Source organism: Nicotiana tabacum, chromosome 17 (assembly GCF_000715075.1).
Source record: "Nicotiana tabacum cultivar K326 chromosome 17, ASM71507v2, whole genome shotgun sequence".
NCBI classification, from domain to species: domain Eukaryota; kingdom Viridiplantae; phylum Streptophyta; class Magnoliopsida; order Solanales; family Solanaceae; genus Nicotiana; species Nicotiana tabacum.
The window spans coordinates 134,604,516-134,676,604 of NC_134096.1; the positions used below are offsets into that span (position 1 = coordinate 134,604,516).

At 38.1% G+C, this 72,089-nt stretch overlaps 2 protein-coding genes and 1 pseudogene across 3 annotated transcripts; 2 read left to right on the forward strand and 1 right to left on the reverse strand.

Moving 5' to 3' along the window:
- Positions 1-23,898: 23,898 nt before the first annotated feature.
- Positions 23,899-36,817, forward strand: LOC107768664 (potassium transporter 11). Of its 2 annotated transcripts, none has more exons than XM_075235133.1 (8): positions 23,899-24,843; positions 25,720-25,945; positions 28,463-28,708; positions 30,934-30,984; positions 31,134-31,394; positions 31,489-31,656; positions 34,329-34,583; positions 35,727-36,817. In XM_075235133.1, the coding sequence occupies exons 1-8, from the start codon at positions 24,706-24,708 to the stop codon at positions 36,764-36,766; spliced, it is 2,385 nt and encodes a 794-aa protein (XP_075091234.1). In that variant the 5' UTR covers positions 23,899-24,705; the 3' UTR covers positions 36,767-36,817. The 2 variants fall into 2 exon arrangements, with proteins under 2 accessions (XP_075091234.1, XP_075091233.1); XM_075235132.1 differs by having other exon boundaries at positions 23,902-24,843; positions 31,489-31,660; positions 34,333-34,583.
- A 5,959-nt stretch (positions 36,818-42,776) lies between these two features.
- On the reverse strand, positions 42,777-51,402 carry LOC107761891 (RAF-like serine/threonine-protein kinase 24). Its single transcript, XM_016580187.2, has 9 exons — positions 51,172-51,402; positions 47,121-50,279; positions 46,926-47,006; positions 46,079-46,231; positions 45,486-45,649; positions 45,235-45,382; positions 44,801-44,923; positions 44,394-44,481; positions 42,777-43,225 (listed from the first exon to the last, which is right to left on the reverse strand). The coding sequence occupies exons 2-9, from the start codon at positions 50,046-50,048 to the stop codon at positions 43,023-43,025; spliced, it is 3,888 nt and encodes a 1,295-aa protein (XP_016435673.2). The 5' UTR covers positions 50,049-50,279; positions 51,172-51,402; the 3' UTR covers positions 42,777-43,022.
- Positions 51,403-55,562: 4,160 nt separating this feature from the next.
- On the forward strand, positions 55,563-59,712 carry LOC142172127 (uncharacterized; annotated as a pseudogene).
- The last annotated feature ends 12,377 nt before the right edge of the window (positions 59,713-72,089 follow it).

Consider the following 72,089-nt stretch of genomic DNA (forward strand, 5'->3'; position numbering starts at 1 on the left):
GGAGCAAGTTGATCCCCTGGTTCATTGGGCCTTTTGAGGTGCTTCAGAGAGTAGGGGAGGTGGCTTATAAGCTTGCCTTGCCACCCAGATTGTCGAGTGTGCATCTAGTGTTTCATGTTTCCATGCTCCGAAAGTATATTGGAGATCCGTCCCATGTTTTGGATTTCAGCACGGTTCAGTTGGAAGGTGATATAACTTATGATGTGGAGTCGGTGGCTATTTTGGATCGGCAGGTTCGAAGGTTGAGGTCAAAGGATATAGCTTCAGTAAAGGTGCAATGGAGAGGTCAGCCTGTGGAGGAGGCCACCTGGGAGACCGAGCGGGAGATGCGGAGCAGATATCCACGCCTATTCGAGACTCCAAGTACGTTTCTAGACCCGTTCGAGGATGAACGAATGTTTAAGAGGGGGAGGATGTAATGACCCGGCCGGTCGTTTCGAGAGTTATAGCCCTGGTTTTCCCATTTCTACTTCTTTTTGTGTTATTCAGTTATATTATGTTATATCGGGTTAGTTGGTTCGGGACCGGAGTAGTTTCAGAGTGAATTGAGACACTTAGTCTCTTAAGTAGAAACTTAAGTTGAAAAAGTCAACCGGATATTGACCTATGTGTAAACGATCTCGGATTTGAATTTTTATGATTCCAATAGCTCCGTAAAGTTATTTTGGGCTTAGGAGCGTGTCCGAAATATTATTTGGAAGTCCGTAGAGGAATTAGGCTTGAAATGCCGAAAGTTTAATTTTTTGAGAAGTGTGACCGGGGGGTTGACTTCTTGATATTGGGGTCGGAATCCAATTCTGGAAATTGAAATACCTCTGTTATGTCATTTATGACTTGTGTGCAAAATTTGAGGTCAATCGGACGTGATTTGATAGGTTCTGGAGTCGTTTGTAGAAATTAGAAATTTCAAAGTTCATTAGGCTCTAATTGGGGTGTAATTCATGGTTTTAGCATTGTTTGAGGTGATTTGAAGGTTCGACTAAGTCCGTATGATGTTTTAGGACTTGTTGGTATATTTAGTTGAGGTCTCGAGGGTCTCGGGGTGAGTTTCGGATGGTTAACGGATTAGATTTTGGACTTGGAACTCTACTGGAAGTTTTCTAATGCACCATTTGGTTTCCTTCATCGCGTTCGCGAGTGGAGCCTCGCATTCGCGAAGAGGAACTGAGAGGCTGGCAATATTTGCTCTTCGCGTTCGCGAAGAGAAGCACGCATTCGCGAAGGGTGGACTGGGTATGCATCGCGAACGTGAGAGGTGTTACGCGTTCGCGAAGAAGAGAGGAAGCAGCCGAAGACCCCAGGCAATTGGTCTACACGTTCGCGTAGGGGGGTTTCGCGTTCGCGTAGTGAGGGGGGATGAAGCCTCGCGTTCGCGATGGGTTTAACGCGTTCGCGTAGAAGGCATTGAGGCAGAGGCATTTTGTGCTTCGTAAACGCGAGGGTGATGTCGCGTTCGCGAAGGAGGAATTTGGACGGGAGCTATTTTGTGCATCGCGAATGCGAGGCACTGACCGCGTTCGCGAAGAAGAAAAGCCTGGGCAGTGAGTTTAAGTTCTGAAGGTTTTGATGATTTGGAGCTCGGATTTGAGGCGATTTTGGGTGATTTTCAGAGAAAACAACGGGGTAAGTGTTCTTAACTTAATATTGATTAAATTACCCGAATCCATAGTTGTTTTTATCATTTAATTGGTGAATTGAGTTGGGAAAAATTTGAAAACCCTCTTGGTTTAAATTGAAGATTTGAGGGTCGAGTTGGGGTCGTATTTTGGTAAAATTGGTATGGTTAGACTCGTGGTTGAATGAGTTTTCGAATTTTGTAACTTTTATCGAGTTTCGAGATGTGGGCCCCACGGGCGAGTTTTGAGCTAATTTTCGGATATTTATGGAAAATCAGTATTATCTTATGGAATTAATTCCAATGAATTTTATTGACTGAAACGAATTATTTATGACCAGATTCGAGGCGTCTGGAGACCAATTCACGAGGAAAGGACATTGCAGAATAAGAATTTTGCGGCTTTAAGTAAGTAACGATTGTAAATCTAGTCCTGAGGGTACGAAACCCCGGATGTTTGTATCATTCTACTATTTTTAGTGACGCACATGCTAGGTGGCGGGCGTGTGGGTGTGCACTGTTGGGGATTGTGACTTGGTCAGTCCCATAGCAACTGTAAAGTTGCATACTTTGTTGAAACTATATGATACTTATGTATTTTAGAAGAGTTTCTGTAAATTGGGCTAAATGCCATGTTTGGGCCTTGCGTCAGTACTGTTTGGACCCTTAGGGGTTTTTTCTTACTATCCTCATATTGTTTTCGATTGAAAATCTATACTCAATCATGTTTATACTTGTTTGCCGCATAACTCAGTTTTATGACTCTATTTTGATGCATATAAATGTTTTGGGCCGAATGCCCTGTTTTACTTAAATGCCAGAGTGACTTGAGAGGTTTATGACTGAGTGAGGCCGAGGGCCTGATTTGTGAGGATATTTATGGGATCGGGCTACACGCCGCAGCATGTTGATATTGGCCGAGGGCCTGATTGTGAGGATGAGTGTGGATCAGGGTTGCCCGCCTGCAGCATACTTTATTATTATAGCACGTGAGTTGTCTATCGCATGTGAGTTGTCCGTGCAGATTATAGCGCTTGGGCTGAAGGAGCCCCTCCGGAGTCTGTACACACCCCCAGTGAGCGCAGGTACCTACTGAGTGCGAGTGCCGAGTGCTGAGTGACTAGGAGGCATGAGTGATTGTGAGGTATGCCCGAGTGACAAGAGTGATTGTGAGGTATGCCCGAGTGGCATGAGTGACTGTGAGGTTTGCCCGAGGGGCTGTATATGAGTGATGTTTTGCCCGAGGCGCTGTTTATTATTTCATCATTTTGCTCACCTTTGCATTTTTCCTCGGTTTGAAATCTGTTGAAATATATCCTTAAATGATTATTTTTACTGGAATTGGGTTTAAACGAGATATTTTGATTCAAATCCTGATTTTAAAAAGCACGAGGTTTTTACTGAGATTTCATGATATGAACGTATATGTTTTATTGCTCGTCACTATTGTTCAGTCTTTATTTATTATTGTTACTTACTGAGTTGGCGTACTCACGTTACTCCCTTCACCTTGAATGCAGATTCAGGTGTAGCTGGATACGGTAGGGGTTATTGAGTGTTTTGGTTGCATATTTTCTTGGAGATAGCAAGGTAGCTGTTTGGCGATCGCAGCCCCTGCTCTTCTCCCTCTTATCTTCTTCTAGTTGTATTTAGCTATTTTTCAGGCTGAATTAGCCTTGATATTGTTAGACAGATTGTAGTAGATGCTCATGACTAGTGACACCCCGATGCCGAGCTTTTCCTTCCGCACTTTTATTTAGATTTGAACTCCTTTACGAAGGTTTTTATGTTAAATGACATTGAAATTATCTTTGAAATGAAAATATCAGTTTGTTTTGGAAATGAGTCGACTTGCCTAGTTCCACGATAGGCGCCATCACAACAGGGGTTAGTTTGGGTCGTGACATATAATTTCTTTAGTTGAGAGGAATAATAACAACCAAATCCAACCGTATATCCAGGTCTAGCAAAATTGCAATAGTATTAAGTCCAAGATAAGCACACGAGAACAACCCAATTAACTCCGAAGGAAAAAATATTGTATCGAGATAAGACTGATAAATTCATGAGAAAACCTATCTAATAATAAATACCTATATTATGATAGTTATAGAACTGCCAAATATGAAGGACTTTAAGAAAGAAAAGTGGATTAGAAATAAATATAAGTCTGCATATACCTTTTCTCTGTGGTGCTACACTTCTGGGGGGAAAACATTCCTTTGCTTCAACTACACCTTCATAACACAAAAAATCGGAGAAGAGTCATTGTTGGTAAAATCATTTTGCTTCAATCGCACCTACATAATTCAAAGCACGAGCCATGAAACAAAAACTTCTCTAAAGCACGATCGGTTATCAAGATGTAGAAATACAAAGCATAATTTTAGAACGATAGATCTTCCAAAACTATATATATAAAGTATAGCAGAAGAGAGCATAGGTCCTATAAAATCCACAAGAAACACAGTAAAACAAAGATCATATATAATTGAGTTTATTAACTAAGCGTCAAATATTAACATCTAGCTTTGTATCAAGCCGAGAATCAAATCGTCGAGAATCAAAAAAATATAAAGTCGATAAAGCAGGACAATTGATAACTTGATACGCAGTAGACTTGTTGGTAAAGTTTAGCCGATAACTCACGTTAGATCATTATTAGTGTCACGGCTCCAAATTCCCTCCGTAGGAGATCGTGATGGAACCTAGTCTCTAAGACTAGATAAGCCTATCAATGCGGAATAATAATAAATATCTAAAATAAATAAACTACAAATCAAATAATTACAACTCCCAAAACCCGTTGAAATAAGTCACAAGCTTCTAAGAATTTATCCTCAATGTCTTTATATATCAAGGTTTAAAGAAAATAAAGCAAGCAACATGATAATGATAGAAGGGGACACCGGAGTCTATGGACGCTGGCAGATATACCTCGAAGTCTTCGTACACAGGTAACTCACTGAAGTCTGAGCTGGTAAGATGTACTTAGATCTGCACAAAAAGATGTGCAGAAGCGTAGTATGAGTACACCACAGCGGTACTCAGTAAGTGTCAAGCCTAACCTCGGTAGAGTAGTGACGAGGTCAGGTCAGGCCCTACTAAAAAAAAAATAATGGCATGGTAAAATGTTTAACAATATAATAAAATAAAATGACAATGAAAATGAGTCGAGTAGTATGTCACCATTTAATTACACCAAATAATGGCAATTAATACCTCGCGGACACAAAACTGAATTCTTTTCAACCTTAAGAAAAATTACAACAATAATCAAAGGCAACTGCGGCCATAAATCAATATCAATAAGGGCACTCCCGAGGTACCGCTTCGTAGTCCCAAATTATAAATAAATTCACAATATCTCATTTCCTTATACCACCGCGGGTGCCTTCACAATTTATTTTAAAGAAAATATTTTTCTCGAAATAGTATCCCGCGTTTTAGCCATCCTTATCACACCGCATGACTTCTAGTAGTTTCCCCTACTAGCCACGCATATCAAGTCACCCTTATCTCACCGCATGTGTTTCAATACTCAGACCTTATACCACCGCATGCGGATCAATATCACAATTTACACCTCAAGTGCCCAAATATTTCAATTTGCCAAAATAAATCAACAACAATATTTTTTCATTATAAAGAGCTCACGGAACATGCCAAAATAATTCAACAATAATATTTTTCCACAATAAAGAGCTCACGGCTCCATCACAATGAGTACGAAAATTTCACAAAATATTCGGGAATAAATAACTCAACAAAATAATATTTTAAAATTTTAATACGTTGCTTCAATACCAAATTTAAAATGTCAAATAATTCATATTAATAATATTTAATTTAAAGAAAATCATCCTTCAAATAATGCACATAATAAAAGAAACCAAGTTTCAACTAAACAGGTAAAACAATTAGCAGGAAAAGGTCAAGCAAATTTAAAGTATAAATATTTAAATCAATGATGAAGAATATAACAAGGTAAAATTATTTAATTAATATGCAACATCGATCTACACAATTTAAAGACATAATCTTTCATATTTAGCCCGTGTACACACTCATCACCTCGTGTACGTGACTTTCAACACATTTCAACTTATCACTCAAATACCAATCCTAGGGGAAATTTTTCCCACACAAGGTTAGACAAGTCACTTACCTCGACTTATTCCAACTTAACTAAGTACTTTTTCCTCGATTTTCCAACTCCGATCGACTCAAATCTAGTCATAATTAATTCGATACAGTCAACAAAAATTATAGAATCAATTTCATAAGAAAATACTACATTTTTCAATAAAAATCTGAAATTAACTCAAAAATTGGTCTCGGAATTCGGCGAAAGTTACGAAATATGAACGCTCATTCAACCACAAGTCTAACCATACAAAAATGACTAAATTCCGATAACAATTCGACCCTCAAATCCTCAAATCTATCCAAGAGAGTTTTCATATTTTTCCAACTTAAATCACCAATTAATTGTTAAAAACAATGATGGATTCGGGTAATCTAACCAAGATTGAGTTAAGAACACTTACCCCCGATATTTTCTCCGGAAATCTCCCAAAAATCGCCTCAATCCGAGCTTCAAATCGTTAAAAATAGAAAATGGGACGTAGTCAGAACTTAAACATTCTGCTCAGGCTTTTTCTTCTATGCGATCGCAGCAAAAGGCACGCGATCGCGAAGCACAAGTTTTTATTGCCCAAAAATAACTCTACGCGATCATGGATATCCCCACGCGATCGCAAAGAACAGAGTTCCCAGCTTTACGTGATCGCAGCCCTCTTCACGCGAACGCGAAGCACAAAACTAAGCAGCCCTCAATTAACCTTATGCGATCGCAAACAATGTCACATGATCGCGAAGAAGGTTTAAAATACCAGAAATCATCACCTACCCGCAATGCCAAAATGAAGGAAATTACTCTCAATACCATCTGAAATACTCCCGAGCCCCTCGGGACCTCAACCCAAATATACCAACAAGTCCTTAAAGATCATACGATCTTAGTCGAGTCTTCAAATCACATCCAACAACACTAAAAATACAAATCACATATAGATTCAAGTCTAATGAACTTTGAAACTTTCAATTTCTACAAACGACGCCGGAACATATCAAATCAAGTCCGATTGACCTCAAATTTTGCATGCAAGTCGTAAATAACATAACGGAGCTATGAAAATTTTCGAAATTGGATTCCGACCCCGATATCAAAAAGTCAACTCCCTGGTCAAACTTCCAACTTAAATTCCTGTTTTAGCCATTTCAAGCCTAATTTAACTACGAACTTCCAAATAAAATTCCGAACACGCTCCTAAGTCCAAAATTACCATACAGAGCTGTTAGAATCATCAAAATTCTATTCCGTTGTCGTTTTCTCAAAATGTTGACTGAAGTCAAACTTAGCATTTTAAGGCCAACTTAAGGAACCAAGTGTTCCGAGTTCAACCCGAACACTTCCAAATCCCGAACCAACCATTCCCGCAAGTTATAATTTTATAAAAGCACATACGAAAAGTTTTATTTAGGGGAACGGGGTTCTAAAAGTTAAAATGACAAGTTGGATCATTACATTCTCCACCTCTTAAACAAACGTTCGTCCTCGAACGGGTTTAGAATTATACTTGGAGTGGTGAAAAGATGAGGATAACAGCTGCGCATATCATGCTCGGTCTACCAAGTCACCTCCTCGACCGGATGATCCCTCCACTAAACCTTCACGGAAGCAATGTTCTTTGACCTCAGCTTTCGAACCTGCCTATCTAAAATAGCCACTGGTTCCTCAACATAAGATAGATCCTTGTCCAACTGAACCGAATTGAAGTCTAACACATGAAATAGATCGCCGTGATATTTTCGAAGCATAGAAACATGGAATACCGGGTGAACTGCAGAAAGACTAGGTGGTAGTGCAAGTCTGTAAGCCACCTCTCCAATTCTCTCAAGAATCTCAAAAGGCCCAATATACCTAGGGCTCATCTTGCCCTTCTTCCCGAATCTCATCACACCCTTCATAGGCAAACCCGGAGCAGGACCCGCTCACCAACCATGAATGCAACATCACAAACCTTCCAATCTGCATAACTCTTCTGTCTAGATTGGCCCGCACCAAGTCGATCCTGAATCAATTTAACCTTTTCCAAGGCATCCTGAACCAAGTCTATACCCAATAGCCTAGCCTCGCCTGGTTCGAACCAACCCACTGGAGACTGGCACCGCCTACTATACAAGGCCTCATACGGAGCCATCTGAATGCTCGACTGGTAGCTGTTGTTGTAAGTAAACTCCGAAAGTGGTAAGAACTAATCCCAAGCACCCCCAAAATCTATCACACACGCACGAAGCATATCCTCAAATATCTGAATAGTGCATTCGGACTGCCCATATGTCTGAGGATGAAATGTTGTACTCAACTCCACACGATTACCCAACTCTCACTATATAGCCCTCCAAAATTGTGATGTAAACTGTGTACCCCGATCAGAGATGATAGATACCGGTACGCCATGAAGTTTGACAATCTCACGAATATAGATTCGAGCCAACTGCTTGGAAGAGTAGGTAGTCATCACAGGAACGAAATGAGTTGACTTGATCAGCCTATCCACAATCACCCAAACTACATCAAACTTTCGTTGAGTCCATGGAAGTCCAACAACGAAATCCATAGTGATTCACTCCCATTTCCACTCCGGAATTTCTAACTTCTGAAGCAATCCACCTGGCCGTTGATGCACATATTTTACCTGCTGACAATTGAGACACCGAGCTGCATACTCCATTATGTCTTTCTTCATCCGCCTCCACTAATAATGATGTCTCAGGTCCTGATACATCTTTGTGGCACCCGGATAAATGGAGTATCGCGAACTGTGAGCCTCTTGGAGAATCAACTCACGCTAACCATCTACATTAGGCACACATAGCCTGCCCTACATCCCTAATACACTATCATCTACAATAGTGACTTCACTGGCATCACCGTGCTGAACTGTATCCTTAAGGACAATCAGATGGGGGTCATCGTACTGACGCTCTCTGATACGATCATAAAGAGAATACTGAGAAACCATACAAGCCAAAACTCGGCTCGACTCGGAAATATCAAACCTGATAAACTGGCTGGCTAAGGCCTGAACATCCAAGGCTAAAGGCCTCTCTGCTACCGGTAAATATGCTAAGTTGCCCAAACTCTCCACCTAACGACTCAAGGCATCGGCCTCCACCTTACGACTCAAGGCATCGGCCACTACATTGGCCTTCCCGGGATGATAGAGAATGGTGATATCATAATCCTTAAGCAACTCCAACCATCTCCGCTGCTGCAAATTAAGATCCTTCTATTTAAACAAATGATGTAGACTCCGGTGATCAGTGTAGACCTTACAATGGACACCGTACAAATAATGCATCCACATCTTCAAGGCATGAACAATAGCTCCTAACTCAAGGTTATGGACCAGATAATTCTTCTCATGTACCTTTAACTGTCTGGATGCGTAGGCAATCACCCTACAGTCTTGCATCAACACTGCGTCGAGACCAATACGCGACGCATAATAATACACAGTATAAGACCCTAAACATGTAGGTAGCACCAATACTGGGGCTATAGTCAAAGCTGTCTTTAGCTTTTGGAAGCTCTCCTCACATTCATCAGTCCTCCTGAATAGAGCACCCTTCTAGGTCAATCTGGTTATAGGTGCAGCAATAGAAGAGAAACCCTCTACAAATCGGCGATAATATCCTGCAAAACCAAGGAAACTCCGAATCTCCGTAGCTGAGGACGGTCTGGACCAACTTTATACTGCCTCAATCTTCTTCGGATCTACCTTGATCCCCTCGCACGAAACTATATGACCCAAAATTTCCACTGAATCAAGCCAAAATTCATACTTTGAAAATTTTGCATATATCTTCTTTTCTCTCAAAGTCTGAAGCACAGTTCTCAAGTATTGCTCATGATCCTCCCGACTCCGGGAATACACCAGAATGTCGTCAATAAATACAATGACGAAGAAGTCAAGATAGGGCTGAAATACACTGTTCATCAGATGCATAAATGTTGTTGAGGCGTTGGTCAGCCCAAAAGACATCACAAGGAACTCCTAATGACCATACCGAGTCCTGACTGTAGTCTTCGAGATATCGGGTTCCCGAATCTTCAACTGATGATAGCCTGAACGCAAGTCAATTTTAGAGAATACCCTGGCGCCCTGAAGCTAATCAAATAGGTCATCAATACATGACAATGGATATTTGTTCTTCACTGTAACCTTGTTCAGCTGACGGTAATCAATACACATCTACATAGAACCATCCTTCTTCTTCACAAATAAGACATGAGCACCCCAAGGCGATACATTGGGTCAGATGAAGCCCTTATCAAGCAATTCCTGTAACTGTTCTTTTAATTCTTTCAACTCTGCTGGGGCCATATGATATGGTGGAATAGAAATGGGCTGAGTGCCCGATAACAAATCAATGCCAAAGTCAATATCCATGTGGGGTGGCATACCCGGAAGATCTGCTGGAAATACATCAGGAAAATTCCTTACTACAGGAACTGACTCCACGGTAGGAGTATCAACACTAACATCTCTCACATAGGCTAGACACGTATCAAACCCTTTCTCAACCATTCGTTGAGCTTTAAGAAATGAAACAACCCTGTTAGGAACATGATCTGAGGTACCTCTCCACTCTAGTAGTGGTAGACCTGGCATAGCCAACGTCACCGTCTTGGCGTAACAATCAAGAATAATATGATAGGGCGACAATCAGTCCATGCCCAAAATAATATCGAAATCCACCATACTGAGCAATAATAAATCAACTCTGATCTCAAAACCATTGATAACAATTAAACACGACTGATACACGCGGTCTACAATAATATATTCACCCACGGGTGTAGATACATAAATAGAAGAACTCAAGAAATCACGGGATACGCCCAAATACGGGGCAAAATAAGATGACACATAAGAATAAGTGGAGCATGGATCAAATAAGACCGATGCATCTCTATGACAGACCAGAATAATACATGTGATAACATAATCAGATGCAACATCCTCTGTCCTAGCAAGAAGGGCATAATATCCGGCTTGGCCTCCCCTTCTGGGGCGACCTCTACCTGTCTGACCTCCACCTCTAGCTGGATATGCAAGTGGAGTGGAAACTGGTGCATTAATCATGGCATGAAAAGCCTGAGGGCCCTGTGGAATAGGTGGGACCTGAGAAATCTGTGGAGGTGCACCCCTCCTAAATCTGGGGCAATCTCTCATGATATGACGAGTGTCACCACACTCAAAATAAGCCCTCGAAAAACGTGGCTGTTGGGACTGGCTCGGGCCTGATCGACTAGACTGCCTGCTGAAAGCACCCCGTACATGAGGTTCAGTAGACACTGGCGGTGCATAATATGGAACCTGAGGTCTGGGAGTAGCCGGAATACCATTGGAAGCTGGGAGTGCTAAATGAATAGGATGTCTCACATAACCTCTACCATGACGGGCTGCAACTGGGGCACGAGAATTTTTATATGTGCCAGAATCTCGGGGTCTCTTAGCTTCCCTCTCTTCCCTCTCCTGAGTCCGCATACCTTCCAATCTCCTAGTAATTGACACCACATGTTGGTATGTGATATCCATCTCTAGCTCTCGGGCCATACTGAATCTGATACTAGGGTGGAGACCCTCAATAAATCTGTGAACCCGCTCTCGAACAGTAGCAACTAAGGCTGGTGCATGCCTAGCCAACTCACTAAATCGGACCGCATACTCTGACATGGTCATAGAACCTTGGCGTAGCTGCTCAAACTCTGCGCGCCATGTATCTCTAAGACTCTGAGGAACATACTCCCTTAAGAACATATCTGAAAATTGAGTCCAAGTGAGTGAAGATGCCTCAGCGGGACTATCCAACTCATATGCCTGTCACCACTGGTAGGATGCTCCTCTAAACTGGAATGTCATGAAAGAAACTCCACTGGAATCCACAATACCCATAGTACAAAGGATACGGTGACATTCCTCCTGAAAACCCTGAGCATCCTCTGAAGCTAAACCGCTGAAAGTGGAAGGGTGGTACTTTTTGTACCTCTCGAGCCTGAGCTGCTCCCCCTCTGAAATTGTTGTCCTAATCTCAGGCCGAACTGGGGCAACTGGTTACACTGGTATAACCTCTAGGGCATGGTCAACTTGGGTCCGTGGCTCTGGAGTACGGGCGGCGGGAGTCTGTGCTCCTCCCCTAGCATGAGATGTGGCAGGAGCAAGTGGAATTAACCCTGCCTAAGCTAGAGTGCCAAACATGCTCAAAAACTGGGCAAGAGTCTCCTGAAGTGCAGAAGTAGTAACAAGCGTCTCAGGTGTATGCTCTCCAACTGGAGTTACTGGTGGCTCTGGTGCAGCAGCTCGTGTAGGTGCTCTGGCTGCACCACGTGGTCTTCCTCGGCCTCTGCCCCGATCCCGGCCTCTTGCGGCTCCAACAGGGGGCGCAAGTGTCTGATCATCGGATCCAGTTGTGCATGTCCTCACCATCTGTGAGAGAATAGAAAGATAATAGTTTAGAACTTTGAAGTCAACAATTACGCACGATAAGGAATCAAAGAAGTGAATGTTTTTCCTAACAGTTCCATAACCACCTGAAGATAAGTACAGACGTCTCCGTACCGATCCACAAGACTCTACTAAACATGTTTGTGACTCATAACACCTATGAACCTATAGCTCTGATACCAACTTGTCACGACCCCAAATTCCCTCCGTAGGAGGTCGTGATGACACATAGTCTCTAAGACTAGGTAAGCCTATCAATGCAAAATAATAATAGATATCTGAAATAAATAAACTACAAATCAAATAATTACAACTCCCAAAACCCGGTAGAAATAAGTCACAAGTTTCTAAGAATTTATCCTCAATGTCTCTATATATCAAGGTTTAAAGAAAATAAAGCAAGCAACATGATAATGATAGAAGGGGACTCCGAAGTCTGCGGACGCTGGCAGATATACCTCGAAGTCTCCATACACGGGTAACTCACTGAAGTCTGGGCTGGTAAGATGTACCTGGATCTGCACAAAAAGATGTGCAGAAGCGTAGTATGAGTACACCACAGCGGTACCCAGTAAGTACCAAGCCTAACCTCGGTAGAGTAGTGACGAGGTCAGGTCACGCCCTACTGAAAAAACAAAAATGGCATGGTAAAATGTTTAACAATATAATAAGATAAAATGACAATGAAAATGAGCCAAGTAGTATGTCACCATTTAATTATACCAAATAATGATAATTAATACCTCGCGGAAACAAAATAGAATTCTTTTCAACCTTAAGAAAAATTACAACAATAATCAAAGGCAACTGCGGCCATAAATCAATATCAACAAGGGCACTCCCGAGGTACCGCCTCGTAGTCCCAAATCATAAATAAATTTACAATATCTCATTTTCTTATACCACCGCGGGTGCCTTCACAATTTATTTTAAAGAAAATATTTTTTTCCGAAATAGCATCCTGTGTTTTAGTCATCCTTATCACACCGCATGACTTCTAGTAGTTTCCCCTGCTAGCCACGCGTATCAAGCCACCCTTATCTCACCGCATGCGTTTCAATACCCAGACCTTATACCACCGCATGCGTATCAATATCACAATTTGTACCTCAAGTGCCCAAATATTTTAATTTGCCAAAATAAATCAACAATATGTTTTCATAATAAAGAGCTCACAGATCATGCCAAAATAATTCAACAATAATATTTTTCCACAATAAAGAGCTCACGGCTCTATCACAATGAGTACGAAAATCTCACAAAATATTCGGGAATAAAGAACTCAACAAAATAATATTTCAAAATTTTAATACGTTGCTTCAATACCAAATATAAAATGTCAAATAATTCATAATAATAATATTTAATTTAAAGAAAATCACCCTTCAAATAATGCACAGAATAAAAAAAATAAGTTTCAACTAAACATGTAAAACAATTAGAAGGAAAAGGTCAAGCAAATTTAAAGTATAAATATTTAAATCAATGATGAAGAATATAACAAGGTAAAATTAATAAGCAACATCGATCTACACAATTTAAAGACATAATCTTTCACATTTAGCCTGTGCACACACTCGTCACCTCGTGTACGTGACATTCAACACATTTTAATTTATCACTTCAATACCAATTCTAGGGGATATTTCCCCCACACAAAGTTAGACAAGTCACTTACCTCGACTTGCTCCAATTTAACTAAGTAGTATGCTTTTTTCTCGATTTTTCGACTCTAATCGACTCGAATTTAGTCATAATTAATTCGATACAGTCAACAAAAATTATAGAATTAATTCCATAAGAAAATACTATATTTTTTAACAAAAATCCGAAACTAACTCAAACATTGGTCTTGGAATCTGGTGAAAGTTACGAAATATGAACGCCCATTAAATCACGAGTCTAACCATACCAAAATGACTAAATTCCGATAACAATTCGACCCTCAAATCCTCAAATCTATCCAAGAAGGTTTTCAAATTTTTTCAACTTAAATCACCAATTAATTGTTAAAAACAGTGATGGATTCGGGTAATCTAACCAAGATTGAGTTAAGAACACTTACCCTAATGTTTTCTCAGAAAATCTCCCAAATATTGCCTCAATCCGAGTTTCAAATCGTTAAAAATAGAAAATGGGATGAAGTCCCATTTTCAGAACTTAAACATTCTGCCCAGGCTTTTTCTTCTATGCGATCGCGGCTAAAGGCACGCGATCGCGAAGCACAAGTTTTTATTGCCCAAAAATAACTCTACGTGATCGCGGATATCCCCACGTAATCGCATCCCTCTTCACACGATCGCATAGAGAAAACGTGTGACCTCCACTTCTACTCTGTTACTCTACGCGAATGCGACCTTCTTCACGCGTTCGCGAGTCACAAAATATCAAAGCTACGCGATCGCATCCCGCTTCACACAATCGCGAAGCACAAAACTCAGCAGCCCTCAATTAACCTTACGCGATCGCAAACAATGTCACGCGATCGCGAAGAAAGTTTAAAATTCTAGAAATCAGCAGCTACCAGCAGTGCCAAAATGAAGGAAAATACTTTGAATACCATCCGAAATACTCCCTAGCCCCTCGGGACCTCAACCAAATATACCATCAAGTCCTAAAAAATCATACGAACTTAGTCGAGTCTTCAAATCACATCCAACAACACTAAAAACACGAATCGCACATAGATTCAAGCCTAATGAACTTTGAAACTTTCAATTTCTACAAACGACGCCAGAACCTAACAAATCAAGTCTGATTGACCTCAAATTTTGCACGCAAGTCGTAAATGACATAACTGAGCTATAAAAAATTTCGGAACTGGATTCCGACCCCGATATCAAAAAGTCAACTCCCCGGTCAAACTTCCAACTTAAATTCGTATTTTAGCCATTTCGAGCCTAATTTAACTACGGATTTCCAAATAAAATTCTGAATACGCTCCTAAGTCCAAAATCACCATACGGAGCTATTGGAATCATCAAAATTCTATTCCGGTGTCGTTTTCTCAAAATGTTAACCGAAGTCAAATTTAGCATTTTAAGGCCAACTTAAGGAACCAAGTATTCCGATTTCAACACGAACACTTCCAAATACCTAACCAATCATCCCCGCAAGTCATAATTTTATAAAAGCACATATGGAGAGTTTTATTTAGGGGAACGGAGTTCTAAAAGTCAAAATGACCGGTTGGGTCATTACAATTAGGTTTTTTATAGATTCGTTTTCTAACCTAATTAGGTTTTATTTAGATTTAAATTAATTAATTTCAATGTTCTAATATTAAGAAAATAAGTAAATGTCTTTTCTGTCCATTGTAAAATCTATTTTAAGGGGTAAAAAAGGCAAATGACATTTCGCTAAGGAACATCGTGATTTTAATATAATATAATATGTATAATGTATAATATTTGCTTATAATTTATATTATTTAAAAATTTATGGTATAAAATAATTTTATATTAAATGGTTATATAAGAAATAAATATGAATTATATTGGATAAATATGTAAAATAAAAAAAAAGGATTTGTTTTAAGAAAATGATATAATATAGAAGAGAGAGAGAAATATAAAAGAAATATTCTTTTTTGGTGTAAAAAATAGTGTAATGGGTTGGAGTTAATTTGCACCATTTTGGTGTAAAAAGAAATTGGACTCCCTTTCGAGTCAAGGTCTCGCGTTGAATGCATTTTCTCATCCAAAATGGAGTAAACTTCGAAATAGAGTAATGTTACTCCAACCATTACTCAATTTCTTTACTCCAAAAAAGAATATTTTATTTTATATTCTTCTCTCTCTTCAATATTATATTATTATTTTTTATTTAAATTTTATTTTTTTATTTTTATTAGCAAGATCTAATATTTTATATTTGCACCATTTATTTTTTAAGATGATTATATATTTTTTGTACAATTATAACTTATAATAAAATTAATTTACAATTTTACATTAAAATAATAAATGCACGAAAAATTAATTTATCAAAATTATACGCCAAAGTTAAGATGTAAAATTAATATTATAAAGATATAATAAATATAATTAGGTATATATAAAGAGATAAATTAAAAGAGTTAAATAATAAATATAATAATAAAGTAATATGGATAGTAATGGAGGAGATGAATAGTGTCACTCCAAATTTGGAATGACACTATTCATCCTCCATTTTGCAGCAGCATTGGAGTCAAATTTTTCCAAAATCTGGTTGCATCATGGCAAATATGGTTGTCAATGGTTCGGTTCGGCCGATTATTTTATAGAATTTGTACCATACCAATTTTTTGATTATTTTAGTATGTATAACCAAAATTAGACTTTCCGAAACCGTCCCATTCATATCGGTTTCTCTTAGGTATCGGTACGATTCGGTTAATTTTCGGTATTTTTTTTAAATGTCAGGTAAAAATCACTAGTAGAAGTAGAATACAATAACATACGTACTTTTATAAGACTTCGCAAAACTCTCTAGACATTTTTACTGTTTAAAGGGTGATTAATTAAAAAAATATGAAAAATGGCCAAAGTATCAGATCCATCAACTATTTTACATCAGCATAAAAGAAACTACGCAAAGACAAAGAAAATATAAATCATACGAACAAAAGGATATTAACCAAGTTGGAATTCAAGAATAAAATATATGGAAGATTAAATATTCAAAAAGATAAATTTAAATCATACGAAAGGGAACATATTCAATACATTCTAGTTTGCTACTCATAATCACTAGAATACCTTGTGTCTTGCTAGCGAATATGCTAAAAGTTATTTAGCTTCAATAGGAGTAGCATAATAGTTTTGGGAATTAGGATTTTGAGTTTAATTACTCGTTTGGCTTTTAACCATTTTTATAATTCCAATGCTCAAAAAAATATTTATTGCCTTACTATTTTTAAACTTAATATATACATATATTTTCTATATGTAAATTTATTCGGTATAGTTCGGTACGTTTTTGGTTTATTTTTACAAAATAAAAAACCTACCCTAATTATCGGTACATTTATAGATTTATATAAAAACCTACGGTTTTATTAAAAGAAACCTAAAAATCGGTTCGGTATGGTTCGATCGGTTTAGTCGGTTTTTAAATATCCATTGACGCCTCTAGTGGCAAATGAAGGCAGCATTGAAGATGACCTTATATTTGATTCCCAAAATTATGTCGGTATATTAAGTAATACTACTAGTATAAATTGTTCATTCCGTTCACTTTTACTTGTCCACTATACAAAAAATATATTTTCACTTTTATTTGTCAAAGATACTAAATCAAGAGAAAGATAAAAAAAAATTCCTATTTTACCCTTATCAGTAATTACTCATTCTCCAAATCATTTCGCACGACTTTTGAAAATGCTATCATTATTATTGGTAAAATTGTAAAATACATATTTTATTTATTTTTTATTAAAGGGAGTACAAAATCAAAAGTAGATCACTAAAGGTGAGCGGAGGAAGAAGTATATAGCAACCAAAAGGTACGTATAATGTATTGTATTCCACTTATTGCTTCAAGGTCAACCTTAAAAGCTTTGTGCTAATCACAATCAAATAAGGTATTCATAATAAATAAATAAATAAGGCTACTAATTTTAAAATCATTCTACTAACTCTCTAGCTAGCTAACAAAGACTCAACTAAAAGGTACTTATTCATTAAGAATTAAGAATAGAAATCATGTTTACTTCTGGATCCGTACTACTAATGTGATTAGTTTAACCAAATAACGTCCCAGGATCCGTTCGTCCAGTCTTTAGAATAAAGTCACGCTTGTGTGTATTTAATTCATTGTCTTTTAAATATAGATTCTTTTGTTGGTATATAAAGCAAACGTGTAATTGAAGACCAAATCAAATTTTGCTTGCTCATTTTTTCAACTCATCTCAACATCATATTAGCACTCATATACATCTTATATGACACGCTAGATACTTCGGATATTCTTTTTGTACTAAACGTACCCAAGTGAAAACAAATGTTTTATGAAAAGTATTACATATTCTGTTTCAATTTATATGACATACTTTCTTTTTTAATCTGTCTCGACAAACGAATATTATATTTCTTATTTAGAAATAATTTACATTTAAATTTATCATCTTATCCTTAATAAGATAATTTATAGTGACACAAATATTTATGTCTTATTTTAGACCACAAGTTTCAAAAATAAATCCATTAAGTTTCGTGATCAGTTAAACACCGTCGCATAAATTAAAATGAGGGAGTGGTAATGATCATACTATTAATTAATTTCTCTATTATTTCAAATCATATTGAGCCTAAGCGGTTTCTATTTCCTCGTGTAAAGTATTTTTACGCGATATAATTTGGTGAATAACAAGTTTTAACGTAATAAATATATACATTTATAGAACTCACTGCATGCGTATGCAAATGCTTGCAAAAGCCTATTGAACCACAAGAATTTAAAAGTAAAACAGAGAAAGCATGAAATGGTGCATATACGTTACTCTATATACTTTTTTTGCATTCAGCTTCTTCAGAAATATGTTTGTACCATCGCCTATTGAACCACAAGAATTTAAAAGTAAAATAGTGAAAACATTAAACGGTGCATATATACATTACTCTATATATTTTTTTTGCATCGAACTTCTTCAGAAATATGTTTGTACTATAGCCTATTGAACCACAAGAATTCAAAAGTAAAACAGAGAAAGCATCAAACGGTGCATATACATTAGTCTATATACTTTTTTTTGCATCCAGCTTCTTCAAAAATATGTTTGTACTATAGCCTATTGAACCACAAGAATTTAAAAGTAAAACAGTGAAAACATCAAACGGTGCATATACATTACTGTATATACTTTTTTTGCATCGAACTTCTTCAGAAATATGTTTGTACTATAGCCTATTGAACCACAAGAATTTAAAAGTAAAACAGAGAAAGCATCAAACGGTACATATACATTACTCTATATACTTTTTTTGCATCCAGCTTCTTCAAAAATATATTTATACTCTAGCCTATTGGACCAAACAAATTCAAAAGTAAAATAAAGAAAGCATCAAATGGTGCACATACATTACTCTATATATTTTTTTGCATGTAACTTCTTCATAAATATGTTTGTACTATATTTTTCTCTTCTTCTACTTCCTAAAAGTAGAAAGTGATATTTTTCTCCCTTTTTTTCCTTTTCTGTCCTTACATGTAAATATGTGGTTTGTGAGAGTACAGGACAGAAAAAGACCTGATTTTCGATGTCATTAATCACATGCTACAATCTGACATCTGAGGCAGATCTGTTTTGCTTTTCTACCAGCACGTGGTCATCACGTGTTCTCTTCCACTATAAGCTCATATATACGTCTGCTGCTATAACTGCCAACGAGGAGTCATTCCATCTAAAATTTGCTCCATAACTGAATTCTGAAAGTAAAATTGTACTAGTGTCTTAAGTTTATTTTTCTTCTGTAATATTTGTAAAATAATTTGTGTATTTGGATTTGTCTGAAAGAACTAATTCTGTATTTGTTGCAAGAATTAGTTTTAGAAAACAACGTGTTGTACTGAAGAATTATTGACAACTAATTCTGTATTTGTTGCATGAACTGAGGCATCGCTGTTCTCGAATACATAATTATCCATGAAAAAAAATTGAAGACGTCTAGTTGGATAAAAAAATGTTGGGGTTTTAAGCTTAAATGTAGCTTAAAAAGGGAGAATGAGAAATGAAGAGAAATTGAAAATATTTGAGTTTCGCTTCTTGGCAAAGGGACATATATTGGAAAAGGAAAGGTTTTTTTATGGATATATATACAATTGCTTCTTCTCCTAACTTTTAAAGAGTTAAGAAGATGGCAAGTCTCGCGCCGTCGTCGCTCGCTCGACTTCGGCTTTGGTCAAATGATCGATTGATTGATTAATTTCTTGGACCAAATTTATTTGTTAATAGTAAATATTAACAGAAATGTTATTAAATATCCGTTTTTAAATCCACCGGAACATTATATGCCCTTCGCTTTTTGTAAAAGCCATTTACGTTATGGCCGTTTTACACAAACAGCCCATTCTGAAGAGTTGCACCTCTTCAGTTTGAGCTCAACATTGACTATAAATACCAGTCTATTCTCTCAGATTTTTCATACGAATTTCTGAGTTCTCCTCCTTTCTTCTACATTATTTTAACTACAAAAAAAAAAAGCAACAGTAAGTGTGATTTGCTACCAATCTTTGTATTCGCTGAAACACTGGAGTTTGAAGTACCGCTACACCAGTGTGTAATTCGTTCTATCCTGGGAGGAAATAATTCACAACCTTGGGTATTAGGAGGGGATTAAATTCCTTAAGGAAACACTGTGAATTCAGTGGGCGTTTCTTTTACATTTCTGTTTATATGTTATTTTATCTTCTCCGGAATTATTTTGCAAATACAGTTTACTATCAAAAAAATTGAACAATAACTCCCCGAACTTTTTTACCAGAGAAAGGTATTCTAAAATATCAATACATCAATAAATAGAAATTTGTTATGAAAATATTATATTTGTAGATGTTTATTTATTACTCCGCTATAGATAACCTTCCTGAAGAAGATTATCCATTTAGTACTCTATTGAAGCTTATCTACAAGCAGCTGATGCAAACAGGTTACAATAAAATGATTTGCAGCAGTTTCTTATTAAACAGACAAGTTGCAAGCAGCTCATGCAGACAGCTTACAAGCTGCTAAAGAAAAGCCTCGCATATGCTTCATTTCTTTTATAAATAGAGGAGTTTTCAGTTCATTATGAACATAACTTTGAAAGTTGAATAAACTATCAATCTTCCTCTATACTTGTTTTCAGTTTATTTCTTTTATAGTCTTTATTTTATAACAAAATTCTAATACTTATTGATATCAAATGGGGTATTTTACTCAATTTGGTTAAAAAACATGAAATATAATTTCTTTTACCATTTCACGATAATTATCATTTGTTAATTCGAATTTCGAAGTAACTTGTTTTGTGCAAAAAAAAAAAGAAAAAAAAAAGAAGAAGGACGAAACACATTATAAGACAAGTCAAATGGAAATAAAAGAAATAAAAATCGCGTCAGTTTACTTCTCAATTATTTGTTTAAAATAACTGGCTTTCATTTTTAGTTTCGACATACTTTTTAGGCTACTTTTCTTTACTACTGATATATACGAATCCCGAATTTATTGCCTAAGACTAACCTTGTTTTTTTAAAATACAAAAATCCTCCCTACTTTTGGCATTTATTGAGTTAGTTCAACATCGACTGTGATATAATAAACAAAAAACGACCTGGTATACGATATTAAGATCATTATGTACTTTGGACTTTATTATTATTTTTCGGACTTTGAACTTTATTATTTATACCGTCAAGCTTCATGATCTTACGACAATGTGCTTAGATTTAGGTAGATATCTTCAATCAATATAATATTTAATAGAATGTTGATTAAAATTTTCGTGACTAGATGAAGATTCTTTGTATCAATAATTTTTTTTTATTAACTCCAACAACTAATTGTTAATTAATATGAGAAATCAATCGCCCATCCATCGTTAGCAGTATTCTGATTTCTCAATTTGCCTAACAAAATTATTATTTTTAATACGCTTATTCTTTTGAGCACAGGTGTTGTCTAACATTTTTTTTTTTGTGGCTAGATCTCATTATAAGGGGAGTTAATATTAGTACTTTTATTACTCAACATTTCTTCTCATCGTTGAGAATTTGGACGAGGCCTCCACATCATCATAATACTGTATACAACTCGCTATATAATAATGACTCTACTAAGACATAACCAGTGGCGGACTCAAGATTTTGTGCAAACGAGTTCAATCTTAAAAGTACATAACTTTAGTTGTAAAATAGTAGTTGTCAAATGAGTTCAAATAAAATATTTATACAAAATTTACGCATCTTTAATCCTAATTTATACATATATACAATATTATTTTTTGATGAAGCAAGTTCAATTGAACCCGCTTGCCACCACGTGATTCCGCCACGGGACATAACTCCACAACTCACAGGATACATATGCAAATATTTAAGTTTGTCACAACCCAATTATATCTTCAAAAAAGTTTGTAATTGAAGTGGCATGTGGGATAGTTACAAAACATTGGTGGCAATATAACTGAGCTACCAAATTACTCCCACGTACATATATTCGAAGCCTCAATTATTGAGAAATAGTATACAAGTAAACGGCTAGAATTTACCATGGTTGGCTGTCACCACTTCGACAAGTATCATTCATAAGTTTAGGTACTGATCGCTATCCAATTTCATTGAAGTGATATTTTTATAGAAGTGAAATAATGTTTTAATTAATAAATTGAATTAAAATCAGGTATAGTAACCCAACCATATATATCAGTATGTAAACTCTTTATTGGGTTGAAGAAAATTATGAGTTTGTTATTTTTTCATTAGTTCACTAACCTAATTGTAAAAATAGTATTACTGTATGAGGCCTTGAGGAGAAAGACAAAACAGGAAAATGAAAAGAAAAAAGACTATTTAATCCCCCCCACCCCACCCCACCCCCCAAAAAAACCACCACCCTAAAGGAGAAAAGGAAAATCCAAAAGAATTAGGAGTAATCCATTTTGGTTTGGACAGATAAGAGTGAAAAGTCTGATCTTATCAATGAGAAAATTATTGTTTTAAAAAAGATTAGATCTGTGTCATACACATCATCATAAATCGTCAAATGCAAATTCAATGAAAGTAGCCATCTAAACAGATACGTCATGCATGTAAGCATTATTTGAAGCTTAATAAAAATCATAGAATTATATGCAAAAATATTTATTTGCAGAATACTTGCCACATATTTATGCAAAATTACAACTATATTGACTTGCATTATTAAATCCCGTATATTTTGTTGAGTCCTCAAGCACATCAATGAGAATAATACATAACTCTAAAATATAATACTACTATTTTTATAGCATGTTTGGTCAAAATTCTAAAATCAACTTAAAAATTATTTTTGAGCAATAATTAGTATTTGACTAAACTTTTAAAAAGTACTTCTAAGTATATTTTTTCAAATATATCTTTGAGGAGATCTATTATTTTCAACTTCTCAAAAACAACTTATGCTTATATTCAAAAATACTTTTTTCTTCTAAAAGTTTGGCCAAACACCTTAATTTTAAAGAAAAAAAAATACTTTTAGCAAGATTTTTTTTAGCCATAATTAGAATCTTTTTATCAAAAACTTATATAATACATGGAAAAAAGGAATTGGCAACGACAGGAAAAGTGTAGAAAAAGAGAGAGACAATAATTTCTAGTTAACGTCAAAGTCAATTCCATCCTATATTATCATCTTATGTCTTTTCTTTTTTAGAATGAAAGTATGACAATTGCTTCATTCTTTATACCATTAATATCATTTTGAACAATTAAAAAGAAATCTCAACTCTTGATCGTTATGAATTTGCTACCTAGTGCCACGTTAACTTAGGAGACACAAAAATAAACCTTTTTCATATTCAATATTCCTAATAATATACTTTATCCATTTTTAATTGAATAATTACCCAATAAGTTATATCATCTTAATTAGTAATTAAATAGTGTTAGGAAACGTTGGTGACATCTCTCTCTTTCTCTGTCCGCCACGCCAGCAGATCAAACGTCTCCCATTAAAAACTGAAATTACCGTAGCTGCCCCGCCGCCCCCCCCCCCCCCCAAAAAAAAGAAAAAGAAAAAAAGAACACATCTCTCTTTCTCTAATAACCTTCTCTCCCAGAGAGAGAGAGAGAGAGGAAGAGAGGAAGAAGAAGATGAAAGAGATTTAAATTTCTCTGTTTTGTTCTGTAAATAAATGCTTCTTCCTTCCTCATGAGACAACAAAATAAATAGGGGGAGAAAAAGAGGAAGTGCCGCAAACTGCACAGGAAATAACAAAAAATCTAAAAATAAAGCCCCCCCAAAAGCTGACTTCTTTTTGTGCAGCCATTTTTTCGATCTTTCTTCTCCCTTTTCTGTCTTTTGGGTCGGTTCAAGAATTGGGTTTTCCTTACAGTTGGATTTGTTAGAGTTCAAATTGAATTTTGAGCTCTTTCTTTTGGGGGAAATAAGGAAAATGCTTGGTTTATTTAGCTGAAGAGGTTTCCATATTGGCTTTCTGATGTTCTGTGTCTCATACTGATTGGAAGCTGTCCCCACTCATGACAATTATTGCACCAGCTTCCTGAATTTAAACCCACAACCAATCAAAAACAAAAAAAAAAAAAGAAAAAAAATATCGAATCTTGTTTTAGATTTATATGACTGGTGTTGTTGAACTGTTTAATTCCCAATTTTGGCCTTTGGAGAAAAAAGTTACAAAAGCAACTTTCTCTTGGTGGGTTGGAAGTTAATCAGCTCTTTGAATTGAATTGAGTGTTCACTTTGGTTTATTAAAAAGGTTTGGGTGGTTTGCATGTATGTTGTATATTAGGTTTGCATAATCTTGTATTAGATTTTGTTGTTTAAAGAAGATGGCTTCAGCGTCAAGGATGGGAATAGATGAAGGAAGTGGGGATGAAACTAAAGGAGGGATGTGGGAATTAGACCAAAAGCTTGATCAGCCTATGGATGAGGAGGCTGGTAGACTCAGAAATATGTATAGAGAAAAGGTAAAGATGTGCCTTTTATTTTACTAGTACTAGTATTGTAGCTACCTTTTTTTAGCCTCTCTCTTTTTGGCCTTTCTCTTATTCTGCTTGCTTTTGCTGGATGTAATAAAATAGTCAAATCTTTTATTCTCATTCATCTTGATGTTGGTGGAGGGACTCAATTATTTGCTTCTCTCTTGATCTTATGCATGATTAATTTGATATCCTACTATAAAACTAAAAGAAACGAGGAATAGAGATATTTGAATCAAGGCAGATACAGTATTTGAACTTTATGGGTTACAGTTTGGGATTTTACCACTACTCGTTAATTTACTTGGTTCGGAATAAAAAATTTGTACTTAGAGTTCGAGCCATAGTTACTGAGTTACCCCAACTCACCCTCTACATCCACCCTTGGTTTGAAATTTGAGTCTTGAATAGGTGCGTCTGCCACTGGATGATTAGTTAGCTCTTCAGTTAAACATAGAGCATGATTCTCTATTCATGTCACGTAGTGGACAGTATTTTGTCTTTCTTCTCTTTTTCTCCTATTTATTGGGGTGGGTGGGGGTTGGGGGTTGGGGATTTTGCGGAGAGTAGGGTGTGGGAAGGTAATTTTTCATGTTGAAGACTTGTTTACTTCATATTTATACTCAAACGCAATTGATGACCAACAGAGGAAAATTGACTTATTACATATCTGCAACTGTCCTACTGTAAGAGTATTTTTACTAACTATAAGAGTTTATGATGCCATGATTGTCATTGCCTTATTTAAAAAATGATCCCATAGTTGTGACTATTTGGTTGATCACAAAGCAGAGTAATTACGAGTCCAGTTTTGGTTGTGATCACTCTTTCTGCCCCTGTCCTGATATAGTTGTCTCAATGCAGAAATTCTCAGCATTGTTGCTTCTGCGGCTTGCTTTTCAGAGTCTAGGAGTGGTTTATGGAGACTTGGGAACTTCTCCTTTGTATGTGTTCTACAATACATTTCCCCATGGAATTGATGATACAGAGGATGTCGTTGGCGCGCTTTCATTAATTATATATTCCCTCACACTTATCCCTCTCCTCAAGTATGTTTTCATTGTTTGTAGAGCGAATGACAATGGCCAAGGTAAGCTACTTTTGGAGTTCAAATGCTCAATTCTTTCATCTGATTCAGTTGTTGATTCTGCGTTATGCATGTCTCATGATTTATAAGTTACATGCTTGCATGCTGAGCAGCTTTCCTGTATGAAATGTTTATTCCAGTGGTAGCTGTTAACTTCGGATATAAATGCTGCTAAGACATTGTTGAAAGAGAATGTTGCTGGCTTTAATTGATTAGGCACCTTGTTGTTGGTTGGACAGGGTTGGGTCTCTTTGCTCCCTTGTCCAGTTAATGCAGTTAAACGACTGGTCAAGTTGGAGAGAACCCTTTAATTCTAGGTTAATCTGACTAGGCGGTGCAGCTCTGAAAATTGGGTTTAAGCAAGTCAATACACTTGTGTGTGCTTTAGGACGGAAGATACGTCCTAAACCTTACCCTCGTTATGTACTCGGTTAGTTTTCTTGAGTTGCTTTCTTCTCGAGAAAATTAAATCAATGGCGAGGCTGTGTTTATGTCCAAGAGAACAACATTTTATGAACAGAATCCCATGGCTCAACTAATGCTTTATAGTTAAAGTGAAGAAGAATCTTTTACCTTCTCTTGTGTTCTAATTTGTTGCCTAAAGTTCGAAATGGATTTCAGATATGCCATGGCATACAAAGTCTCATATCTCTTTTCCCTTATGTGTTTGAGCAATTCATTTTTGGTTAAGATTGTGGAGTCTTCATTCTTGAAGCAATTCTCATAAGATGTAATGACTTTAAAATTAGGAAGATGAAACAATTGACCCTTGGGAACTTTGGTATGAATGCTTCTGCTTTCTGTTATTCATCTCTTAGTTCATTACTGCGTTATCTCCTACCCGCAACATACCTGTTATAAGACCAGGAAGGTAGTTTCTCAATTTCTAACATTTGAAAACATAGCATTGCTCAATTTCTAACATCCAAGAGTGGTGAATCACATAAACCTCCCATGATTGTAGAGGTTTTGGTTCCACGTGAGGAAAAAAAGAGAATGGAAGAGATGTAATGATGACTTGGTAATTTGATCAATACAAGACAACTATCATAGGCATCAAACACATTATATAGATAATATTTGTCCGATGTAGGACATTGTCGAACTCTAAGAAACTTAACACTTCTAATATTCTAACTCTAACATACACAATTATAATGTACCTCTTCGTAGCATTATATAATCACCGCCTAGCTTCAAATAAAAAATGAATTGCTTCAATGGAGGATGAATGGAGAGAACTTCTAGAAACGCAAGAACTTACTAATATCCTCATTCATGTTGCTTAAAATTTTATGCAAAAGAGAAACATTGTTCTTTAGAAAGAAGAGGAAAAATTGTTATTTTGAGTCAATAGAAAGTTAATATGACAAGCAAAAGCCTCGCAATCTTATTGTGATTATAGATCTCAAAACCTTTTTATTCCATATGAGGTTCAAACCTTGACATCACATAGACAATATCAAGCATCTTCACATAAAGGCTTTCCCTCCTGTTGTAATCGAATCACAGCATTTAAAAGCTCATGAAGTGAAGATGTGGAAACATTATTCCCTCAAATAACCTAAACAATCTCTTGCATCAGCGCTAAGGCAAAGAACAATAGCGAAGCAGGTCATGCGTCTTATTACTCTTTCTCGTCCTTGCACATATGTTCCCCAATCTGCCTTGCAGGCATGAGCTACGAAAAGTTGCTGCGCAATCTGCAGAAGCTTTTTTTGTCGTTAGCATTTACTGTTATATTTGCTATAAAATTTTGGTTTTCATATCTGTTTAGAATGACAAAGGTTTCTTGAAAATCTGTGTTACTAGGTGGTGTGGAAATATTTGGCCTGAAAATCTAAGCTACAACTTTCTCTAACCTCTGGATCTCTTCAAATTATCTTCTGTCATAGACAATTTTTGTCCTTCATTATGGTGTGCATTTCATGAGGTTCTCTTGTTGGCACTATATTGAACCTTGTTATTTTCTGTTCTGGAAAATCTCCATTTACAGAGACTTCTTCTATTCTTACCCTTAAATAATCTTTATTTCTTCTTTTTTTTTCTGTATTTTAGAAGAAAAAAAGAAAAGAAAGAGAATAGTTAAGCATAAATAAGTTGCACAAGTTAAAAATGTAGAAAGGGCTAATGGGTGAAGTAAAGTGTTAGATTGTATTGCAATTTAGGAAAATATATGTTTAAAATATATAGTTGTTTCCTGGTATTCCTTAATTTCACATGGAGTTACTAAATTTTGAATCTAAAGAACAGTTTGTTTATCAATTGAGGTTATTTTTTTACTGTGATAAACCAATCACTCTAATGTTGACTGTGTTACAGACATGTCATGATCTAAAACTAAAGTAAAGGATTTCTTGCATTCATTTGATATTGTTGTTAAGTTAACTTAATTTCCTTTGCCTTCATGTGCTTTACATTTTTTATTAATCACGTTACATAACTATATAGCAACAAAGATTTGTTCACTAACTAATGCGGGAAACATTAAAGATGATAAATTTGAGTTTTTTCTTTTAGGCGGGACTTTTGCTCTTTATTCTTTACTATGTCGCCATGCTAAGATAAAGACAATTCCCAACCAACATCGGACAGATGAGGAGCTGACAACTTATAGCCGTAGCACATTCCATGAGCATTCATTTGCTGCAAAAACAAAAAGATGGTTGGAGGCATATCCATTCAGGAAGAACGCACTTCTTATTATTGTAATTGTTGGCACTTGCACGGTAATAGGTGATGGAATTCTCACTCCGGCTATATCAGGTACCTTTATTTGAAGTTTGTCTTGTACTTGTCGTCTTGTATCTACTAGGTTGATGGAAGTTCACCATTCTAGTTTCTGGTCAAAAACTTTGCCTAATAAGTTTCGCCTAGATAAAAGCTCATATATCTTATTGCAGAAAAAAATCAGTGATCAGGTATGTTTCTTGAGATAGATGCTCTCTTAATTCATGATGGTTTAGGATTCGATCCATCTAGTTTCAGTAGACCAGGTCACTTCAATCCAAAAAGACCCAGAATGCATAGTATTATCTGTACCTAAATGTTTGTTCCCTTATACTTCAAAACCACACAATTTGATGATGAGAATGCGGGTCATATTGCCAAGACTACATGACATGCATTCGCAACAGTTTTTTATTTTCTCTGTAATGACCAAAGTCTAACTATAGCTGCCTAAGCTACTCCCAGCTTGTTGCTTTTCATCCTTGCTCTCTAAGGGCTCACTTGGTTTGCTGTATAAAATAATCTCAGTGTAAGACTTATTATTGAAACAACATTGGTTTTCGGTACCAAACGTTTTTAACAAATATCTGAAAATTTTATGCAGGAACATGTGTACCTTTTAATAATGGATAGAATTTGGAGTAAGGATATGTGTATTAGTAATATGTGTATACAGCTATTTAATATTGAAAGAGCATTCTTTTTATAACAATCATAACAATCCCTGTATTGTTGCTTGTCGCTTAACAATCCATGTTACCATCTACTGTAATTTCTGCATAACTACAACATGAATCAAACAACCCCTAAAAGCTTAAGCCCGAGTTCTTAGTGGTAGAAATTCCAATAAGACTTTCAGTAAGCTTACATTAAGTCCGGTGTTTAGTAGAAGTCTTTGTAGTATGTTCAGAGATATGTCAGTAAAATATGTAGACAATTTCTAGTGTGAGAAATTTTGACTATTGGACTGTAAAGTATACAAATGGAGCAAAATGGGGAATGAGGATTCATATAGTCAACCCCAAATTATTGTTGTTGTTGTTGTTATACTCCGAATAGCAGAAGAATTTCAAATAGACACGCAGTGGCAGGGTAATTATGCAACGACAATGCTCTTAGACCCTTCGGGTGATTGCATGGATTGGGATTTATTTCTCCCCAGGGATCTCATACGATGTGAGCAAGACGAGGAAAAATGAGGAGAGATTGAGAGAATGCATTAGAGAAATAGAGCTATTTGAGTAAATAAAAATGTTTATAGACAAATAGTCTTATGCCTTAATCCTTTAATAAATCCACCTTACAATGTCTATAGCTACATCTACCAAGGAGGGACACTAATAATGCAATAATATATTACATCAATCCAAACTACTTTATAAATGTAAAAAAGTTAATAATCAATTGATTGGTTTTTTTGAATGGTATTGCCAAAGTAGTTGTCCGAAAGTAAGGTTCTAATTGCTGGTGGCTAGTTGGAAAAGTTGCTCGAAAAGTGGGCAGAAGAATATCCGGAATAATTTCAGAAAGATGTATTGTTGTATGACAGGCAAAGTGCTATCTAAAAACAGTTGGTTTAACAGACACAGTATAATTGGAACAGTCGTTGGAAATATGCTTGGGCAGGCAGCATAATGGTTGCTTGCTACTGCTAGTAACAGAAAATTCCTTGTCTCTCTACCAAGATAGTAGATGCTCTAATACTATGTGAAGAAATAAGAAAAGAGAAGATACGTAGATGATTTTATAACTTTCATCATCAAAATACAAAATAGATGATTCAATAATTTGATGCATACGGGACACTTATTTATAGATGTCAAGCACTATACACACGATATTTATCCAATGTGGAACTGTATTTAACTTAAAACTTTACCACTTTCAAACTTTTCTAATCCTAAGATTTTAAGCTACCATTTGAACATCTAATATATACTCCTTTTGAAAAGAATTACGAGATTAAAGTAGAGAATTAAACTATTTATTGTTTGTCCTCAACTCGGAAAACGATTCCTTAATCTTTTTAAAAGTAAAATCTATGCATTTGGAAATTACATAAAAGGTATTGTATGCCACATTTTTTATAATTGGAAAATATTTAAACAAATATTAAAAAACTTAGTCAAGAGGTAGTTATGGTGTCATTCAGAGTGTGTGAAAGCCTATGAAGATTTATTCTCTATATTTTGGCTTACTTTTCTATTGGTTCTTTTATTTTAAGTTTGTAAAAAAGCACTTATTCAGAATATTTTTCTCAGTTCTTTCAGCTTCTGGTGGGATAAAGGTGGACCATCCAAAGATGAGTAATGGTACTATTCTACTTTTCTTAATACCACCTTTTTTTATTTCTTTGTTGATCCATCTCGGTTACTTTTTTCTATTTTAATCATTTACCCTGACTTTGTTCTATACTTTGATGCTTATAAGAAGAAATTAATTCCTGAGCTTTTTTATGCAGATGTAGTAGTGGTTGTTGCTGTCATTATATTGGTTGGTCTGTTTAGCTTACAACACTATGGCACAGACAGGGTTGGTTGGCTGTTTGCTCCCATTGTGCTGCTTTGGTTTCTATTAGTAGGAGGTATTGGCATCTTCAACATCTGGAAGTACGATAGCTCTGTTTTGAGGGCTTTTTCTCCTGTGTGCATATATAGGTATTTTAGGAGGAGAAAGAAAGAGGCTTGGACATCCCTGGGAGGAATAATGCTCAGCATTACAGGTTCTGTCTTCGTCCCTTCCCTTTTCTCAATCATCTCTTCTGAGTGCAAAGAATGACTGTTTGAACTCTGATAGTTCCTTGCTGACTACTTCAGGGACAGAGGCACTTTTTGCTGATCTTGCTCATTTTCCAGTGTCAGCAATACAGCTTGCTTTCACAGTCATTGTTTTCCCTTGCCTTCTTTTAACCTATACGGGGCAAGCAGCGTACCTCATGCAAAATAAGGAACATGTTGTCGATGCATTCTACCGTTCTATTCCAGGCATGTCTTGCTCTCTTAACTTTAATATTTGTTAAATCTATTCCTTTTGGTCCACGGTGGTGTCAAAAGGATTAATGGTGTGAACTCTAATGAGTAGTATGTCAATAGAGCTTGGATGCAGATTGGAATATGTTTTCGTTGTCAGTTGTCAACTGACATCAAAATAGCCTGTACCTAGCTTATCTAACTTTTTTTGTGGCCAAGTCCCTAGCTTGTCTAAATTTCATCGTTAGAGAGCATAATCTATGAAAAGGAAGCAGTAAAGAATCAGAAAGTATGTGGACTGCAGTCACAAAGTGAGACAGCTAAAATAGACTTGTTGCAAGTAAGACTGAGTTGGTAGACGGTCCGTAAAAGGAGAATCCAAGACCAAGTTTTGCCTGACGGGTATTTTTCAGTTTCTCTAAAATGTTCCTTTACAATAATGCTTACTCTTGAATCATGCACTGACTACCTACTGAAGCTAAAAACCTTTTCCCCTATAAATGATAAATTCAGAGAGGCAGTCTTGATGAGCTGTGCCCTTAGGCCCAAAAAGTTACACCTTAGTTGAGTTATACATAAAGAGATACCTCAGTGCGCCTCCTTCTCCTGAGTTTGCCTTTGAGAATTAGTTTTACAAGCTAGATTGAACTCCTTGCTTTCATTGTAATAGAGACTGGATTGATTTTATATATCAAAATGCTTGTTCATGTCACATAAAGATCTACATCGGATGTAGATTAAGCTTTAAAAACTCCATCCAACTATTCTGTATAACGTGGAATATCTTTTCTACATCAAAAATACAGATGAATAAAAGAAGAGCTCTTTACTCTCCACGTCCGACTTTCAATTCCTTTGAAATTCTTCTATTCCTTTCTCTCATTATCAGCGAAAAAACACAAAGACGTGATACTTTCCACAACTCATTTTTATTCACTTCCAATCTCCAACTCACCACATTTGCCACAGTTCTAGGGAGTGCCCAGGCCACATCAAACACAGCATACACGAATGATATAACTCTGTAGTACAGCTACAATGTAGCAATATGTGATTGTATCTTCCCCAACTTTCCTTACAGAAACAGCACCAACTCACAATTATCATTCTCCTCCTATTTTCTGCCTTAGGTTAAGCACTTCCACGTCACAATCAAGTGAGAAAGCTGCTCTTGAGTACTCATGTCCTTCGTATGTGGCTGTGTTGAATTGTGTGACCATCTCATATAAACGCTTATGCTGTTAGAGAGGGTACATTTTTATTTACTTGATTATATCTTCAACACGCACGTGCAAGCATGATTCTTTTTCATGGGTCATGGAAGTTCTTTTTGATAGTGGTGGCAGTGAGACTCAAACCAAGGACCTATGCCTGTTCTTATACCATGTTGTTGTTAGAGAGGGTCCACTTTTATTTACTTCATTATATCTTCAACAAGCTCCATACAGGTCTTGGTGCCCCCCCCCCCCCCCCAAACCCCCCACCCCAAAAAAACAAAAAAACCCAACCCAACCCTCCTCCCTGTGAATAGGCAATCATAATAATAAACTTAATCGAGAAGCTCTTCAATAATGACCCTTTTCTAATGCTGTCTTCTTCTCCAAAGTAAATATAAATGTAGATGTTGTGGAAAAAAGACATTGATGTGATTCCAATTCCAATCTAGATGGGTCTTCTGAAAGATATTTCATTACACTTGACATCCATTGTCTCTGAGGAGATTTGATTGTAGCCTCCTTATCGATTGTGATAAACTATGGATGTGAAAAATCTTCTATTGAGGTTGAGTTCCCACACCAAACATCAGCAAAAAAACATCTCTGTTGTCATCTCTGACCTTGAAGCCAATGAATCCAAAGAACTAGTGTTATCAAAGGCGAAAAGCGCAAAAAAGCTCTAAGGTCTATTGGGGCTTTAAGCGCAAAGCGCAAATAAAGCGTGGGCTTTATTGAAGAAAAGCGCAAATGGAGAAGAACTATAATTATGTATGTGTAGTCCAAGACTAATATCTATAAGCATGAATACCAAATATATGGACAGATAAATTGAAGAAAATTTACGATAAAGTGAAATATCAATTGTTTAGTGTCGCCTCTTCAGGATTACGCTCATTGGCAAGGAAAAGTATGCCTTGGAGCCTTGATGCCAACACTGAAGCGCCCGCTAAGCGAAACGAAGCGAGCCTCACTTGAGGGCTTAAGCGTGCTTTAAGCGGACCTTTGATAACACTGCAAAGAACTCATTCCAACACTGTAATCCGTTCTTTTTATCCAGTGATGTGTCAGATAGTTGTCAGGCCCCTGGTTTGGCCAAGCACTTTTTTGTTATGGGCTTTTTTTTTCTTTTTTTTTTTGGTTTGGGGTTGTTGTGCTTTTGAAGTATGTGTATAGACCCCTGAGTACTCTTTTACAGAACATCAGGGACGTTCTTTAATCATTTGCTCTATTAGTGTGACCAGCTGAAACCACTTCTACTCGCACAACTAAATGGAAATTGATTCACCAATTTATACAGCAATGTACAATCTTTAGGGAACTTCCATTTACAGCCCTTTTTTTTTTTTGGAAAACAAGGGTGATTAGAAGGAAAATAAAGCAAATGGAAATTATTGTAGTAGTAAAGCTGACACCAGTGGCTAAAGTGTGAAGTTATAATGTCTTTGACAAATTGTCGTTTTGGTAATGCAGAAAGCATATACTGGCCAGTTTTTGTCATTGCAACTTTAGCTGCTATCGTTGCAAGTCAAGCAACCATTTCTGCTACATTTTCGATAATCAAGCAAGCTCTGGCACTTGGCTGTTTTCCAAGAGTTAAGGTTGTACATACATCAAAGAAGTTCATTGGGCAGATTTATATTCCTGATATAAATTGGATACTTATGATTCTTTGCATCGCTGTAACTGCTGGATTCAGAAATCAAAGTCAAATTGGCAACGCATATGGTGAGTACGTGTGTTGAATATAATATTGCTTGATTTCGTTTGAGTTTTTACTGAGAAGCAAAGTGGGTTCACTGAATAAAACTGGCTCAGACACCATCATTATCCAAAAAATGAAAAAAGAAGACTGCTCTGAGCCATTGGTTAAAAGTGTGTTGGTAAAAAATTCACTATCTATATAAGTAAATATATTCCACGAAACAAAAACAAAAAACAAAGTGTACAGCAAAGACTAAACCCCTTGACAAAATGGAGAACTGTGACATAGCAGCAAAGTGGGTTCACTCAGTAGAGTAATGCGTCTGAGCCTTCAATGTAGCTATCTTTCACCATCTTCTAGAGAAAGACCAGAATGATAACGTTATTATTCGTGGGTTCACTCAGTAAAGTCATGCGTCTGAGCCTTCAATGTAGCTCTCTTTCACCATCTTCTTGAGAAAGACCAGAATGATAGCGTTATTATTCGTGAGTCTGTTTATGACTTAATAAATTGTTAGTCTACTGTGTTATAGGTTGCTAAATTAGTATTGTGATTTTAAACAAAGGGCAGTCTGGTGTATGAAGCATCCCGTGTTCACACAGGGTCTAGGAAAGGGTCGCGCCCCAAAGAGTGGGATGTTGGCAGCCTACCCTGATGCAAGCATCAATGGATGATTCCACGGTTCGAACCCGTGACCTAAGTCACACGGAGACAACTTTACCGTTGCTCCAGGGCTTTCTTTCAAATTAGTATTGTGATTATTGATTACAAAAATAATGCATGAAAATTAAGAAATGAATTAATTGTAAAATTAAACATAAAATTCAAAATTAAAATGCTTTGTTCAAATCCTCTGAAAATTGGGTCATGGAACAAAATGATTGTTCTGTTCAGTAGTTTAATATAATAATATAAAGGGCGATGAACATGGGAAAATAAGAATACTAGGCTTGCTGCCCCGGTGCCCCCTGCTGCTCGCTATTGCTTTGCCACTACATTTTACGGCTGAGTTTCTGGCTGAACCCACTTGTGCAAATCCTGGGTCTCATTACTTTGAATGATTCCGTTTTCTTATCTATTGTAGATTCCTGCGTTTAGCATTTACACCATATGTTGGAAGACCTCACCTTGAAACCTGCATACTAATGTAACATTTTCTTGAACAGGAACGGCGGTCGTGATAGTCATGTTGGTGACCACGCTCCTCATGACCTTAATAATGTTACTGGTTTGGCGCTGTCATTGGGTTCTTGTCCTTGTCTTCACTGTCTTATCTCTGGTGGTTGAATGTACCTACTTCTCTGCAGTGCTATTTAAAGTTGATCAGGGTGGTTGGGTTCCGCTTGTGATTGCTGCAGCTTTTCTTGTCATCATGTATGTCTGGCATTACGGAACTGTGAAACGTTATGAATTTGAGATGCACAGCAAGGTGTCTATGGCATGGATTCTTGGGCTTGGCCCCAGTTTAGGACTGGTACGTGTCCCGGGGATAGGACTTGTCTACACCGAGCTGGCTAGTGGGGTGCCACACATCTTTTCTCACTTCATTACAAATCTGCCAGCTATACATTCAGTTGTGGTATTTGTCTGTGTGAAGTATCTTCCAGTTTACACAGTTCCAGAAGATGAGAGGTTCCTCGTGAAACGCGTAGGACCCAAGACTTTTCACATGTTCCGCTGTGTTGCAAGGTATGGTTACAAAGACCTCCATAAGAAAGATGAGGAGTTCGAGAGAAAGCTCTTTGATAATCTCTTCCTATTTGTCCGGCTGGAGAATATGATGGAAGGCTGCTCTGACTCTGATGAATACAGCTTATACGGACAGCAAACGCAGAATTCGATGGATTATTTACTGCAAAATAAGAGCAACCCAACTACAGGAAATAATACATGTTCGTCGATGGAATCAATAGTACCCGTAAAATCTCCCACTCAAGGAAGCAATACAGTCACATCATCATCAGGCCGTGAGAGCAGCCAGGCAGAAGTGGACGAATTAGAATTCTTGAATCGTTGTCGAGATGCTGGGGTTGTACACATTCTTGGAAACACTGTAGTTAGAGCAAGGAGAGACTCTAGGTTCTATAAGAAAATTGCTATCGACTATATATATGCGTTTCTTAGGAGAATATGCAGGGAAAATAGTGTGATCTTCAACGTACCTCATGAGAGCCTCTTGAACGTTGGACAAATTTTCTATGTATAAATATTTTTGCAAATGATCAATCGAGGATATTATTGACTTGTTCCCCGCGTATGGACATCTGATCTCTAGTTTACTAAAATAGTTACCGAAATTAATGAGGTTTGCTTGACATCTTTCAATATTAATATATGGGTAGCTTACTGTTAGCCCTCCGCCTCTTTGGGATTTACTTGGCAATGAGAGCGTTGTCAAGGGCAGCAAGAGTGTTGCCAAGCTTAGGTGCACGAGATAGCACCAAGGCAAAAGAGAAATGGGCAAGCGATGGCCAAGGTCTTGAGACAGGCAAGACATGCTTGGCAAAGGCTTGACAAGGCAGTGTGGGCAAATTGGTGCGGCATGGCACAGCATGCGCGCCAAAGACAAAGGTGCGGGCGATTCGGTTTGTGGTAGCGGCAAGTATAGGCTAAGCTAAATCAAGATAGCGCGGAATGATAGCGAGGGGTCTCAATAGCTAAGGCAAGGCTATGTGAGGCAAAAGACAAGCAATGGCACGGGTAAGACAAGTATTGACACAGACAAGGCAGAAACGCGGCTAAGGCAATGTGCGTGCGACAAGAGTGTCGGGAGTGTGCGGCAAAATCATGGGCAGATGGTTGCGTACAAGGCATTGGTGCGGGGTAATGTCAAAAGGCGCCAAGACTGGGCGCAATGCCAGCCTTGGGCGTGCAACAACTGACCAAGTGAAACAGGCACATGTATTGCACATGCCAAAGTAGAGGGCGTTACCTTGTTGTAATGACTTGTACTCATGTTTGTGTAATGCTTGTATCTAATATTATTTCGTGTGGGAAAATGCCTAAGTAGTTGGGGGCTTGGTTCAGTGGGAAGTGGGACCAGTGCTCCACCAGTGGGCTAAGTGCTCCACCAGAAGAGCTGAGTGTTCCACCATGAAGGCTGAGTGCTCCACAAATAGAAATAAGTGCTGGAGAGGGCCATTTCGTGGGTGAGTGCCTCATTAAATGGTTAAGTGCTTATCAGTGCTTTGACTGGGCAAAGCACAATGACGGAATTGCCCCTTTGTAAGTTGCCCCTTAAAATCTGCCAGTGACAACCCATATATCTATATATATATATGGGGCATTTCGTGATCAAGAGACAAGAGAGAAGAGTCTTGAGATCTAAGACTAAGAGTAGTCTTAAGAGAGGCCCAAAAACGTGTAAGAGTGCATGTTTAACTTAGGAAAGAGTTCCTAAGTCTGTTTTCAAGAGTGAAAACAGCTAAGCCTAAGAGTAGTCTTTGAGAGAAAACCTGAAGGTCAAGAGTGATCTTCTTTTGTACGCGGAGTACTTAGAGTTGAGTTTCTTTGTATACTCGAGTTATAAATACAAAGTTGGGAAAAGAGTTTCCTGTAAATTATGCCTTGTGTTCTTGTCAATATGTCATTGCCTTACTTTTAATTCGTTGCCTAAATCAGTTCAATAAGGCTTACTACGTTGAAGCTGCCCGAAAATATTCTAAGTCCAAAGTTGCTGTAATTTTGGCCGAGTATTGGATAGGCTGAAGTCAAGTGAGAGACTTGGCTGCCGCACAGGTAGGTTTCGACACACAGAAACCACGCCCGTGACAACTGGTATCAGAGCTAAACGAGAACTACTATGAACTGGGAGCAGTGCAGGTTCGTGACGGAGGCACGATGAGCTGTGGCAGATTTAGTGGTCTTGTTTGAGAACATGGCTGGTGGTAATGTTGAACTGCGGGAGAGGCTAACGAAATTGGAGGCATTGATTGGGAATGTCCCCGAAGGTGATGAAATTGAGACCCTCATGACAAGGCTTGCCAACCTTGAGGCGGAATTGGCAAGGCTGAGTCAAGAGAATGAGGATTTGAAATGCGAGACAGTGGTGCTAAGACGTGCTGTGGGCGAGGATGTTCCTCAACGTGGTGCTGATCGTCTCCATGTAAAAATTCCTGAACCAAAGGCATTTGGAGGTGCAAGGAGTGCACGCGAGCTGGAGAATTTTCTTTGGGATATGGAGCAGTACTTTCATGTTATTTGTGTGAAAGACGAAAAGGAAAAAGTAACCTTGACTAGCATGTATTTGAGTGAAGATGCTAAGTTATGGTGGCGCACCCGTGTAGCCGAAGATGAAAGTCTGGGCCGACCAAAGATCGAGTCGTGGGAGCGACTCAGAAAGGAGTTGAAGGATCAATTCCTTCCAAACAATACGTCCTGGATTACTCGGGACAAACTGAAAAGGTTGAAACATACCGGATCAGTGAGAGCATATGTCAAAGAATTCATTTCTTTGATGTTGAGTATAAGCAATATGTCGGAAGAAGACAAATTGCATAACTTCATGAGCGGGCTGCAACAGTGGGCACAATTGGAGTTGCGTAGGCAGAATATACAAAACCTCGCAAGTGCCGTGACTGCGGCTGATGCATTGGATGATTTTCACTTGGGAGAAGACTCTTCTACTTCAAAGTCCAACGACGGAAAGAAGGACAAAGCAAGGGAGTGGAAGAAAAGTGAAAATAGCAATGCTAATGAAGACAAGGGGAAGGGAAAGCAGGAGGCTGGAACTTCCAAGAGCAAAGAGAAGGGCAGATTCAGTGGCTGTTTCCTTTGTGATGGGACACATCGAGCAAGAGACTGCCCAAAGAAGGCAGTGTTGAATGCTATGACTGCCGCAGATATGAGAGCTGCATAGGAGGCAATGACCGGCGACAAACAAATGTTTGGTGTCAATGCAATTGTGGCAGAGAACAGAGGAGACCGAGGGGCGTTGATTGTCAACCCCTTAGGACTCATAGGTTGAGTTAATCGACGAGAACGTCGAGTTTCAAAGGGTGCGAGTGGTTTGTTAGCCCTCTGCCTCTTTGGGATTTACTTGGCAATGAGAGCTTTGTCAAGGGCAGCAAGAGTGTTGCCAAGCTTAGGTGCGCGAGATAGCACTAAGGCAAAAGAGAAATGGGCAAGCGATGGCCAAGGTCTTGAGACAGACAAGACATGCTTGGCAAAGGCTTGACAAGGCAGTGGGGGCAAATTGGTGCGGCATGGCACGTCATGCGCGCCAAAGACAAAGGTACGGGCAATTCGGTTTGTGGTAGCGGCAAGTACAGGCTAAGCTAAATCAAGATAGCGCGGAATAATAGCGAGGGGTCTTAATAGCTAAGGCAAGGCTATGTGAGGCAAAAGACAAGCAATGGCACGGGTAAGACAAGTATTGACAAAGACAAGACAGAAGCGCGGCTAAGGCAATGTGCGTGCGACAAGAGTGTCGGGTGTGTGCGGCAAAATCATGGGCAGCAGGTTGCGGACAAGGCATTGGTGCGGAGCAATGTCAAAAGTCACCAAGACTGGGCACAATGCTAGCCTTGGGCGTGCAACAGCTGACCAAGTGAAACAGGCACATGTATTGCACATGCCAAAGTATAGGGCGTTTACTTTGTTGTAATGACTTGTACTCATGTTTGTGTAATGCTTGTATCTAATATTATTTCGTGTGGAAAAATACCTAAGTAGTTGGGGGATGTCAACTACAAGTTAGGACAGATTAAGCAATGCTGTGTGACAGGCTTGTTTCAGTGGATGGTGGGGCCAATGATCCACCAAAAGGCTAAGTGCTTCACAAAACAGAGCTAAGTGCTGAAGAGGGCCATTTCGTGGGTGAGTGCCCCATTAAATGGTTAAGTGCTTTTTTAGCGCTTTGACTGAGAAAAGCACTAGAATGGATCTGCCCCTTTGTAAGTTGCCCCTTAAAATCTGCCAGTGACAGCCCATATATCTATATATATATGGGGCATTTCGTGATCAAGAGACAAGAGAGAGGAGTCTTGAGATCTAAGACTAAGAGTAGTCTTAAGAGAGACCCAAAAACGTGTAAGAGTGCATGTTTAACTTAGGAAAGAGTTCCTAAGTCTGTTTTCAAGAGTGAAAACAGCTAAGCCTAAGAGTAGTCTTTGAGAGAAAACCTGAGGGTCAAGAGTGATCTTCTTTTGTACGCGGAGTACTTAGAGTTGAGTTTCTTTGTATACTCGAGTTATAAATACAAAGTTGGGAAAACAATTTCCTGTAAATTGTGCCTTGTGTTCTTGTCAATATGTCGTTGCCTTACTTTTAATTCGTTGCCTAAATCAGTTCAATAAGGCTTGCTATGTTGAAGCTGCCTGAAAATATTTTAAGTCCAAAGTTGCTGTAATTTTGGCCGAGTGTTGGATAGGCTGAAGTCAAGTGAGAGACTTGGCTGCCGCATAGGCAAGTTTCGACGGACAGAACCCCCGCCCGTGACACTTACCAAGGCGATGATCAGTAGCTGAGGAACTGAGACATGTCCGCAATGGGCTAAAGCCTGATTTACCCCTTCTCGTTGGATGACCGACCCTTTCTTAGACTTGGTAAGCTCCTGTCGCGATGAATTAAACTTTGTTCCATGCCCCCTGCTTGTCAATCACATCGGAAAGTCGTTGGGTCAGCAGAGACCTCTTTCGGCAAAGTATTATACCACAAAGCCCGTACGAGTAGCGAAGAAGTATGGAGCACTTTGGTTGGTTGTTGACCAATGAAAAGCATGGGAGAAAGATGCACAAAGAAAAAAGGGCTTAAAAAAGGACAATCATTTGATTTCTTTCTTGCTCTCCCTTAGCAGCGGGAAAGGAGTCTTATCTATCTGCCTAGCTTTGGTAGATATGATATCCCCCAACGCAATCCTGTCATCTGGAAAATTTGCACCCATTGCCTATGCTATATGTCTTGCACTTGTTATCAAACTTGTCAGCATGATTCCTCGAGAATGTTTTGTGTGAATTAGCCTTATAGTAAAGCAGCCGTTAAGGTGGCTAGCGACTCATACTCTCACTATGTTGCTCTTTTCTTTTGAGACATTTTAAGGGTGTTCATCTGTCCCGCATATGCAAAACATTGCACATTCCAGTAAAATGATATTGTAGAGTATTTTTACAGTATCATTGCAATTTTACCGCTTTGACTCCCAAGTACAGAGAGATGGTGTAGGCTTTGAGTGGGGGATGTAAAACATAGGCTCAGACACTTGGTCTAACAGAAACATAGAGCATCAGGATACAATCTTTATTAGAATGTTTTGAGGATTTAACCAAGTCATCATTAAGTTAAAAGAGATATAGGAAGAAGATTGAAACATCTGCTTCTTTTTTAGCCTTCAATAAAGCACTGCTGAAATTAGTGTGTAGGCTAAAAGCCTTGTCTGGGACGAGTAGACTACTGCAGGCAGGAGCATTTTATAATACAAACAAAATACTTACTAAATGTAGAAGATTTAGATGACAAGTGTTTGTATCTGGTAGGCAAACGTAAGACCTAAAATTTAGGTTAGAAGGCTGCAAAATGATGAGAAGACAATCTAATACTGGGCACAAGTCCGTCCACTTGGTTCAAAGGAGAAGTGGACTTGAAGTCGTCTTCGGTCAAGTTTGGCACGAACACTTTGTCAATGGAAAAATGTATTATAGCAGCTGGTCTGTTGGTGTCAAAATCATTTCAACAAATGCATGATATTCAAGCTGAAGTTTACTCTCGTCATTCCTGGAATTTGAATCAATATTGTAACGTGTAAATGTGTGTTCTAACATTGGACACAGTGACAGTCTCGAGATCTTTTAGGTTAGTTATGTCTATTTTTCAGTCTCCCCAAGCAATGTACTTGTAATGTTTGTAATAATATGTTTTTCAAGTTTGAGTTTTGTACATTCAATCTGGTTGTAATAGTTAGGTGATCATAAAGATGTGGATGAATTGACCTTACTCCGGAATCTGGATTCTTAAGGAAGAGTATGAGAAGCTAGCTAGATTAAAAAAGAAAATGAGATGTATGATTTTTAACCTCGTTCTGGGATAAAATTTGTCAACACAGGAGAGATCTACATTTTTCCAGCTCAGTTATTCCTTTTCCTCAAACTAAAGAAGAGAATTTTTCTTCTTAGTATCAAATAAAGCAAAAACCTAAATAATGGGTGAGTAAAACATCTTTGCTTGCTTACAAAAATGGAAAAAGAAAAACTCTTCATCTCACCAACCAATATAACCAAGTCTTTCAAAGGCCAAAGTTCCAATTTTAGATACAAATGATGCTTTACAAATTACAATATATCATGATTTTATCATGTTTCCCGGGAATAATATATATACTCTGTCGATCATTAGTTTTTCGACAATGTTCTTTCACACCCTGAAGGAGGCCATTCTCCCCACTAAATATGATACAGATATATTCAGTATCCTTATAGAAACTGCTTATAGAATATCGAGGCAGAAATACAGAAAAATTGCCTATGCCATTACTTGGACTGTTGGTTCTGAGGTGGATGAGCTTGTGGTCTTGTTGGGCATGCCGCAGTCATAGCACGTAAGCGACGGGCAATTTCAGTGAAAGATGGCCGAACAGCAGGATCTGGAGCCCAGCACTGTTCCATAAGAATTCTCCACTCAGTGTCGCAGAAGCTCGGCACAAGTGGTCTCAAGGTGTTGTTGACTATACCACCTGCATGTAACACATGATGCAAGAGTGCATGAATTTCCAAACTTCAACTCTGGTTCTTATATTTCCTAGCTCTGTTAACAGAAAACATGAAGGCTTTTATGACTAGGGGAGGCAAATGGGCAGGTTGGGCTGAATTTGGGCGGGTCAGGATGGGTTATATTTCCAAACTATTTTGTCAACCAAACAGTGGAAAATGGGAAAACATTTCGTCATACCATACACACCCTAAAACTTAAATACCTTGATTCTCATTTTAAAACTTAGATACAAAAACTAATGACGTGGCAACTAAGTAAATTTCTAGATAAGTTGGGTTGAGATCCCTTGTTTTAGGGTGAGCTTCATGGGTTGTATTTGGGTTACTTAATGGGTCAGAATGGGCTATAAAAAATAATGGGTTAACTTGGGCTCAGCCCAAATAGACCCATGAGCTAAAATGTTGTAGCCCAACCCATTAATCTCTGGGCGGGTTGGGCGGGTTGGGCGGGGTTGGGCTCAAATTGACACGCCTATTTATGACCATTCCTCTGCATCCTAGTGAAGCATCAGAGGACCAATAGAGCAACACCTTTGGAAATATATGGATAATTGTCCCACAGAAAAGATTTCACTGTATGTTCAACCACACTTCACATGGCATCCAAAGAAGATGATTGGTGGAACTCGAAATAAGTAGAAACAGGAAGTAATGAACTTTTTGAGAAGGAAACAGCAAGTAACGAATGCTATGCATATATCTTTACTTATTGCTTTTATGGAGTGTCTTTCAGCGAGAGTATCAGCATCATTCTAACTCTCGAGTGTAGTAACAGCATTTAGTATCTTGGTCCTTGGAGAGACCAAACATTTCTGAACAAATTTTAAAAGCGACCATTGCGTCATTAAGAGATGAAATAAACCATACCTAACTTGCTGTAATACATTTCTATGACGTTCTATATTTTTCTTTGTACCAGTTAAAAAATTGGTTATTGCTGCTTTTCTACTGTTAATGACCTCTTGACAGCTCCTCATTCATTCGTTTCATTTTCAAGGAAGCAACTTGTAGGTTTGTAGGAAAGGAAGGATATAACGAGTAATTTTTATTTCATGAAAAGAAAGTGATGAAAGAAATGCCAGTACTTTAAAGCAAGAAACAAAGGTAAGATAAGGACTGAGTAAAGCAAACCTATAATAGCTCCATAATGCATATTAGCATAAGGTTCCTCGCCAGTAAGAATTTCCCAGAGCACAATCCCAAAGGAGAAAACATCAACCTGCAAAGTCTCAAAATGTCACTTAGAAGAGGAATGTGTTTCTGATTTACTTTCTCAGATCTCTTGTATCTGAGAAGTTAAGGTCCTTATCGACTTGATTGCCAAAGAAAGATAGAGTGAGAAGCATCAACATACTTCCTACCCATCACAAATTAAAAGGGGGTTAGCTTGAAAAATTAATAATAGAAATTCAAGCTGATCAGCAAGAATATGCTCTCCCCATCCCCAGGCCACAGAAAGAAACAAAGATGCCTGAGATAGGCTATATTTCAATCAATCTTGGATATGTCAACCTTAAGATTAATATCTGAAATCTTACCTTCTCAGAAACCTTGTTACTGCTACCATTCAATAGCTCTGGGGCCATCCATGGAAGTGTTCCCCTAACTCCACCAGTGACCAACGTATTTCTCTTTATTTTTGAAAGTCCAAAATCACCAACCTATAATAAAATTGACAGGACTTTTATTAGTTTTGCTTGATCCTACAAAACATCAAATTGTCCGTTTCTTCGTGAGATAAATTTTCCACCAATAGAAACTTGTTACTAATGAACATGATGAGTGAATACCAAAGTGAATGGCAAAGGAAACAATTTATAGCTTAAAGGCACTCTTAACATGACATGGATAATCAATTAAAGGAAGTCAAGAAAAGATGCTCTTGGATATACTAATACATCAGATAGTGATAAGTCATCAGACTCTTGATTTCAAAGAATAAAAACGAAAGCGATTATATACTTGTACACACCTTACAGATGGGTCGAGAAGGATCTTTTAAGTTGACAAGCAAGTTGTCACATTTCAAATCAAAATGTACAATATTCTTTGAATGCAGATACTCCATTCCGAATGCAGCATCCATTGCAATTATGAGCTTCTTGCGACGATCTAGGTGTCTAGTAAGTCAGGATAGGCCGAAAGTACGAAGTTTTGTCAAGGGATACAGAGGAATATATAAAACAAAATAATAGGAAGGGTTAAAAAGGTTTGAAATAACACCTGTCCTTGCAAAGCAAAACATGTCTCAGAGACCCATTCACCATGAACTCTGTTACTGTGGCAAGAGTTCCCCCTGGCCCATCTTGCACTACACCATAAAATGCCACCACATTTGGATGATGAAGCTTTGAAAGAATTTCAGCTTCACGCCAAAACTCTAGAGTCTGGAAATAGATAAAGGGTTCCATTGTCAAAATGCTTGCATAAAGAAACCTCACAGCATGACAAATATATGAACTGATAAGCTTCCGCTGATTTAGATTTGATTAAAACAGGACTAGATATCTGAACTGTGATGAAATTCGCTTTCTGTACTGCTATAAAAATAGTTGAAAGTGTTCAAGATGTATTTTGGACGATTGTGTGAGTTTGTAAAGCTGGAGGAAGCTGTACACAAGTTTCATGGAACAACAAAAATAGCAAGCAGAGCAGCACAAAGTTACAGTTGAAGAATAACAAAGCAAGGGGAAACACGCTCAAACAACTTTGCTTCTATTAGGTCTAAATCTACATATTTGGATTCAAGCTGATGAACCAGGAACCGGTTAATTTTATTGTTGCAGATGTAATTATACAACTCCAAAGACGCTCACCAATCTCTCCTGCTCGGATGAGCGACCTGTGAAACAGCTTTTCTTTATTCTCTTTATCGCAACATCAGTTCCTCTCCATTTTCCATGATAAACAGTTCCAAATGTTCCAGAACCCAATTCCCTTAACTCCTCGAGATCTTCATTCTTGATAATCTGCGAGGCAAATAAAACAGGTTAACTAAAAAACTGACTCAAAGATACTTATTACATGCCTAAATAAAACGATTTCTAATTTGTCTAGCTAATAAAACATGCAAATCACCTAATAAAAATCCGGCCCATTTTAATGTATTCTTGATTGGTAAACATAAAAACAATCTCAATATCTACATCAGACGTATAAACTGAAGATCCAGAAGAGCAAGCCATGCATATGAACAAAATGCCCCCTCATCTCCAAGTAAAGCAACAAGTTGTAAACAATCTCTCCATATCTCCATCAGATGCATAAATTCAAGATACAGGAAAGAGGAAGCCACACATATGAACCAAAAGTCTTGTCCTCTCCAAGCAAAGCAATGAAGTAGCAGATAAAAATCAAGAACTAAAGATATCTAGAGCTCTAACAGAGTTTTTTTTTTAAATAAAAAAAGGTCAACGAAAAAATCAATAATCCACAAATTTCTCAGCGTTCACGTCTAACTATTGTCATTATATGGATTTTCAGGCAGAAAACCAGAACTTGAATTTATCCCATACATTTTCTATGAAGGAATGTTATTGGCAGTGACCTACGGATGCTACCTTAGGTAGCCTGCATCACTCATTCACCCAACCATCATATAGAATACATACTTCAAAATATGCCAGATGTATTGATATTTATGAGGGTTTAAGTCCGCAATACCTGCAATGAGCTTGGATCGAAATCTCCCATAGAGAGATCAATGAGTGGAAAACCAGTATTCTGAACTTCTTGGTTCTCATCCTTCATGTTAAACGAAAGGGTTTTTTCAATCACATTTGTACGAGTTAAAAAATGAGAATATAACCTGAAGCAGAATTATGCAGCTAGAAGTGTCAACAACTAAAAAAGGAACACCTGATAATCCGATTCAGCTACTTTTGAATTCATTGCACCATCATACTGCATGCTTTGGATGCCAGTGGTTTGAGAAGGATCGTATTCTGAAGGCACATTCATGGTGGATGGTCCAACATTGTCACGTGATAGATGCTGCATATCAGCTTCAATATTCATCCGGGAGTCCATATGGTCTATCATAGCACTATCGTTAAAAGGAGGATAACCATAATCCATGGATGCTCCATCCTCACCATTTGCACGAGTGGAAGAGAGACTAAGATGATCCTGGTCTATCAGAGACACATCTTTTCTGACAAAATCATCTTGGGCTAACTTTTGAAAAAAGGACCAGTGCTTTGGTTCATGGTTCTCCATATTCAAACTCAAACCAGTTCCATCGGCGCGCAGTGGAGCAGACACTGATGCATCACCCAATATTTTAGCTCTGGAGAAAATATCAGAGAGGAACTCTCGGGGAAAGTGGTCATTAATGTCAATAAGAATGTCTCCGTGATCAGGAGAGCCAGTGGTAACAGCTGGCTTCCCTGTGGCCACTGCTCCAACTTGAGGCTCGCTCTCAGCTAGCGGCTGTATTTTCCCCATAACTTTATTTTCCTCTGTTCTACTTGCAGCTGCATCACCCCGGCGAAGCTCGTTTGGCTTGGAAGCAGATTCATCGCGAACATTATTGCTAGTGCTAGCATTATTTGGTCCAGATTTTACTTTATCGGCATAAGTTGCTGCTTTCAGCTCGCGCTTCTCAAGATTTGCTTCAGAAACATCTTCACCAACTTTTGAATTAACTCCCTTGGTATTGTCACCTAACTCTACAGACTGCTGAAGTTCAATCTGTTTCTCTTCGATAGCAGGTTGATTAGCAGGCCGATTCGGTCCAGAAGGTGTAAATCTCTCAGTCTGGGGACTCACATTTCCATCATGTAATTTATCCACTGATTCCAGGATCTGCTGTCTGCCTTCAGAGTGTGCATGGGTCATTATGAACTGTGAAGAATCATCAGATTTGGACAAGCGATTTAGGCCAGCCTGTTCCCTGGGCAAACGTTCAGAACGAAAAACTCGTGGAGGCATTGAAGGTGGGTCATAGCTAAGGTCATATGGGTATGCCTCAGAGTCACCATAGTCAGCGTTGGAAGTTCTACCAGATGCAGAAATATGGCCATCTTCACTTGATCCATCGAGTTTTTCTTCTTGAACAGCTCCAAGAGACAATGTGCCTTGCACTTGCTCCTGACTCTTCTCATTAATTTTAGATGGCATGTCAGAACTTCCAGAAACTACTGTAGCAGCAGAATTAGATGCTTCAACTCGGGAAACATGATTTGGAGCAGGTTTGACAAGTGGATTCGAGGAAACAACTTTTTCGCTTTCCACAGAATGCATTTTCTCGGGATCATTCAATTTCTGTGCAGAGCTTTCTCTTTTCATCTTTGCCTCCTTAAGCACTTCCTTTTCCAGAGATTGATCTTTACCAAGTTCAACTTTCTTCAGGAAAGAGGTGTCTCTTTTCATTTTTACCACCACCGCTGGTGCTTCTTGGCCGTTCATATGTGAACTTCTATATGGCTGCTCGTGAGTTGAACCTCCTTCTCCATTCAGGTAACCACGGCTAGTACCAACAACAAAGTTATCTGTGAGTTGTGAGGAGTTGGGTGGATGAGAATCATGGTCGTACTGGGGCAAAACGCTTTTGGCATCTAAATTTTGGAAGTTGTCAACCGGCATGGAAGTGGGTAAAGGTCTCCATTCAGCACCGCCTTGATGAATACTTTGACCATGGTACCCTTGTTGGTTGGAGTCAAAGGCATGCAATGAACTTGACGCCATCACATGAGCAGATTGACCAGCTAGAGGCACACCACCCACTGAATGAGAAGCATCAGCAGCAACTCGACCATTCTCCCGAGCAATTGTTAAGCTAAGAAACTCATCCAGATTATTTCCTGAAGCACTCGCCAGAGCAATTGAGTTTCTTCTAGACCCGAAGTCCATGCCATTGACAGAAACAACATACTGCATCTCTGAATCTCCTTCAACATTCTCAAGACCAGCTTGAGCATCATCCAAGTCACTGTTAGACAAGAGAAAAATCCGTAGTTTCTGTGATCCATCACCTTCTAGACCATTACATTCCTCTATCATATTCTGCACGTCCTCATCACAAGAAACTGACACCAATGCATCAAGATCCTCACCAGGAAGCTGGTATTTTATGGTATGAGCTTGATTATATATCATCAACATCTTTTGCATAAGCTCCTCATAAGAAACATCCTTGCTGACTCGAATAAGATGTGTATCACCGCCAACATATCTAAGTTTCCCATCACTTGGACGAGGCATAATTCTACCGCCAAAACTGCAGAGACACCTTAGCTTTCCTGATGTACTGGACCTAGAAGATACATGGCTTTGAAACCCACGGATGTTGTTATTTCTTGATGAGGTTCTGGTCACAGATTGCGCAACTTGGTGGTAGGATTTCTCATCATTTACTGAAGTCCTGGTCCTCTCATGATTTTGATCTCGACCTTTTTCTATTGAGGCAATCATGGAGATATCTGATCCGGTTTCAGAACCTGTATGAGATATTCCAAGTATGTCCTTCAGGTCCATATAAGAAGTTGCACCAGTAGTCCCACCAGAAGCATGTGGAACGAGATGCTGCTTAGGGTTAACCCTTTCCCGCATGAATTCTAGAGCAAACTCCTCACCAGTCTGAATAGAATAATTCAGTACAGGCCTAGCTCCAACAGGTACAGCGAAATCAGGTGGTCTTATGTTCGTATTAATAGAACTTGATGGATCCTGGAAAAATCTCTGATTTGTAGAACCAATGACCTCATTTCTGGTTTCTACAGAGCTATAGCGACCTTGTTCATAGTTCTTCTGTCCCATCATACCTTTTCCAACATTTCTATCCATTTGAAACAATTCCCAAAATCACAGCCTAAGGAGACTGTTCCAAATAGAAATGAGATATAACCAATTTCTTATTTAGTAACACTTACTGAACTTTTTACAGGTGTATCATGATCACATGCTAACAGCTGATCGTTGTAATGACAGAAAGCAGCAACTAATTCCTTATTCATATGTCCCCCCAGAACTTCTACAGACATACCTTGATCTTGCTGTTGGGTAAAGAAACAGAAGCTGCAAGTCACAGTAAGCAATGCTTTATCAGAGCAAGTTTAACGAGAAAAGGTTAGAAAAAAGCTTGGCACGATCCATGTCCAAAGTAATGTAAAAAACATAGTTAAGCAGTGATCTCAACAGTCCTAGGTGATTCTCCCTAATTGCTTCATACAATGTTGGCCTGTGAAGTCTGGCGGCAGGAGTTTGACTTCTGAAGATTAACATTAGTAAAATAAGGCTTGATATGACCGATGTACAGCAATGGCCTTAAGAGATGAGTCCAGCATTCTAAAGGAAAAGCAACCTCTATTCAATTAATCACAAATCATAATAAAAATAGTACAAAACAACAACCACAACAACGTTTCAATCCCAAGCTATTTAGAGTCTGAATCCTGACTATCCATTTCCCTTCATTGGAGGATTCTCATTTCAATATTCAACAATTGGGATTTTCTAACAGTAGAGGTTCTCTACATTTTCTACAGACCTATAAATCATAATACAAATACTTCAGATAATTCAGTAAAGTTTAAATCTTTCACACTATAAATGTCACAAAATTAGTCTCTTGACGGATTTCATATTATACCAAATATCTGAAGTTATTCGGAGTACACATGGGCGGGGCCGGGCCAAACAAATCAAAAGCTCGGCCCAACCAAGACCTTTCAGACCGAAGATCAAGCTCGAAGCTCAGGATCCAGCTCGTAAAGCTACAACATCAATAACTACCACTGAAAGGAATTCAGAAAACCTAATTTGCCAGTTCATTCAAACCAAATCCAAAACAAAAAATCGCTGAATCAGAACATATCAAATTTAACCGAAAGAGAATAATCTAAGCCCTCGATCAAAAATAATTGACAAAAAAATCATAAAAAATACATCTTGCTGAGATTGTTCATACTTGTTAACTAAACATCGGTACCATCGAAAAGTCACCGGAGAGGAACCGAGCGACGGCGGCGAAACGATAGCATATGAAGTATGTGGAGATTTGGGTGAGATTTTTCTACATCATTACTACTTGGAGAGTCAATGGAGGGTTTGTAAGGGTTGTGAATTGAAATGCCCTTTTGCCCCTGATGGAGTCTTAAATGATGGTACTTCGTAGCTTAACATGTTGTACAGTTTGGACATATTTTTTGTTCCTATTCGTGGATTTTTATGGGTTTGCTCCGTGAAGTGAAAGTTTTGCGTAGGGGCAATTTCGTCAGCAGGAAGAGATATGTGAAGCATCTATCACATGCGTCACGCTTACTCGTGATATTACGAATGCAACTACCGTTTATTGTACTTTAAGTCCTTGTACTTCTATAAACCTTGCACCTTTGTCTAACCTTTAACTCAAATTTTCAAATGGTCTATTAAGTTAAGGGCAAGTCTGTTTTTTTATTTGTCCTGTAATATAAAGTTGAGCATGTACGATCCTTCAAGTTTAAACAAACGATGTGCACTTTTAGTTCATGTAAGACAATGAAACTTGATGAATATAAAATATTTAATTATTATATACCTTTAATATCCTAATTTAAATAATATACTTAAAATATATTTCGAATTTTACCTCTTTCTAACTATTTTTGCAGAAAAATAGAAGAAAAAAATATTATAAATAACAAAAGAAAAAGACATAATGCTCGATGAAAGTCTAGTATGGCAAGCACAAGAATTGAAATGGCAAGATGGAAGTATATAATTGAAGTTTGACGTGTTCTCGCCCACATCCTTAGACGTATCCAAACTCTTACCTTGGACATATCCAAGCTCATATATTCATACGTGTCCAAGCTCATATCTTCACACAAATCCAAGATCATATCTTTAGACGTGTCCAAGCTCATTTCTTCAGACGCGTCTAATCGTTTAATGCATGCAAGACTTTTCTATAATTAGAATGCAAAGGGCATCGAAAAATGTGATAGGTTACAACTATCTTGCTTTATATTTTGATGATCTAACAAACATACTGCCAAGAACCAGATAAGGAACCAGTTATATATTCTCAAGACCTTAAGATCGAAAGGTTCCAGCTTGGAATATGCTTCAACTCTTCAGAGTCAGAGGAACAACAGATGGAACAGATAACTATCGTTTTTCGAGGAAACAGTACAAGTCAACTGCCCCAGTTGTAAAGTTGCTGCCTGCACACGCTACAGTGCAGAAACAGTACATCGGTCAACTTTATAGGGATTATTTTTTACCTACCTTGCTTACATCATCCTAGTGATGTCACATATGCATTATTAACATCAAAGAAGATAAAACAAATCACTTGTTCACTTAGAGAAATCATTAAAGCTCTCATACGGTCATTGATGATCAAGCAATCAACTCTCAAGTGCATCAAGAACAAAGAACAACACTACTACGAACCAGTTCCCCACAACAAGTCATTGTATGTCCTTAGTAGAGTTGTAACTTTGTAATAGTTCTTAAATTGTATTTCCTACTTAGTTTGTTCAGAAGTATTCTGTGGGAAACTCTTTGTAAACCTTAAACCTTTGTGTTTGAGTCTTGGCTAGAGTTAGTCGAGTTGTAAAGTCTTTGTAATAGAGTTATTACAAAGTGGCTTGTAATAGAGTATTACAAGTTAGTGAGGGATTAAGAAGTTAATTCCTAGGTTGCATAGGCTGTAATCTAAAAGTTGTTCAGTAGTGAAGTTGAAAATCCTACAAGGGTAGGTCGTGGTTTTTAATCCCGTTGAGCTAGAAATTTTCCACGTAAAATTCCTCTTGTCATTTATTTGTTGTTGTGTATGTGTGATGTCAAACCTGATAGAGAATCTGGTTCTCTATAGAGTTTGGTGGACCCCTTATATTCTAATAATTGGTATCAGAGCAGGTTCTTTCTATCATGTTAACACCTAGAAAGGATCCTCATGGCTGCTCCTCCAAACTTCGAAGAAAGCCAATCTACTTACAGACCACCTAGGTTCAATGGACAGTATTACGGATGGTGGAAAACTAGGATGCACGACTTCATCATGGCTGAAGATTCTGAGCTATAGGATGTCATATGTGACAGACCCTTTGTTCCCACCAAGAATCTTGGCGACCCAGCTGTAGCCATTCCCAAGACGAGGAAGGAATTCAATGACACTGATCGAAACGCCATAGAAAAGAACTTTCGTGCAAAGAAAATTCTTGTTTGTGGCATTGGTCCTAATGAATATAACAAGATATCGGCATGCCAATCTGCAAAAGAAATCTGGGAGGCTCTTCAGAAAGCTCACGAAGGAACAACATAGGTTAAGCAATCCAAGATCGACATGCTCACAACTGAATACGAGCTCTTCAGGATGAAAGATGATGAATCCATCCAATATATGCACACTCGCTTCTCCTCCATCATTAATGAGCTTCACTCTCTTGGTGAAACTATTCCAAGAAACAAGCTTGTCAGGAAATCCTTAATGTTCTGCCCAGTTCTTGGGAAAGCAAAGTGAACGCCATTACAGAGGCGAAGGACTTGCAGACACTGATCATAGATGAACTTTTTGGCAATTTGAAAACATATGAAATGAAGAAGAAGAAGAAGAAGAAGAAGAAGAAGAAGAAGAAGAAGAAGAAGAAGAAGAAGAAGAAGAAGAAGAAGAAGAAGAAGAAGAAGAAGAAGAAGAAGAAGAAGAAGAAGAAGAAGAAGAAGAAGAAGAGGAAGAAGAATGAAAGAAGAGAACCCAAAAGGGAGAAGAACCTGTCCTCAAGACAGACAACAATGATTCAAGTGGTGAGGATGGTGATATGGCTTACTTGACAAGAAGATTCCAGAAGATGGTTCGCAGGAATGGAGGCATTCCAAAAAGGGAAAGTTCTAGCAAGCCAAAAAATTATGACCTCTGTCATAAATGTGACAAGCCAGGACACTTCATCAAGGAGTGCCCTTTCTTAAAGCAAGATCAGTACAAAAACAACTTTGACAAAGCAGCCAAGAGGAACTCGGCTCCTGATAAACTCTTCAAGAGAAAGAATGTCGCTGACAATGTTGTAAAGCAAGCTCTTGCTACATGGGGAGACTCCTCCAGTGAATCTGAAGAAGAAAATGATCATGGTGATAGTTAGATGATGGCAGTAGAAAGTGAAGCAACTGAGTATGACTCAATTTTGCCTTGATGGTTCAGTCTGATGATGATGAAGATGACGACGATGATGAGGTGAATTTTTGGATGTTCAGAGAAATCTGAAATTTTATTCTCCTAAAAAACTCATGTCATTGGCAAATGTGTTAATTGATGCTTATCACAGCCTTATAAATGATAAAGATACTTTAACTGTGGAGTTAGGGGAAGCAGAACAAACCAGAGATGACTTAGTAATCGTGGTTATTGACTTAAAGGAAACAATTGAGAACCTGAAGAAAGAGAAGGATACCTTAGATGAAAAAATTACAAATATAGAACATGAAAGAAATGATCTAATGGTCGATGTGGTAGACCTAAAAGAGACTTGTGAGTATGTAAGAAAGGAAAAAGAAGTCTTAACTGAGAGAGTTGCTAATATTGAGAATGAGAGATGACCTATTAGTGGTGGTAGTGGACTTGAAGGAAACAATTAGAGAACCTAAAATAAAGAGTAGGCCTGAAAATTCTCAAAAGGGAAAGGAAGTTGTAAGCGAGGCACACATTAAGCTTGAAAGTGAGTTAAATTCAGTGAAGTCTAGTCTGTGTGTTGAGCTTGAGAAAAACAAACAACTTCATGAGGAACTAGGAAGAGTGATCTTGAAAAATCACTCAACTGGACCTGGTCCTCTAATGTTATCACTGCCATGTACACCAACAATGGGGGAAACAGGCAGGGGATTGGGTTCCAAAGGGAAAAGATTCCCTATAACCCTCATAGCAAGTATGTTACTGTACATGATAATTGTCTTTGCACTCACTGTGGCAACATTTGGCACTTTAAAGAAAATTGTAAGACCAGATTCCAGTCACAACAGAAAACATAGTTTTCGCTGAAAAAGTAACTACTGGTAGAGAACCTGGTCCCTCATATAAAAAATGCATGATGCCTGCTTGGACCAAAAGATCCCTCATTTACCCTTTTCCTCATTACAAGGGACCCAAACTCGTTTAGGTTCATAAGTCTAACTCCTAATTCTCTTGTGCAGGGAACAATGAAAGGAAGCAGCCTACAATGGTACATGGATAGTGGCTGGTCAAAGCACATGACTGGAAGTACAACTGATTTTCTTTCACTTAAAGCCCTGCAAGGAGGGAGTGTATCCTTTGGTAATGGCAAGAAAGGATACATTCTGGAAGTTGGAAGGATTGGGAAGTCTCTCTCACACTCAATCGAAAATATGTACTACGTGAACGGGTTGAAGTACAACTTGCTAAGTGTTTCCCAGATCTGTGACAAGGGAAACAAAATGGAATTTGTGTCACAAGTATGTACCGTCACAAACATAGTGACTGGTGAGGAGGTGGTGCTAGTAGCAAAAAGATACAAAAATATCTATGTTGCTGATTTTAAGTCTCTGCGGAATGGTGATCTCAACTGTCTAAGTGCTATTAACGATGATGCTAAATTATGGCATAGGAGGCTGAGTCATGCAAGCTTCACGTTGCTGAACAAATTGGTCAGGAATGACCTAGTTTGTGGTCTGCCCAAGTCAACTTTCAAGAATCACAAAGTGTGTGATGCATGTGTAAAAGGTAAGCAAGTCAGATCTTTATTCAAGCCTAAAAGGGAAGTCAGTACCTCAAAGTCACTTGATCTTCTTCACATGGATCTATGTGGACCCATGAGGGTGGCAAGCATGGGAGGAAAGAAATATATCTTCGTTATAGTCGACGATTACTCCAGATTCACCTGGACCCTGTTTCTCAGAACCAAGGACGAAATCTTTGAAGCGTTTGTTGCTTTCGTCAAAAAGATTCAAGTGAAGATGAGTAATAATGTAGTTTGCATCAGGTCTGATCATGGGACAGAGTTCGACAATGCCAAATTTGATGAGTTCTGTATTGAAAATGGTATCACTCATAATTTTTCAGCTCCAAGAACACCTCAACAAAATGGTATTGTGGAGAGGAAAAATAGAACTCTTGAAGACATGGTAAGGACAATGTTGATTGACAGTGGGATAGCAAAGAATTTATGGGCAGAAGCCGTCAATACTGCCTGCTACTTGGTGAACAGGTGCATGATCAGGTCCCTTCCGAACAAGACTCCATATGAACTGATGAATGGAAGGAAGCCCAAGCTGACACATCTAAGGACCTTTGGGTGTAAATGTTTTGTCCTCAACAATGGAAAGGAAGCTCTTGGAAAATTCGATGCCAAAAGTGATGAAGGAATCTTTCTAGGATACTCATCCCACAACAAAGCTTACAAAGTATACAACAAAAGGACTTAGTGTATTGAAGAGAGTCTATATGTGATCTTTGATGAATCTCACATCTCCTATGAGAAGGACAGACGTGTTGACCAAGATGGAGAACCTTTATCTGTTCCAGGTGAAGTTATCGACATGGCAAATGAAAAGGCAGGCATGATGAATCATGTCAAGGAATCCAGAAAAGATGATACAAATACATCTCCATCCTTTCGAGAGGAACCTGGCCCCACGATCACAACAACTGAAGCTGAAAATAGAGTTCTTGATGCAGTCCAAGGTACTCCACTTGCTGAAGTAAGAAGTAGCCAAGAACCTCAGTCAGATATACCTGAGTCCTCTACAAATGAGATTCAGGTACAAAACTGGAAGCACAAAAGCTCACATCCTCTTGACAACATAATCACCCCTCTTGACTCATGTGTTCAAACCAGATCAAGAGCCAGAAATTCACTTGCCTTTTCAGCCTTTCTTTCTCAAATAGAGCCCAAAAATATCAAAGAGGCGCTGAAAGATGCAGACTGGATCACAGCCATGCAAGAGGAGCTGCATCAATTTGAAAGAAACAAGGTATGGCACCTGGTCCCTCGACCTGCAGATCGAACCATCATAGGAACCAGGTGGGTATTCAGGAACAAACTTGATGAGTTTGGAAATACAACAAGAAACAAGGCAAGGCTTGTAGTTCAAGGCTACAATAAGGAAGAATGGATCGATTATGATGAAACATTTGCTCCAGTTGCTCGAATGGAAGCCATTAGAATTCTTATTGCCTTTACATCTCATATGGAGTTCACACTGTTCCAAATGGATGTCAAAAGTGCATTTCTAAATGGCTATCTGAAAGAAGAAGTCTATGTCAAGCAGCCTCTTGGTTTTGAGAGTCACGAGCATCTTGAGCATGTGTTCAAACTGGACAAGGCATTGTACGGGCTAAAGCAGGCTCCTCGGGCTTGGTATGAAAGGTTGTCAAAATTCCTTTTAGAAAATGGATTTACAAGAGGAAAAATTGACAACACTCTTTTTCTGAAGAAAAAAGAGAGGAATCTACTCATTGTTCAGGTATATGTTGACGATATCATCTTTGGAGCCACTGCTAACTCGCTTTGTGAAGAATTTGCAAAACTCACGGGGAGTGAGTTCGAGATGAGTATGATGGGCGAATTAAACTTCTTTCTAGGACTTCAAATAAAGCAATCTTATAAGGGAACATTGATAAGTCAGTAGAAGTACATCAAGGAGTTGCTGAAAAGGTTTCACATGGAAGCATCAAAAGTCAGCGACACCCCTATTGCCACAGCTACCTGACTAGACATGGATGAACCTGGTTCTCCTGTAAATTAGACCATGTATAGAGGGATTATAGGGTCACTCTTATATCTTACTGCAAGCAGACCAGACATTGTGTTCAGTGTGGGCCTCTGTGCAAGGTTTCAATCCAATCCAAAGGAATCTCATCTGAAAGCTACCAAGAGAATATTGAGATATCTCAAAGGAACGCAGGACCTGGTTCTCTACTATCCCTCAGGTGAAAGCTTCGATCTTATTGGGTATCCTGACGCTGATTATGCAGGATATATGGTGGACATGAAAAGCACGTCTGCAATGGCACATTTCCTGGGTTCCTGCCTAATCTCGTGGGGTAAAAGGAAGCAAAACTCAGTGGCACTCTCAACTACAGAAGCGGAATATGTAGCAACTGCTTCTTGTTGTGCCCAGTCGCTATGGATCAAGCAGCAGCTGGAAGACTTTGGAGTGTTCTCAGATTCTGTGCCTCTCCTATGCGACAATACAAATGCACTCAATATGGCCAAAAATCCAGTCCAACATAAGAGAACCAAGCACATTGACGTGCGTCATCACTTCCTCAAAGACAATGTTGAAAGGGACTCATTTGCATAAAATTCTGTAGCACCGAAGATCATATTGCAGACATATTTACCAAGGCCTTGAGTAGAGAACATTTTGAAAGAAATCGTCCGGCTCTGGGATTAATAAAGCCCAACTGAGAGCTTGGTCCCTCGATGATTGGCTATGAAAGACATGTTCAGGTAAAATTAGCTAAAAAGTATTTTCTGGCAAAGTTTAACTCATCTCTATACCGTTACAGGTAGACACGCATGATGATTACAGAGCAAATAGGCAGTTGATGCAGTTCGCGCTGGTAAAAAGGGCAAAGCTTACAGATGCAAGATTTGTCAGGGAACCTGGTTCCTCTGACACAGGTTAGTAGTTTCTTTGTTCTCTCATACACAATTTTGAACGGATAATACAAGTGTCATGTCATCAGTGCGTCAGTTTCTTTTCACTGCGTCTTATGAACCCAAACATCTTACCCGATAATTATCGACCCGACTCCTAAAACTACCGCCCTTTCTTAATCGGTCCCTCATATATCATAACTTCATCTATCACTGTTACAACTCCTCCCATCAAACTTCAAAACCCCATTCTTTTGCCTCTCTTCAAACTGCCAAATCCCTTCTTTTCTTCTCACCATGGCTGAAAATCAAACAACCTCGAGTGCTCCAAGTGACATCCCCATTGAATCTTCACCTGTTGATACACCCATATTAGACTCCTCACCCCATACCACTGCAAACCAAAACCCTAGGACAGAGTCACCCCTACATTCCATCTCCTCTCCTGCCACTCGAGTTCTGGTTCTCATAGGAGTCGCAAAATCTCAACTCCCAAAAGATTTGTAGCCTAAAGCCCTTCTCCTACTTCGCCGGAAAAAGGGAATGAACAGAGTACTGCTGACAAAGAAGAAAATCAGGCATTTTCAAGCTCGCCTATGAAAAAGAGGTCAAGGGTAGATCCGACTGATAGTTCCGAGAAGCTTGACTCAACAAAGACTGCTCCTGATCTTATGTCCACAGGTAACACTCTTTTCTCTACTGAGTTTTCCATGGATGTACAAGAAAAAGAGGCAATAGAGAACATGTTGTCCATAGCTCATGAAGGGGTTGTTATAGAAGGAGATGATGATGGTTTTGGGACTCATGGAGAAGAGTATAAGACTGTGAAAGAGGATAAAGAGCTTGTGCCTATTGAACAATCGGCACATGACAATACTACTGGGGTACCAAATGAGGGACCTGATTCCTCCTAGGAGGATTTAACTCATGGGTCCTCTCAAGAGCCCCAGGTCAGTGTTGACCCTGCTCCCTCTCCTTATTTTGATGTTGAGCCTTTGGGTGTGCGGTGATGCCTGAGGAAAGATCTGTGTCCAGAGAAGAAAAATGTGTTGGTGAAGAGGATTCTGATGATATATTGATTGCTAGCTTGACTAGGCGTAGACCAATGGTTGCTCAAGAGTCCACTCCTAAGCGATCTACTACAAGGTTGCAAAGGAAGGATGCTCTTGAGTCTGAGCTTAAGAACAGCCAAGCTAAGTCAAGGAGAAGAAAATTAGTGAAAGATGGGAAAGTTGTGAGCGAGAAGTCACTGCTAGTTGTGAATGTGGATGATGAAGTAAAAGAGGAACCTAGTTCCTTAACTAGAAAGCGCTCATAGAAGCATGGTCTCCCCAAGCCTAAAATGGGATCTTCTATGTCTGCTGAAGGTTTGAACAAGTCTGATGATGTTGTTTCTAGTAAAAGTATGGTGAAAGAATCTGGTGATAAGTTGGTAGAAGAGTCTACTTCCAAGGTGATGGAAGAATTTGGTAAAAAGTCTATGAAGTCTGATGAAAAGGGAAAGAATGTTTGCAAATCTGCTAAGAGAAGAGCTGATACGGATGAGGAACTTGGTTCCTCAAAGAAGGCCAGAATGAGTGATCTAAGGAGTGTCGGGAAAGAGAGGTTAAGAAGTCAAAAGGTGCTATGGGGCCGCACATTTGCCCCTGATATCTTGGAGGAGGCTGGTATGAGACAGCTGGTTGAGATATGTGAGTTCTTACAGTGGACACATTTGAGGAAGTCCAAAGTTTCTACGCTGACCTTTTTAAAGTTGAAGATGACCACATTTGTGTGTTGGTGAATGGAGTTGATATGGTGATGCACTCTGCCTTGTTGGGATCCATTCTTGGTGTGTCTACTGAATGGTTGTCTAGTGTCCATGGATCCTGTTCTCAAAATTTTAGAAATGCCATATTAAAGGACAGAGTACTTCAGCAGGGGAACGAGTTCAGAAGAAGGCCCTTCTTCCTGTATATCAGCTGCTGTTTGAGATGGAGAATAAAGTACTGCTACTTCGAGCTGAGAGAAGATCTATCGCCTCTCATGCAGACTTGTTCCTCATGGAAGCACTGGACAACTTCACTACCATCAATCTGCCTGGGATTATGATAGAGCACATGAACAAAGTGGCAGACTTTAAAGATGGTAATCATGGGCTGCCGTATGGGTTCCTTCTCACCAAGGTCTTTAAGCATTTCAAGGTTCCTCTGGGACAAGCTAAAGTGGGCACCAAGAAGCAAACCTTCTCCAAAGCTACTCTTGAAGAATGTGAGTGTATCGAGAAAATTGGAGGGGTTGGAAGCACTTCTACCATATCTCAGTTGATCAACGCTCAGAACAATGCTACCTCGGAGATAAGGAAATTGAAAGCAAGGAATGCTATCCTTGACACTCAGTTAAGTCAGCTGCAGGAGACACCTGGTTCCAGTTGTTCTCAAGGAGAAGAGGTTGCTCGTCTAACCAAAGAGAATGGTGAGCTCAGGAAACGAGTGGAGGACCTGAAAGAGAGAATGCTCAACGAGCAAATGTCAGCAAATGCTCGAATGGATTTAGTCCTCCAAGCCCTTTCTAAGCCATCTCCTTCCAATGCTCCCTAAACAGCATCTCTTCAGTGTCCAGTCTTTAGTGATCAGTCTATTCCCTCAGTGTCAGTTTTTTTTATGATGATGTTTGTGGTGTGTTTTTTTGTTCAAAACTATGGATGGTGGTAGTAACATTGACTCTTCTCCTGTTGAAAAATCCAAATTAATGATAATGCAAGCTTTTTCCTTTTTGCTAACTATGCCTTGTCTTTATGCTCTATTTTTAGTCATGTTGTGTGCAAACAAGTGGCATGAGTTAACTCGAGCTAGACTTCTTTTTGCTATATACTTGTTGCTCTTCTTTTTATGACGCCAAAATGGGGAAGATTAATGTGCATAATTGATTAATGAGCACTGATTAAGGGAGAATACAGACTCAGGAGGAAACTTAAGACTTTTCTGGTTCACGTTCTAGTTCTGTGCTTTTTCTTTGGGATCTTCAATTATAAGTTTGTCATCATCAAAAAGGGAGAAATTGATAGGTTACAACTATCTTTGCTTTATGTTTTGATGATCTAACAAACCTACTGCCAAGAACCAGATAAAGAATCAGTTACATATCCTCAAGACCTTAAGATCGAAAGGTTCTAGCTTGGAATATGCTTCAACTCTTCAGAGTCAAAGGAACAACAGAGGGAACAGATAACTATCGTTTCCCGAGGAAACAGTACAAGTCAACTGCCCCAACTGTAAAGTTGCTGCCTGCACACGCTACAGTGCAAAAATAGTGCAGCAGTCAACTTTATGGGGAGTGTCTTTTACCTACCTTGCTTACATCATCCTAGTGATGTCACAAATGCATTATTAACATCAAAGAAGATAAAACAAATCACTTGTTCACTTAGAGAAATCATTGAAGCTCTTATACGGTCATTGATGATCAAACAATCAACTCTCAAGTGCATCAACAACAAAGAACAACACTACTACGGACCAGTTCCCCACAGCAAGTCATTGTATGTCCTTAGTTGAGTTGTAACTTTGTAATAGTTCTTAAATTATATTTCATACTTAGCTTGTTTAGAAGTATTCTGTAGGAAACCCTTTGTAAACCTTAAACCTTTGTGTTTGAGTCTTGGCTAGAGTTAGTCAAGTTGTAAAGTCTTTGTAATAGAGTTATTACAAAGTGGCTTGTAATAGAGTATTACAAGTTAGTGAGAGATTAAGAGGTTAATTCCTAGGTTGCATAGGTTGTAATCTAAAAGTTTCTCAGTAGTGAAGTTGAAATCCTACAAGGATAGGTCGTGGTTTTTAATCCCGTTGAGCTGAGAATTTTTCACGTAAAATTCCTTTATCATCTACTTACTGTTGTGTGCGTGTGTTCTAGTGGAACTGATAGAGGACCTGGTTCTCTATAGAGTTTGGTGGACCCTTATATTCTAACAAAATGGGAGAGAGGTAGGAAGAGAACTACCTTTCTCTAAACTATGGTCTTAACTTCTTTCTTTAACTATTTTATTGTCTTCTTGTAAGTTTTTGGATTTTCTAAGAGTATTGGTAATATTCTAGAATTTCTTTTTGTTGTGAGATTTAAATACTCCATAATGGAGTAATCTCGTTTGTTGGGATAGTTGATGAAGCTTGATAAGTATTTTTATAATATTATTTCAGTTTTAATACATCCTTGGCTTGAAATTTTCTTTTTACAATTTATATTGTGCTGAAATAATGGTTTCTAATTAATCATTATTATCACTTCTATATATTTTCTTTAAGTTATTCTTATATTAATTTTGTAATTCTCACTGAGCAAAATTAATATATAATAACCAATGAATAAAATAGTAGAGTGAGAATAATTTTTTGTAAAACTCTTATTTCAAATCTGCAATCTTGTTTGACTCAGTTTTAATTCTCACGGAGGAATTATTATAGGCAAGATTATTGATTTTTAGTAAAAATATTCTTACGAAATTTTTACTACATTTTAGCACAATTCAAGCTAGAAAATATTTTGATTTGATCGTCACTAGTTTTAACTCAATTAATTACATAAACTTATAGAGTGCTATTAATTGACTTTTTCTTAGTGAGCAAATATAATTGTATTAACAATAAGCGATTATTCTTTAGATAAATACATGTAGAAATTGATATTTTATTGGAATAATATTATCAAGTGAATTCAACGATTCCCAACTCTTTTTAAATTGTGAATTTTTCGAAAGTTGTTTGTTTTACTTTAAGTAATTAACAAGTTTTAAAACCTCACTTACCTTTCATTAATTCAGTTCTCTCAAATAGTAGTAAAAATATTAAAAGTTTGTAGCCTAGATTAACCAATCTTTGTGGGACGATATCATAAACTATACTAGAATTTGACTGAGTACGAGCAGAAAAATCCTATGCACATTGGTCTTGTCAAAACTTCAGCATTATTCATTTAAACTAATGAAGTGCCTTAAATTAACACCTTGATCAAAGCTTGATTTTGGAGATTAATATAAAGTAGAGAAGACTTTAAAGAGTTTTAAAAAGTGGCTTGATCCTTTTAGATATTGAGAGAGATTGATGGATGTATTTTGAGTTTTGACGACTAAAAATCTTATTGGAATAAATGTATAAGGGTGATAAATAATGGTTAGAGGTGTAGCCTGTAGGGTGGTCTCGGTCGTCAAATTATAACAGGATGAATGAGAATTAAAGAACGAAAAGATCTTGAGCAAAGAGGATAAGAAGTTGTGAACATCATCAATTTAAAACATGGCTTGTGAAATATGTGTGGGGTACATATAATCTGCGCGCAAGTACTAGGGTATGAGAGATCGAAAATTTGAGAACTATGGTGGTTCAACTCGATCTATAATGACTTGAGAAATAGCTAGGTTATTCATTATTGTCTAGTCAAATTGAAGTCATATCTCATGCATACACTCAAATTTTGGTGAATGGTGGAATAGTTCGGTCCTCCTAAATTTGGCAATTTTTATTTAGTTTCTCCTTAAATTTTATGTGGTCTTTAATACCCCTCTGAACTTAGCATTTGGATAGCCTCAACCCCTATGTACGTTGACATCTACACGAGTATGGCACACGCACTGCCACATGGATTTTTTTTGTCCATATAGTATTTTTTTTATAGTAAAATATATATTTTTACCTTTTTAGGTACACCAATTATTTAAATTATTTTCTTTCATGCCAAATTTGTAATAAAAAAAAATTGGAACAATATTATTTTGACTATAACTTTTTATTTGGATAAAGATAATAATATTTTAATCAAACTATTTTAAAGATTTGGTTAGGAAAAGAAGGAATACACAGTTAGAACATTTACTTATTCCATGTAAAGAAAAAATAAAAAAAATACGTTATTGGAATTTCGTATTTTGGCTAAAAATAATAAAATTCCAACCAAATATTATATATTTGACCCGAAAAAAATAATGCATAGTTTAAATAAATAGTCGCATGAAAAGAAAATACATAATATTTTTTTTTGTAGAAAATATATCATTTGAATTTTATTACTTTGAATAAACCTTCTTTTAATTATTTGGCTAAAAGAAATAGAGTTTTAACTAACTTTTGTAGATTTGGACCGGAAAAAAATTATACATAGTAGAGATAAATATTCATTGTATCTAAAACACAATTGAGATTAAAAAAAAATGCAATGTACATTAAGAAAAAACCATGACAAATACAATTGGAATAAATAAATTATTATATTTGAGTATGTGGCAATTAATATTTGAAAAAATACCTCACTTAGAATCTGATTTCTCAAATTTTCTTCCCTCCCACGCGCCTAAAAGAGAGTGTAGTCACGCTTTTTGCCACATCAGTGCCTAGGGGTGTCGAGCCTATTAAATTTTCAAGTTTAGGGTATTAAAGACCACATAAAATTCAAGGGGGAACTAAACAAAAGTTGTCAAGTTTAGGGAGTCCCGAATATTTCTGCTTTGGTGAATTGAACTTCTTGTTAGTTAAAAGCTAAGCTTCAAAAGAATCGGTGAAATAAAGACATTCCTAATCTAAATAATACTTTAACATAATTATATTTTCTCATAGAATATTAATTAATATATTTTATATTTTTATTCATATGCGACAAATTAGTGGTATCAAGTACAATGGAGAACAATGAAAGCATTAGGTTAAGTAGAAATGACCAGCAAGAAGAGTTATCTTTATGCAAATGATATGATTGTTTGCAGCATTTGATGAATTTTACAATGTGATGAAGATGTTGTTGGAACTTATCAGTAAGTATTAATCCATTTACAAAGAACATCCAATCAAGAAAAACATTAGTGTCCGATATGCATGTGTTAAACCTATGGAAAAATTGGCAATTATCAAGTTCTCAAGAATGACATTATAATCTTGAAGAAATGAATATATGGTTCACCTCCCAAGAAAGATGGCAACTATTTGTACAGGTTTAGAGGATATTTAACTACGCGAGCATGGCTAGAGAAAAAAGAGGACGAACACAATTAAACTAAAACAATAGAGGCGAGGGATAAAGAGTGAGAAAGGAGATAGAGTGCACGATAATTTTACCCATACATTATCAAACTGCTCTCCTAATACTTATCATATTGTCATGTATATTCGTTTCATCCTTTGTAATGCATGAAAGGTGAGTTAGCGAGGGTTGTATAACTTGTCAAGCACTATAAGTGTATGTAATTTATTTATTATTATTTATGTTGTTTCAACTATTCTTTAGAATACATATTAATTTAAATTTTAAAGTGAAATTCGGCTTACGAATCATTGGCCAAACTAGCGCAACATTATTTTGGTAAGTTTATCCAAGATCGAATGAGAAGTATTCCTCAAGATTTATAGAACTATTGAGTAGGAGAGTGCATTCATTAATGGCTAAACAAGTTCAAAATAGGCGAGACGATAAGAAAATAAAATTGTTGAAATTCGACTAAGGTAAGAAAAATATTAATCGTCAGGATTAAAGATGTTGGAGAGATATATATAAGTTAGTTGAAAACAGGTCAAGCAAGATAGCTCGAGGAATATGAATTGTCACATAATGAATTTGGCTCCATAGTCGTATGATCACTTGTTAACACAATCCCGACCATATTATATATAAGGTTGTGATGATCCAAAATGTCATCTTTAAATTTAATATATAATTCTGTGTTCTAAAACCTCGAAAAAAGCACCATTTATCATTCCTCGACTTGCGTGCGCAGTCCGTAAAAATTTTCGGAAAGTTTTCATGTGAAAATGGATTAAAATGGGAAATAGAGCTTTAAAACTTAACTAAGTTGACTTTGGTCAATATTTTGAGCAAACGGATCTGGATCAGTGTTTTGAAAATTCTGGTAGGTCCGTATCGTGATTTGGGATTTGGGCGTATGCCCGAAATTTAATTTGGAGGTCACTAGCTCAAGTTATGACCATTTAACGGAATTAGCAATTTAAAGGCTAAATATCCCAAGTTTGACCACGGGGTTGACTTTTTGATATCGGAGCCGGAATCCGATTCTGAAAATTTGAACAGCTCCGTTATGTCATTTATGACTTGTGTCCCAAATTTGAAATCATTCCGGATTCATTTAATATGTTTTGGCACGAGATTTGCAAATTAAAAGTTTAAAACTCAAAGTTCGAATCGGGGTGTGAATTGTAATTTCAGTATTGTTTGACGTGATTTTAGACCCCGAGTCAGTTCGTATTATGTTACGGGACTTGTTGGTATATTCGAGCGGGGTCCCGAGTACCCCGAGAGTGAAACGGATCGAAATCGGAACAAGAATTGGACTTTAGCAAAATCTGAAATTTTGAGTTCTGGTGTAATGAGCTCGCAGAAGCGAGACTTCTATCGCAGATGCGGTCTTCGCAGGTGCGGCCCTTTTGCGCAGAGACGTCGCAGGTGCGACATTTTGTCCGCAGGTGCGGAACCTCGTTTGGCAGCCCTACTTCGCAAATGCGAGCTTTGTCTCGCAAATGCGAGACCGCAAGTGTGAAAATATAGCTCGCAAATGCGAAAATGCTGGGCAGAATACATAAAATCGGGTCTTAGCCATTTTTACTCATTTTTGAGTTTTAAGTCTCGGATTTGGGCGATTTCAATGGGGATTTTTACGACTTTGAACTAGGTAAGTGTTCTTTATCATGTAGTAATTGTATTTCACAAATCTATGTATATACTCATCATTTATTTCGGATTTAGATGGAAGAAATTGAAATTTTTGTAAAACTTTCCAAAAAATAAAAAATTAAGATTTGAAGGTCCATTTGATATCGGAATTGGACAAATTTGGTATGGTTGAACTCGTATCGGAACGGGTGTTCGAATTTCGCGAGTTTTTCCGGGATTTGAGACGTGGGTCCCACTGCTGAATATCTTAATGAATTTTAAATTTTTATCCGAAAAATTTATAAATTCATATGAAATTAATTCCTATGATTCATATTGAATATATTAAATTGTTTGTGAATAGATTTGAAGCTTTTGGAGGCAAATTTAAAAGGAAAAGTTGTGGTTGAATAATTAATTAAAATTTACAAAGCGAGGTAAGTGTCGGGGTTAACCTTGACTTGAGGGAATGGAACCTTTAAATTGTTTGTTATGTGAATTGCATGTAAACGACATATATGCGAGGTGACGAGTGTCTATACGTCGTCAAATTAATTGTTTGCCTCATTACTTGAAAAATCATAAATTGTTTTTAATCATAAATTAATTATTATAATAATTGTTTCTCTCTTATTCTTTGTAAATATAAATTCTTGAATTCCTGCATTAATTGTTACATGCTATTTGAATTATGTGCCTTAATTGTTATTTGATATTTAGCATAATAAATATTAAACTGCCTATTTGCTCCCTAATTTCCATAATAATTTGCTATTTGTCATTGTTTCCTTCATAATTAAACCATAATTATTGTATGCTTGTTGTCTCATAATTTTATATTAATTGTTACATTTATTAGGAAAAGTTTCTTCTATAAGAATTAGTAAATGAAAATGTTGGAGGAGCGGGTTGCACGCTGCAACATGATTGATTATAATGAATATATTGGAGGATCGGGTTTCACACCACAACAGACTTATTAAAAGTCAATATTGGAGGATCGGGTTGCACGCCGCAACAGACTTTTTAAAAGTCAATATTGGAGGATCGGGTTGTACGCCGCAACAGATTTATTAAAAGTCAATATTGGAGGATCGGGTTGCACGCCGCAACAAACTTATTAAAAGTCAATATTGGAGGATCGGGTTGCACGCCGCAACAGACTTATTGAAAGTCAATATTGGAGGATCGGGTTGCACGCCGCAACAGACTTGTTAAAAAGTTAATATTGGAGGAACGGGTTGCACGCCGCAACAGACTAGATTAAAATGAATATGTTGGAGGAGCGGGTTGCACGCTGCAACAGAATTGAATATGGATATATTGTGAAAGCGGGTTGCACGCTGCAACAGAAATAATGGAAATGATAATTGGTTATGACTGTTGAGTTGCCTTCAAATATTATAAATGAATTACCTTATTTATTCCTATTATTGCTGTTGTTACTAATATTGCGTACATGTTAATGTAAGTGAACCGCCTTAGCCTCGTCACTACTTCGTCGAGGTTAGGCTCAGCACTTACCAGTACATGGGGGCGGTTGTACTGATACTACACTCTGCACTTCTTGTGCAAATTTTGGAGTTGGTCCCAGCGACGTACCATAGACTTGCTCGGATTTCAGCTATCAGAGGAAACTTGAGGTATAACTACATGGCGTCCGCAGTTCTGAAGTCCCCGTCTATTGTACTTTAGCTGTGTGTTTATTTTCAGGCAGCTTTATATTATTCAGATCTTTATTTGTATTTATTCTAGAATCTCGTGCACTTGTGACACCAATTATGGGATGGTATTTAGACATCATTGTTTGATGGATTATTTCACTATATTTCAAATTTTGCTTCCGCATTTGTTTCCTTATTATTAATAAATTTAAAATTATTTTAAAAATGGATAATATTATTCTAACGTTAGCTTGCCTAGCAAGTGAAATATTAGGCGCCATCACGGTCCGAAGGTGGGAATTTTGGGTCGTGACAGTTGGTATCAGAGCACTAGGTTACATAGGTCTCACGAGTCACGAGCAAGCTTAATAGAGTCTGAAGGATCGGTACGAAGACGTCTGTACTTATCTCTCAGAGACTATGAAGTTTAGGAACAATATCACTTCTTTCTTATTCTGTCGTGCGATTTTATTCTATCATCGATGATTGAACCATTCTACTCTTATTCTCTCGCAGATGGTGAGAACACGTAATACTTCTACCGATGGACAGGGACCAGAACCCCCGGTGGCAACTATGGCCAGGGGTAGAGGTCGAGGCCGAGGTCGTGCTAGAGGCCGAGGCAGAGACCGAGGTAGAGCTCAGTCCATAGCTCGAGCAGCTGCACCTGTTATAGAACCTCAGGTAGACCTTCAGGAGGAGGTCCCAATTCAGAATGTACCAGTTGGACCAGTTCAGGTCCTAGAAGGATTCATAGCCACTCCAGTGCTTCAGGACGCTCTAGTCCGATTGGTGAGTCTTATGGAGGGTGTGGCCTAGAATGGTATATTTCTAGTGGCACCAGCCGTCTCACAGGCTGGGGAAAAAGCACAAACTCTCACTATTCCCGCTCTGGAGCAGATGGCTCCCCAGAATCAGGCTCCAGCAGCCCCGCCAGTTGGGGTAGTTCAGCCAGTTATTGTGGCACAGACCGGTGATAGGCCCGCCATGTCTTTTGATGCCTTATTGAGACTGGATAAGTTCACTAAGCTCTTTCCAGTTCACTTTAGTGATACACCTTTTGAGGACCCACAGGATTATCTTGAACGCTGCCACAAGGTGCTGCGGAACATAGGTATAGTTGAGACCAGTGGGATTGATTTTGTTGTATTCCAGATGACGGGTTTCGCCAAGAGGTGGTGGAGAGATTACACATTAACCCGACCTGTCGGATCACCTGCACTTACCTGGGAGCAGTTCTCTCAGCTATTTCTGGAGAAATTCCTCCCTATCACACTGAGAGAGGAATTTCGCAAGCAATTTGAGCGTCTACAGCAGGGCAGTATGATTGTTACTCAGTATGAGTCCCGTTTTGTGGATTTGACCCGTCATGCTCTCCTTTTACTACCTACGGAGGGAGAGAGAGTGAGGAGGTTCATTGAGGGACTCACACACCCTATCAGACTTCAGATGGCTAGGGAGACCGGAGGTGAGATTTCTTTTCAGGCGGCTGCTAATGTCGCAAGGAGGATCGAGATGGTTCTTACACAGGAAAGAGGGCAAAGGTCCGATAAGAGGCCTCCTCAATTTGGTGGTTACAGTGATGCCTCGTCTGGGGGCAGGGGTAATTTTGGTAGGGGTTATCCTCCCAGACCGTTTCATTCAGCACTTCATGTATCTCCCGGTGCTTCAGGGAGTCACGGTCCTATTATGCCTTGCTCTGGGCAGCCAGTATTCAGTGCACATTCAGCTCCTATCAGTGCACCACCACTCCAAAGTTACTACAGTGGTCATCTGGCCCATCTGGGTCAGCTTCAGCTTTAGCAGCCACGACATCAGGATGGGTGTTATGAGTGTGGGAATATTGGTCACATCAGGAGGTATTGCCCTAGATTGGCAAGTAACATATCTCAGCAAGATTCTCGTGCCATCATACCGGCACCGGTTGCTTCACCGCCTGCTCAGCCAGTTAGAGGTAGAGGTCAGGCAGTTAGATGTGGAGGTCAGGCCATTAGAGGTAGAGGTCAGACCGTTAGAGGTGGAGGCCAGCCAGTTAGAGGCCGTCTCAGAGATGCAGTTCAGAGTGGTGGGGGCCCAGCCCCGATTTTATGCTTTTCCAGTTAGGCCTGAGGCCGAGTCATCTGATGCTGTGATCACAGGTATTATTCCAGTTTGCCATAAAGATGCTTCAGTTCTATTTGATCCAGGATCTACTTATTCCTATGTATCCTCCTATTTTGCTTCATATTTGGTTGTGCCTTGTGATTCTCCGAGTGCTTCTGTGTGTGTATCTACACCGGTGGGAGACTCTGTGGTAGTAGATCATGTCTACCGTTCGTGTGTGGTTACTATTGGTAATCTTGAAACTAGTGTGGATCTTCTACTTCTTGATATGGTAGATTTTGATGTCATCTTGGGTATGGATTGGCTGTCTCCTTATCATGCTATATTGGACTGTCATGCCAAGATAGTGACCCTAGCTATGCCGGGGTTACCTCGATTAGAGTGGAAAGGAACTCATGGCCATTCTGCCAGCAGGGTTATTTCTTATATGAAAGCTCGGCGTATGGTAGAGAAAGGGTGTCTAGCCTATTTGGCTTATATTCGCGATCCCAGTACAGATGTCCATTCTATGGACTCAGTACCAGTTGTTCGTGAATTTTCAGAAGTATTTTCTATAGATCTGCCAGGGATGCCACCCGACAGAGATATTGACTTCTATATTGATTTGGCTCCGGGCACTCAGCCCATTTCTATTCCACCATACCGTATGGCCCCACCAGAGTTGAAAGAATTGAAAGAGCAGTTACAAGCCTTGCTTGATCAATGATTTATTAGACCCAGTGTCTCGCCCTGGGGTACACTAGTATTATTTGTAAAGAAGAAAGATGGCTCGATGCGGATGTGTATAGATTATCGGCAGTTGAATAAGGCCACTATCAAAAACAAATATCCGCTACCAAGAATTGATGACTTATTTGATCAGCTTCAGGGTGCCAAGGTATTTTCGAAAATTGATTTGAGAT

Excerpts from the sequence above, each read along its gene's own strand:
- LOC107768664 (XM_075235133.1), top strand. The coding sequence starts at position 24,706 with ATGGCTTCAGCGTCAAGGATGGGAATAGATGAAGGAAGTGGGGATGAA. Across the intron at positions 28,709-30,933 it reads TCTCACTCCGGCTATATCAG|TTCTTTCAGCTTCTGGTGGG; the intron begins GTACCTTTATTT and ends TATTTTTCTCAG. Across the intron at positions 30,985-31,133 it reads CCATCCAAAGATGAGTAATG|ATGTAGTAGTGGTTGTTGCT; the intron begins GTACTATTCTAC and ends TTTTTTATGCAG.
- LOC107761891 (XM_016580187.2), bottom strand. The coding sequence starts at position 50,048 with ATGGATAGAAATGTTGGAAAAGGTATGATGGGACAGAAGAACTATGAA. Across the intron at positions 44,924-45,234 it reads CTTCTCGACCCATCTGTAAG|GTTGGTGATTTTGGACTTTC; the intron begins GTGTGTACAAGT and ends ATTTTATTATAG. Across the intron at positions 43,226-44,393 it reads GCATTATGGAGCTATTATAG|GTGGTATAGTCAACAACACC; the intron begins GTTTGCTTTACT and ends TGTTACATGCAG.